Below are 72,089 nucleotides of genomic sequence, written 5' to 3'. Positions count from 1 at the left end.
AAACCATCTAAGGAACCTAAGATGAAGGATTGCTGTTCGTAGAAAGAGTCTGGCCAGGCCCTGGGCTCTCCTCTAAGGTAGGATATTACAGTTAAAACCCGAATCCTATCAGTAGGATAGGTCCTGGGTTTGAGTTCAAATAATAGCATGCATGAATTCCTGAAATCCCTAAATTGGGAGCGGTTACCAGGTTACCAATTTTTCTGGTGCAGATACCAGTGGTTCTGGTTGACTGTCAGTAGGTGGAGGTTTAGAAGCAAGCACCTCCCTTAGGCAGGCTTTTAGGGCCTGGTTCTCCACCTGTAGCTCATGAAATGAATTTGTTAAAATATCCATCCTGTCAGATAAACTTTGTATCTGGTTGGTAATAAGCGTAGGGTCCATTTTAGGAAAAAAATTATATCTTAGTTTAGGTACTGTAGCAAGTGTATGGCTAACTCCTAAACCTATATATATATATATATATATATTATTTTTTTCATTTTTTGGCTGGCTTATTATGTAATAGACTGCACTAAAACTGAATACACAGACCATATAACAATGGTACCTAGCAGAAAACGAATTAGGTGTGACAAAGGTTAAATTTCTTATAGCAGGTTCAACAAGACACAAGAGGTGGTAGCGTTTGACACAGAGTTAACCAAGTGTGAAGCTGTAGGGTTAACTCTGTGACTTAATATTGCCTGTGAATGCCAGCGTGTGATAACAAAGTGAACGTTAACCACAGAGGCAGGAGAGGCGGTTTAGCAGAGATTAGGTGGAATGCAAGTACTCACTCAGCGTATACCGGGTGCTTGAGGAGGGAGAGGTTGTTACGGTCCTTAAAGCACACCAAGTGCAATAGAGCGGATAGATGCTGAAGGCTCAGGGCGTTACTGACAGCCTGGAACAGATGAGCTGCTAACCGTCACGGAGGGCTACAGGGAGAGAGCGTGTGGCAGTCCGGTCTGTAGCTGATGAGGTCAGCACTGGGTTCCTGTCTGAATGCAGAGCTACCGCAGCAAGAGGAGCTGGAAACAACGAAGTCAGAAGGTTAGTTCCAGAACTCAGTCGGAATGACTGACAACAGGAGGAAGAAACTTCAATAAGCCAGCAAGGTAGTTTCTGAGGGTTGGCCTTAAATAGGGAGGAAGGTGCAGAATTTAAAGGAACAGTGTTACAGCACACATGAGTACCTAATACCTTACAAAAATAGTGGTTACCAACTTTGCAAGGGCAATGTGTGCAATTTAATAACACCCTGATTTATATAATTTGCAAAGAATAATAAATAACCTGAATCTTTTTAGTTCTGAATTGTCTATTAATTAATCTGAGACCAGATCAATAAACAAATATACGGCTAGATTACGAGTTTTGCGTTATGAGGGGTGCGGTGCTAACTTGCCACTATTGTCACCGCTCACTTACCTACAGTGCTGGTATTGCAGGTTTACATAAACCCAGCGTTATCAGGCAAGAAGTGAGCGTAGAGCAAAATTGAGCTCCATACCACACTCCAATACCAGTAGTGAGCTGGTTTTACGTGCTTGTGCACGATTCCCCCATAGACATCAATGGGGAGAGCCTGCTGAAAAAAAGCCTAACACCTGCAAAAAAGCAGCGTAAAGCTCCGTAACGCAGCCCCATTGATTCCTATGGGGAAACTAAATTTATGTTTACACCTAACACCCTAACATGAGCCCCGAGTCTAAACACCCCTAATCTTACACTTATTAACCCCTAATCTGCCGCCCGACATCGCCGACACCTACATTATACTTATTATTATTAACCCCTAATCTGCCGCCCCAACGTTGCCGCCACTATAATAAACATATTAACCCCTAAACTGCCGTACTCCCGCATCGAAAACACTAGTTAAATATTATTAACCCCTACCTACATTTATTAACCCCTAATCTGCCGCCACCACTATACTAAATTTATTAACCCCTAAATTTAAGTCTAACCCTAACACCCCCTAACTTAAATATAATTAAAATAAATCTAAATAAAACCTACTATTAATAACTAAATAATTCCTATTTAAAACTAAATACCTGTAAAATAAACAATAAGCTAGCTACAATATAACTAATAGTTGCATTGTAGCTAGCTTAGGTGTTATTTTTATTTCACAGGCAAGTTTGTATTTATTTTAACTAGGTAGACTAGTTAGTAAATAGTTATTAAATATTTACTAACTACCTAGCTAAAATAAATACAAATTTACCTGTAAAATAAAACCTAACCTGTCTTACACTAACACCTAAACTTACACTACAATTGAATACATTACATTAATTAAATACAATGATTAATTACAAAAAACAAACAAACACTGAATCACACAAAATAAAAAAATAAATGATCAGATATTTAAACTAATTACACCTAATCTAATAGCCCTATCAAAATAAAAAAGCCCCCCAAAATAAAAAAAAACCCTAGCCTAAACTAAACTACCAATATCCCTTAAAAGGGCCTTTTGCAGGGCACTGCCCCAAAGAAATCAGCTCTTTTACCTGTATAATAAAATACAAACAACCCCCCAACAGTAAAACCCACCACCCACACAACCAACCCCCCAAATAAAAACCTAACTGAAAAAACCTAAGCTCCCCATTGCCCTGAAAAGGGCATTTAGATGGGCATTGCCCTTAAAAGGGCATTTAGCTCTTTTTCAAGTGCCCAACGCCCTAATCTAAAAATAAAACCCACCCAATAAACCCTTAAAAAGCCTAACACTAACCCCTGAAGATCCACTTACAGTTTTGAAGACCGGACATCCATCCTCAACGAAGCCAGGAGAAGTCTTCATCCAAGTGGCAAGAAGTCCTCAACGAAGCCAGGAGAAGTCTTCATCCAAGCCAGCAGAAGTGGTCCTCCAGATGGGCAGAAGTCTTCATCCAGATGGCATCTTCTATCTTCATCCATCCGGTGCGGAGCGGCTCCATCTTCAAGACATCCGGCACGGAGCATCCTCTTCAATCAAAGTCTTCTTCCAGAATGAAGGTTCCTTTAAATGACGTCATCCAAGATGGCGTCCCTTGAATTCCGATTGGCTGATAGAATCAGCCAATAGGAATTAAAGGTGAAAAAATCCTATTGGCTGATGTAATCAGCCAATAGGATTGAGCTTCAATACTATTGGCTGATCCAATCAGCTTATAGGATTGAGCTCGCATTCTCATAAAGTTGATGAAATTTCAAATGACCGACAACATACTGAATTATCCTCCTCTGATGAGGATCTATCTGATTCAGAAGATCCTACCTCAGATTTTGAAACTGACAAATCTTATTTCTTTAAGATGGAGTATATTCGTTCTTTGTTAAAAGAGCTGTTGATTACTTTGGATATTGATGAAACTAGTCCTCTTGATACTAAAACTAGTAAACATGTAAATTCTGTTTATAAACCTCCTGTGGTTACTCCAGAGGTTTTTCCAGTTCCTGATGCTTTTTCTGATTGGAACAGCCAATAGAATGCAAGCTCAATCCTATTGGCTGATTGGATCATCCAATAGGATTGAAGCTCAATCCTATTGGCTGATTGCATCAGCCAATAGGATTTTTTCACCTTTAATTCTGATTGGCTGATAGAATTCTATCAGTCAATCGGAATTCAAGGGGCGCCACCTTGTATGACGTCATTTAAAGGGACCTTCATTCTGGAAGAAGACTTCAATTGAAGAGGATGCTCCGCGCCGGATGTCTTGAAGATGGAGCCACTCCACGCCAGATGGATGAAGATAGAAGATACCGTCTGGTTGAAGACTTCTCCCGGCTTTGTTGAGGAATTCTTGCTGTTGGATGACTTCAAAACTGTAAGTGGATCTTCAGGGGTTAGTGTTAGGCTTTTTTAAGGGTTTATTGGGTGGGTTTTATTTTTAGATTAGGGGTTTGGGCACTTGAAAAAGAGCTAAATGCCCTTTTAAGGACAATGACCATCCAAATGACCTTTTCAGGGCAATGGGGAGCTTAGTTTTTTTTAGTTAGGTTTTTATTTGGGGGGTTGGTTGTGTGGGTGGTGGGTTTTACTGTTGGGGGGTTGTTTTTATTTTTTTTTACAGGTAAAAGAGCTGATTTATTTGGGGCAATGCCCCGCAAAAGGCCCTTTTAAGGGCTATTGGTAGTTTAGTTTAGGCTAGGGATTTTTTTTTTTGGGGGGGGGGTGGCTTTTTTATTTTGATAGGGCTATTAGATTAGGTGTAATTAGTTTAAATATCTGATAATTTCTTTTTTTAATTTCTGTAATTTAGTGGTTTTTTTGTAATTTAGGTAATTGTATTTAATAAATGTAATTTATTTAATTGTAGTGTAAGGTTAGGTGTTAGTGTAAGACAGGTTAGGTTTTATTTTACAGGTAAATTTGTATTTATTTTAGCTAGGTAGTTAGTAAATAGTTAATAACTATTTACTAACTATTCTACCTAGTTAAAATAAATACAAACTTGCTTGTGAAATAAAAATAACACCTAAGCTAACTACAATGTAACTATTAGTTATATTGTAGCTAGCTTAGGTTTTATTTTTTAGGTAAGTATTTAATTTTAAATAGAAATTATTTAGGTAATGATAGTAGGTTTTATTTAGATTTTTTTTTTTTTCAAAAGAGCTTTATTGAAATAAAGTTTGAAATGTAACAACAGTAATAGGTCATAACCCTCCAAGCGGAGGCAGGATAAATACACCATAAGTCCATATATACGCTCTATTGTTTTCTCTTTTTTTTGTCATTATCTAAAATAGAAGATAAACATTTTTTTTTTTAAATATTATTAACAGAAACAGTAAGCAGAGGTATCCCGTGGCCCATGGGTTAGTAGTTGCTATATAATGGTCATCTGGGCCTTGTCAAAGAGGTAGCTACACAAAGAGGATACTACACATCTTCGAGTGTCATCCAGGGAAAGGAAAAAAAAAAGGGGGGAAGGGGGGGAGGGCAGAAAGATGAAGTGTGAAGGGAGGGCAGAAAGGGGAAGGGAGATACCATAACTTCAACAGAAGTTTAATTTTAGTCCAGTTGCACCAAAAGCCTCATTCCTCTGTTCCCCAGTCACCCACTTATGGCCGCATCCCATTTAGCCAACATTAGCTCATATGTCACAGCTTTACCCACCTCCCAGTAATGGCCTCTATCCAGATTTAAGGTAAGTGTGACCTGGGCCTTCCAATGGTCTAGTGTGGGGATCAAAGTCAACCTCCACCTCTGGGGGATAAGCGCTTTTGCACTATTTAAAAAGGTTATAAGGAGCAACTGAAGTGATACCTCTTCAACTTTGGGCAGGAGGTGGAAAAGCATGATTTCTGATCCACTGTTTTTGATCCAATTGGGAGCACAATTCCGGGATCCGTTGTAAGAGGGTAGCTGTTCTATAACATGTTAGATCTGGAATGCCCAGTCCCCCCCTCTCCCTGGGCAAATAGAGGGTTTTCTTTTGGACTCTGGGTCTAGTTTTATTCCATACGAATGCCTCTAATTTTGATTGCAACTTGATGAGATACTGATAGGGCAACGGTAAGGGTATCGTCTGAAGGAGATAGAGTATGCGGGACAGGGCATTCATTTTTAATATTTGTATCCTGCCAAACCAGGAAAAGGGTTTGCCGTTCCACCTGGAAAGGTCATTTACAATTTCATTCTGAATGAGGGTATAGTTTGCCTCGATCATATCTACAGGGTTGGCCAAAAGGTAGATACCTAAGTACTTAAGTTTTTGGGGCTGAATCTTTAGGGGGCAATAAGATGCAACTTTTTCCATTGCATTGTGGGGAATAGTCACGTTAAGGAATTCGGATTTGGTAAGGTTGAGATGAAAATTTGAGAACCTGCCATATGTTTGGAATTCATTAAGCAAAGCAGGGATGGATTTATCTATGTCAGTCAGAGTCAATAAGATATCGTCGACATAAAGAGCCACCTTATATTCCCTGTTCTGCCCTGTGACACCCCGTACCTGTTGGTTATGTCTAATTTTGTGTGCCAAGATTTCAATGTAGAGGGCAAATAATAAAGGGGATAAGGGACATCCCTGACGCGTGCCGTTCCAAATTTGAAAAGGATCTGATAGGAGGTTATTAACCTTAACTCTCGCCGTAGGGCATGAGTATAGAGCAAAGACTTTTCCTATAAATTTATCCCCTAAGTTCATGGATGATAGGGCAGCCCTGAGAAACTCCCAGTCCACCATATCAAAAGCCTTCTCGGGATCAGTAGATATTATTGCTAGTGGTATATGATTATTTTGGGAGTATGAGATCAGCTGAGTTACTTTAAGGGTATTATACCCTAGCCTCCCTCCCTGGGTAAAGCCCACTTGATCTGTATGAACTAATTGTTTTAATAGGGGGGTTAACCTATTAGCCAAAACTTTGGCATAGATCTTCACATCTGAATTCAGAAGTGAAATGGGTCGATAGCTTTCTGGCTTAGTGAGAGGTTTGCCCGGCTTGGGGAGCACCACGATATGAGCTTCCAGCATAGTTTGAGTAAAGCCTGTGTGGTCTTGTAGCGAGTTGAATAGATCAGTAAGTTGAGGGGCAAGTATATGTATGTATCTCTTGTAATACTTGTTACCATATCCGTCTGGTCCCGGACTTTTGCCTGGTAGGTCTTTAATAGCTTCTGTTATTTCCTTAACTGTAAAAGGGTCGCCCAGTCCACTAGAGTCAGCGTTGTCAAGTCTAGGAAGGTCAGGGAGAGAGAGATAGCGTGTCAGCACCATTTTGCCACAGCTAAGTTCCAAAGAAGAAGCATTGTGTTGTTCCTTTTGCAGATTATAAAGGGTGGAGTAATAGTTTTTAAATATTTCAGCAATTTGCAAACTATCCTCACATGCTCAGCCTGATTTGCTGTGCAGAGAGTGTACGTACACCTTTAATTGTTTACGACGAAGCGCCCTGGCCAAAAGACGCCCTGCCTTGTTTCTATGTTTATAGTAATATTGTTTTAGTGAAAAGGTGTTACGGTATTGTTCTCATTGTAAATATTACTGTAAAGCCAACCTTTTTTGTGTTAACCGTTCAGTAAGGGGAGCATTGGTCGGGTCCTGTTTGTGAAGGTGCTCTGCTGAACTGACCTCGCCTAGTAGTTGTTGGTATTGCATTCTAAGTCTCTTACGTAGGCCTGCTTTGTGTTTAATGAAGTCGCCCCTGATGACGCATTTGTGCGCTTCCCATACGGTTGTATGTGACAGTTTGTCAGTAGAAATTAGTTGAAAGTATTCTGTCTGAGATTTGTCAACGGCGTCTTTAAATAGTGGGTCATTTAAAAGTGTATCATCCAGTTGCCACTGGAATGGAGTCATTGGTGTCTCAGGCCACCCCATAGTGGTCCGACCAGGTTATAGGTAGAATTTCGACTGACCGCACATATGAGAGACTCAAGGATCAGTCAAAAAGTAGTCCAGTTGGGAGTAGGCTTGATGGGGATGTGAAAAAAAGTATAATCCCTGTCTCTGGGATGGAAGGTGCGCCAAGTATCATGTATAGCTAAGCTCCTAAGGCAATAGCCAATGTTTTTGATATGTTTTCTGGATATTGTCTAGGTTCCCCCAGAGGTGTCCACACTAGGGTCCAGGGGTACGTTAAAATCCCCTCCCATAATGAGGGAGCCCTTTTTACAGTCTAGCGTAGTGTTTGTTGTTGCACGAATAAATGTATGTTGCGCTGAGTTAGGCACATGTACATTAACTATTGTAATCGGTCTACCAAACAGCAGACCAATGAGTATCAGCTGCCTGCCGTCATGATCCCTTTCAATTTGTAACAACTGAAACGGTATGTTCTTATGAATGCGGAATCTGACTTCACATTTTTTGGGGGGGCCTGATGAGAAAAACATTGTGTTGTATGTCTGAGAAGACCATCTAGGCTCCTTCCCCTTTTTAAAGTGGGTTTCTTGTATTAAACAATATCCCCTCTGAGCCTGGTAAACTCCCTAAGTGCCATGGATCTTTTTTCTGGTAGGTTAAGGCCCTTGACATTTAACGTTATAAAATTAAATTTCCGTAATTGAGAAGTCATTTTATGTCACAAGATGTGACTGGGATATGAGGAAAGAGGTAGGGAGGAATGAGCTCTAGAGGAGAGGAAAAAATAAGGGGGGGGTGGAAGGGGGAGGAACACAAATATACAATGATAAAAGATGTATATTTTAAACTGTTCAAATACCCGTAAGATACACTAAGTACGGGCAGCGGGAAAAAATATAGAATAAAGAAAGGAAGAAAGCGGAAGACAGGAAAGGGGAAAGATATGTGTTATGGATAAGGGAAGTAAGTAATTGAAGAATAGGAAATATTAAAGAGTAAGGTAGGCATATAGGGGTTGTGCTAAAGACCTGCAGGGTCCATAAAGAATAAGCTGACTAAGTGGTAAGTAACTTTTAGAGCAATCAGCCTATCGGTAAAATAGAGTTAAGCTCAGGAGATGGGAATGTTAGTTGTGAGGAGGATGTACCAAATATCTATCACTTTGCGCTATCTTAGGGTGAGGTAAAGAGAGTAACCACCCGTCTAGGAGTGAAGGGAGATAAAAGTAGTACTCGACCTCTGTTTTTATGCAAAATACTGATGCATGTGAATGTAATTAAGATCTAACAGGTGTCGAACAACCAGTTCCCCATAGCAGGTAGCGATTGCCTTAATGCCACGGGTAATATGAGGGAATCCCCTCATATGGTGGTGAATCCCTCTTTAATTGTATACAAAATAGTTGCAGCATGTACCAAATCTCATCATAGACAAGTGTCCTTACTAAAATTATTAAGCTTTCAGCTGCACTAATTAGACATTACATAAAGATCTAGTCCCTCCATGTATTTAAAGTGAGCCTACTCTATATGCTGAGTGACTGGTAATGCCTGATAAGTTCCGTGAGAGGGCAACCCGTCTCCTCATCCCATCAAGCAAACCTAGGGTGCCTCCCCGAAAGACAGGGAGATTGAACAACACCCACTCTCTGCAAAGGAAGAATGGTTAAAGAAATGCAAACGTCAAACCTTATATAGTAGGTTTTAAAAAATTACACTTTATTGAACATATATGCAAAAAGACATTACCATGAGTGGAATGGTGTAAATAGTATCGGGGAATGGGTATATTCACTTCCAAACTTGTTATTCAAAACTATTTACCTTGCATCCACCCATTATTAAAAAAGAGAGAGAGATACATACTGCTGTGTAGAATAATGGGAAATGTCACTTCCAAGATTCTAATGATATAAAGCCAGTATTGTGTACTATCTCATGAATTAAAATTATAAGGGCTAGAGACCTGGTATACTATGGTCCAGTCTAAGTAGATTAGGGTACTTAAGGTCAGAAATGCTCAGAACAATATTCGTGTATTGGTAAACCAGTATTCACACTGATTATATCAGCAGGTAGTCAGATTCACATTCTTATTTTCACATGCCAGTATTCACACTGATTATGTACTCTGACTATGCGCTCAAAGGCGTCCTCCTACCTGCGTACTGCTTTGATTAAACAAAGTCAGCCGATTTCTGACTGAATCCCTAAAGAGTCAACTAAATAATCATTCCATACATATAGCAATTCACAATCACCAAACAGCACACGCTAAGAGTGTAGATACATATTACTCTCAGGTTAGATTCAATTGTGTGGTCTATGTGGGATATCGTGCATACCATCTAATCATAAAATTAATTCAAATGAGTTAGCAGGGATATACCCGTCAGAACGCCAAGGCGTTAATGTGCAGACCCCTATTAGGGGAATCCGTATGGTATGACAACAAACCCCCGGGCAGTGTCAATTACAAGTTTTTAAATGCCCGCTAGAAGTGAGCTAAGTATGGAGAGTTAGGACTCGTTGTGTACCAAGCTCCGCCCGCGGGCATTTAAAAACTTGTAATTGACACTGCCCGGGGGTTTGTTGTCATACCATACGGATTCCCCTAATAGGGGTCTGCACATTAACGCCTTGGCGTTCTGACGGGTATATCCCTGCTAACTCATTTGAATTAATTTTATGATTAGATGGTATGCACGATATCCCACATAGACCACACAATTGAATCTAACCTGAGAGTAATATGTATCTACACTCTTAGCGTGTGCTGTTTGGTGATTGTGAATTGCTATATGTATGGAATGATTATTTAGTTGACTCTTTAGGGATTCAGTCAGAAATCGGCTGACTTTGTTTAATCAAAGCAGTACGCAGGTAGGAGGACGCCTTTGAGCGCATAGTCAGAGTACATAATCAGTGTGAATACTAGCATGTGAAAATAAGAATGTGAATCTGACCACCTGCTGATATAATCAGTGTGAATACTGGTTTATCAATACACGAATATTGTCCTGAGCATTTCTGACCTCAAGTACCCTAATCTACTTAGACTGGACCATAGTATACCAGGTCTCTAGCCCTTATAATTTTAATTCATGAGATAGTACACAATACTGGCTTTATATCATTAGAATCTTGGAAGTGACATTTCCCATTATTCTACACAGCAGTATGTATCTCTCTCTCTTTTTTAATAATGGGTGGATGCAAGGTAAATAGTTTTGAATAACAAGTTTGGAAGTGAATATACCCATTCCCCGATACTATTTACACCATTCCACTCATGGTAATGTCTTTTTGCATATATGTTCAATAAAGTGTAATTTTTTAAAACCTACTATATATCATTATCTAGTGTATAATTCTGCACTTGGCTTAAACGCCACAAATCCCCTCACTTTCCCTAATCTTACTCTAAACGTCAAACCTTGTAACATTGAGAAAAGAGAAAAACACAATGGCATATAAAACCACAACATTTTGAGTACTCATACATATCGAACATTTGTACTTATCTGCTAAACCAGATTCTCATGACGTGTAAAACATCTAAGCACAAGTCTCTAGTCCTTAATACAAACAGCCAGTGATAGTATCAGGTGTCCTTAGTTAGCTGCATCTCTGGCTCCAAGGAGTTAACATGCTTGTTTACATTTCCATGATCAGGCTGAAGAGAGGGGTCGGGTATCTCCACCCCCAGTGTGTTGCAAAAGCCAGGTAGATCATCCATGTTACGAAAAGTTACCGTTTGGCCATCCTTAGTAACTATTAAACTCACAGGAAAGCTCCATCTGTAGGCAATGTGATTTGTTCTCAGGACATCAGTGATAAATTTAAGGTCCCTGCGCTTCTGTAGAGTGGTGGGACTGATGTCCGAAAAAATGGATCTGTTAATTCCTGCATGCATGAGTGGCGCCTTTGCTCTAGCATTATACATGATGTCTTCTTTCGCTGCAAAATTGAGAACTTATGTGATTATGTCCCTTGGGGGGGCCTTACCTGCGGGTTTCGGCTTTAGGGCCCTGTGTGCTCTTTCCAATATGACATCAGTGGAATTAGGTGTTCCTTTTACGGTGCAAAAAAGGTCCTGTAAGTATCCATTATGGTCTGTTGAGCCAATAGACTCGGGGACCCCCCTGATTCTTAAGTTATTCCACCTATTGCGGTTGTCCAAATCCTCAACTTTTTCCATTAGATTATATATCAAATTATCTTGATGTTGGACTTGTTTATTGATGTCCTGAACGTCATTGTATAATGTTCCATGTGCTTCCTCTAATGTAGTTACTCATCTAGCGACTTTGTTGATGTCCTTGCGGATCTCGCCAAAAAGACCTTTTACCTCTTTCAGGACCTCTTTAATGTCATCTTTAGAGGAGAGCATTTTTAGATCCTCTCTTGTGAGGCTAGTGTCCTGTTGGCACTGGGAATCTAATGTTTGTGTTGAGGTGTCTTTTTCCAGGTGATCTGTACTGTCCTCTACAGCAGTGTCCTGCAATTTGACATAGTGGGTCATGGTTGCTGTTTTATTTATTTTATCCATTTTGGGAATCCTTTTTAATGGCATGTCTGTTCTCATATAAATCTGGGCCCAAATAATCTGTAGCGGGTGCTCTATACTGTTGTGCCTGATATGTTTAGTGCGTGGTCTAGATCCAGGGTTTTGCAAATCAACTATAACCCTCTGCTCCCAGAACGATAGAGATGAGAGGTGCTCAGCAGAGAGTAGAGTACTGGATGCCCTCTATCAGAAGATGTATGCTAACCACAGCGGGCCGTGAAAAATGTGAGCTTTTATATTTTTAAGGGAGGCCTATGTAATACTGGCCGTTAGGCAGCCCTCTCAGTACATGTGGTTAAATGTGCGTACTAGGGGATATCCACAGATGTCAAGGCCCAAGAAGTGAAATAAAGGCCAGTGTCTTACCTCACAGCTGTGGTCGAGGAGAAAGCAGAGCAGCCTTTTCTGTGGGATATAATCGTTGCTATGTGATGCCGCTGCATAGCGGGCATTTCGGATTATCCCCAACCACTGATGCGATCCTCTCCTGCAGCCTCTCGACTAAGCACACGGGTCAGTATGCAAGCAGGCTGTATGTGTGGGCCATTCAAGTGGGTGCAATGGACTCCGCAGAGTGCTCTTTCAATGTGAGGTAATACCCTGAGGTCCCAACGGTTATCAGGAGAGATGGCTGGCAGATTAGTGGTGATGACGTCAGCTAAGGCCCCAAAAATGGCAGGTCTCTAAGTGCTCAGTTGCAGCTGCTGGTAGATAAATTCTAGGCACAACTGCGTCCTCCCCACTTTAGCGTGAGTGTTCTTACAGGTTTGCAAGATAAGGTTTGTAGGCTAAGTGCTCATTTTGTGAGCCTGCAGGTCTTATAGCAACAGAGCCAACTTATTCTGCGGCCATCTTCATGCGTGGCCAGACTCTGCCCCCCTAGATTTATTTTAATTATATTTAAGTTAGGGGGTGTTAGGGTTAGGGTTAGACTTAGGTTTAGGGGTCAATAAATTTAGTATAGTGGCGGCGACGTTGGGGGCGGCAGATTAAGGGTTAAAAAATGTAGGTAGGTGACGGCAATGTTAGAGACAGCAGATAAGGGGTTAATAATATTTAATTAGTGTTTGTGGTGCAGGAGTGCGGCGGTTTAGGGGTTAGTAGGTTTATTATAGTGGCAGCAATGTCCGGAGCGGCAGATTAGGGGTTAATAATTTTATTTTAGTGTTTGCGATGTGGGAGGCCCTTGGTTTAGGGGTTAATAGGTAGTTTATGGGTGTTAGTGTACTTTTTGGCACTTTAGTTATGACTTTTATGCTACAGCTTTGTAGTGTAAAACTCATAACTACTGACTTTAGATTGCGTTACGAATCTTGCGGTATAGGCTGTACCGCTCACTTTTTGGCCTCCCAGAAAAAGCTTGTAATATCGGCACTATGGAAGTTTCATTGAAAAAAGACTTTACGCAAATTGCGTAAGTTAATTTGCATTACGGCCAAAAAAAGTGTGCGGTACAGCTTTTTTGACAAGACTCGTATTAGCAGCGGTAGTGAAAAAGCAGCGTTATAACCCATAACGACTGCTTTTTCACTCATAACGCAAAACTCGTAATCTAGCCAATAGTTTATTAAACAAAATAAATAATAAGCAATATTTGAATAACGCAAATCAATAAACATACATCATTACAATGATTACATGATTATCAGGTTAGTAGTAAAGAAAACAAGCACTAAATGATTTTATAGCTGGCAAAAATCAGGTAAGCTAATAATCATGGCAAACCATAAGACATTTATATTATTACCAGATTCCTTATTGACCCAGTGTTATTGTTGACATATAAGACCAGGTTAACAGGAATTACCTAAAAAACATATTTGTGACTATAAAGGGCAAACCAGAATTGATTAACAATTTCAGTAAGAAAACTTTGAATATATATATATATGAAGAGCATAAATTTTAGTTTCAGTGTAAATAGACCCTCATAGGTTACCCCTTGACACTCTCTTGCCATTATCCTGACTTGTCTGTCTGGTCAGCTTAGCCTCCCATATCCTCTGGACACGGTGGGCCCCATTACATATGCGGCGTCACCCGCAAAAGCCGGCGACGCCGGTTTTTGCGCGGGTTTAGTATCCTATATATAACCTGTTCCAAATTATTATGCAAATTCTATTTCAGTGTCACAAAGATTAAATATTTTTTTTTCAGTTTAACTCATGGATGGCATTGTGTCTCAGGGCTCTTTTGATCACTGAAAACAATCTCGGACACCTGTGATAATTAGATTGCCAGGTGAGCCCAATTAAAGGAAAAACTACTAAAGGAGGGTGTTCCACATTATTAAGCAGAGCACCATTTTCAAGCAATATGAGGAAGAAAAAGGATCTCTCGGCTGCAGAAAAGAGTGAAATAGTTCAATGCCTTGGACGAGATATGAAAACATTAGATATTTCACAAAAAAGTAAGCGTGATCATTGCACTATTAAGAGATTTGTAGCTGATTCAGAGCACAGACGGGTTCATGCAGATAAAGGCATATTGAGGAAGATTTCTGCCAGATCCATGCATCGGATCAAGAGAGCAGCTGCTAAAATACCATTACATAGCAGCAAACAGATATTTGAAGCTGCTGGTGCCTCTGGAGTCCCACGGACATCAAGGTATAGAGTCCTCCAGAGTCTTGCAAATGTGCATAAACCTTCCATTCGGCCACCACTTACCAATGCTCACAAGCAGAAACGGCTGCACTGGGCAGAAAAATACATGAAGACTAATTTTTAAACAGTGCTGTTCACTGATGAATGCCATGCAACCCTAGATGGTCCAGATGGATGGAGTAGTGGATGGTTGGGGGATGGCCACCCTGTTCCAACAAGGCTGCGATGTCAGCAAGGCGGTGGTGGAGTCATGTTTTAGGCCGTAATCATGGAAAGAGAGTTGGTCATCCCCTTTAGGGTCCCCGAAGGTGTAAAGATGACCTCTGCAAAGTATGTGGAGTTCCTGACTGACCACTTCCTTCCCTGGTACAGAAGGAAGAACTATGCTTTCCGTAATAAAATCATCTTCATGCCTGACAATGCACCATCTCATGCTGCAAGGAATACCTCTGCATCAATGGCTGCTATGGGGATAAAAGGAGAGAAAGTCATGGTGTGGCCTCCATCCTCCCCTGACCTCAATCCTATTGAGAACCTTTGGAGCATCCTCAAGCAAAAGATCTATGAGGGTGGGAGGCAGTTTACATCCAAACAGCAGCTCTGGGAGACTATTCTGACATCTTGCAAACAAATTCAAGCAGAAACTGTCCAAAAACTCACAAGTTCAATGGATGCAAGACTTGTGAAGCTGCTATCAAATAAGGGGTCCTATGTTAAAATGTAACGTGACCTGTTAAAATGTTTAAAAAGTTAAAATGTTGTTCAAAGTTTGATTGAAATAGCTTTTGATTTCAGTAAATATGCTGCAAACACAACAAATGACAATTTTCAGTTCTTTACAACCTATAAAGTGTTTTGAAACTTACTGTGCGTAATAATTTGGAACAGTGCATTGTAAGTTTTTTATTTAAAAAAAAAATACTGTTATCATTAGGAGGTTTGTTCAATAAAATTTGAATTGTACCCTTAATAGTTGATAACATGAGAATTATGCTGACTATTGCTTACATCAATTATTTAGGTAAATGAGAAAGATATCATTGGCATAATAATTTGGAACAAGGTGTACAGCACCGCATATAAATGCGGCACGTATATTTCACCCGTCACCCGCAATTTTTACACCCATAGGCTAACATGAGACCGCATAGCAAATTAGTATCCAATATTCAGCGCAAGGACTTACATGACTAAAATGGAGAAATCTTACTCCATTTTTACCTCGCCATAAAAGGCAGCCATAGCAAGCCTTGCGCTGAGTATGGGAGCACCGTAACTCCCGAAAATGCCTGCAAAAATAAATTAACACCTAACGCATGTGCAATGTCTATCTACCTGTCAACCACAATCCCCCACCGCAATAGCTAATAAAGTGTATTAACCCCTATATCCGCCATCAAACCCACACCGCAAGTAATAACTAAATTATTAACTCCTAAATCCGCCAACCCCATGGAGTGTGGAGGATCCATGGAGCGTGAAGGATCCTCTTCATACGATCTTCGCCACACACTGGATAGAGAATTCAACGGACACAATTAAAAATCGCTATTCAAATCAGCCAATAGAATTTCAGTAGCTCTCATTCTATTGGCTGATTTGAACAGCCAATAGGATTTGAGTAGCTTTCATCCTATTGGCTGATTTGAATTTGAAGAATCAAATTCGCCATTAGGAATTCAAGGGACGCCATTTTTAATCGCTTACCTTGAATTCTCTATCCAGTGTGCGGCGAAGATCGTACGAAGAGGATCCTCCACGCTCCATGGCTCTGTGGTCGCCGGTCTTCAGTTCAGCTCCGCGGTCTTCAGTCTTCAGCTCCGTGAAGGATGTTCCAGGAAGAAGAAAGAAGAGGTCGCCACTTGGAAGAAGACTTCACCGCCTGGAACAGGACCTTCTCCGCCGGACTTCAGGAATGGTGAGTAGCATCCTGGGGATTAGACTTTTTGGGGGTTAAATTTTATTTAGATAGGGTGGGCAGTAAAAGAGCTAAATGCCCAACAAATGCTCTTTTCAGGGCAATGGGTAGTTTAGGGTTTTTAGTGTTAGGTTATTTTATTTGGAGGGGTTTGGTGGGTGGGCTTTGTGTATTTTGTAGTAAAAGAACTGATTATCTTGGGGCAATGCCCTGTAAAAAGCCCTTATAAGGGCTACTGTCAGTTTATTAGAGTAGGGTTTTTTTTTATTTGGGGGGGAGCTTTTTTATTTTCATAGGGATCAGGTATAATTTTTTAAAATTTAGTAATTTTCTTTTTTATTTTATGTAATCTTAGATTTTTTTTATTTTATGTAATTGTATCTTAAAGGGACAGTCTACTCCAGAATTTTTATTAGACTGACCCTTTAATTTATACTTAGTTTATTTTTATTTTTAAAGTAGTGTTAGTTTTTTTTAAATTTAATAGTAACTTAGTATTTTGTAAATTAGGTAATTTGGGTTAATTTAGGGGGTGTTAGGTTAGGGGGTGTTAGGTTAGGGGTTAGGTTTATTGCCTTGTGGGCTTTGGCAGTTTAGGGGTTAATACTTTAATAGGTTTATTGCGTTGTGGGTTAAAGGCGGATAAGGAGTTAATAGTTTTAATAGGTAGTTTGCATTGTGGGTTAATGGTGGATTAGGGGTTAATAGTTTTAATAGGTAGTTTGCGTTGAGGGTTAATGGCGGATTATGGGTTAATGGTTTTAATAGGTAGTTTGAGATGTTGGGGTTGGTGGATTTAGGGGTTAATAATTGAGTTATTAATTGCGGTGTGGGTTTGATGGCTGATATAGGGGTTAATAGTTTAATTAGGCTTAATGTGTTGTAGGGGGTTGTCGGTTTAGGGGTTAATACATTTAGTATTAGTAGTGAGAGGGGGGATTGCGAATATAGGGGTTTTTACGTGTCAGGCTTATTTTTGTGAGGCGTGTTAGACTTTTACGGGAGATTTTATATTTTCTTTACTTTTCTTAGGCGCCGGCAGTTTCTAAAGTGCCGTAAGTCACTGGCGACTCCAGAAATTCGTATTTACGTTCATTTCTGGACATCACTAGTTTATCAGACTTACGGCACTTTATAAACTGCCGGCGGGGTTTATGTAATACCCCAATGTGCGAGGTGAAATTACGGGTGGCACGGGTTGCAGCGCTTGCGCTGAAGCCTGCGCCGTATATCTAATCTCGCCCGGTGTGGTCATCATGCACACTCAGTGTGGCCCCTTGTGCCATCTGCTTGTGTCCCCTTGTGCCCCACTTTTGTGGGTGAGTGTGTATTTTATCTAAAACTTTTAACTCCACCCAACTGATGAAGGTTAGGTTCACATAAAGGATTGGCTAACACTAATTACAGATTAATTAACATTTTTGTTAATGAGCTAAGATTTAGCAGTTAAAAACATTTTCCCTCAGAAGATGGCACTCTTCACTAAGATTTAATAGACAAATATGTATTTTGTAAATATATTGTGAAAAAACGTCAGTATCTGTATTTGACCGTTAACCAAGGTTGAACCCCACTAATGTTTATAGACTAAGAGACTAACTGTAATCATGAATGAATAACATCTGGGATATTTGTGGATATTTATACCAATAATGTAATGATAAGAATCATGCAGCTATGTTGTTTGTTATGCAAAAAATGACTAACAAGATCTTAGAAAGAGGGAAAGGAATAATATTGATTGGAGGTGATTTCAAATTACCTTTAGATCATGGTGTCGACACCTCAGGAAGCATCTCGAGTGCCCCCCCAAAAAGAAATTAGAAATTTTAACAAAATGCTTTAGACATTGGCAGTCCATGAAGTCTGGTGCATATATTATCCACAAACAAAGGATTACACCTTCTATTTGCACCCCCACTGATCCTACTCCCGTATCAACTACTTTCTAATCGATCAAATGCGATTAGCCTTAGTTAAGTTCTCAAGAATTCTGTCTAGTGTGTGGACAGATCATGCACCTGTAAACTGTTTGTTAGAATGGCCAGACGCTCTGTTGTCAACATTTCAATGGAAATTAGATGACAGCTTTTTTAGAGGATGTGCTGGTTAAACATGATCTGGAGAAAACTCTTTCTGAGTATTTCCATTTTAAAATGTCAGATCAACTTAATGAAACAACAATTTCAGAAGTACATAAGTGTGTGCTCAGAGGGGAACTTATAAAAATCAGGGCCAAAAAAACTTAAAAATCAAAGGGAAAAGTATAATGTCTTAAAGGGATACTAACCCCACATTTTTTCTTTCATGATTCAGATAGAGCATGCAATTTTAAGCAACTTTCTAATTTACTCCTATTATCAATTTTTCTTTGTTCTCATGTTATCTTGATTTGAAAAAGCAGTAATAAAAGGTTAGGAGCCAGCCCATTTTTTAGTTCAGCACCTTGGTAGAGCTGCTGATTGGTTTGCTACATTTAGCCACAAATCAGCAAGTGCTACCCATGTGCTGAACAAAAAATGGTCTGGCTCTAAAGCTTACAGTACTGCTTTTTCAAATCAAGATAGCATGAGAACAAAGAAAAATTGATAATAGGAGTAAATTAGAAAGGTGCTTAAAATCTCATGCTCTATCTGAATCATGAAAGAAAGAAAAATGGGTTTAGTATCCCTTTAATTAAAGTAATAGATCGGCTAGAGTAACACAGAATGAAAATCCAATCTCTCACAAGCACAACAACAAAAGCAGGCTTTATTCTTAAAACAAAAAAATAATGAACAAGGTAATAAGGCAGGGTGCTTACTGGCCAGAGCATTGAAATGTAATCAACTAAAAACATTAATTCCTAGAACCAAATCTAGTACAGGGGAAATCAAAGCAGACAGCATAGCAATAGAAGAAACTTTGAAAGATTATTAAGGGCATTGAGATACTCCTCTCAAAGAATATTAATTAGCATTAATATGCTGATGATACTCGCATCACTCTTGCCAAGATTGATCAATCACTAGCAGCCTTATTGCAAGAAATAGAGGCATAAGGGAGATTGTCCAATTTTCATCTCAACCTCACTAAATTGAAGATGCTAAACATCTCTACACCAAACACAGAGGTGGAAATAATAGCTTCTATATGTCCTCTTACTAATTAAGCTCACAAACTCTTTGATTTGCATGGCTCCCATAGCACAAAGGCTTCAGAGAAAAATCTGCAAAAAGTTTCAGATGCTTTAACAATCTAGCTAAATTAAAAATTCCTAACCTAAGTACAGTTCTTAGACAATACCATTAAATCTGAAGAAGTTGCTAAAGCTATAAAAAGAAATACCCTCTGGGAAAAGCCCAGGACCTGACAGTTTTGGAGCAAAATATTATAAAACTTTCCAACATATGTTAATCCCCCATTTGGTTAAGTTACTCTTAAGGTCCTTCAATAGCTTTCATATACTTGCTCCCGGAATACCCTAATGGTTTTGGTCTCTACTGACAGGGTTGACTGGGGATTCCAAGGGTGGTCCTGTCAAGAATGAACTTTGAACAGAACATTTTAAAAAAAATATTTCCCTTTACTTAAACCCAACAGCTAAGGTAAGAGTTAATGGTATTATTTCTAATAATTTTACAATTAAGAACAGAATGAGACATGGCGGCCCCCTGTATCCGCTCTTTTTTGTTCTGTCAATAGAGATCTTGGCCCAGAAAATCTGAAAAAAACCCCACCTTATTAAAGGCATTGAGGTACAGGATATTGAATGTAAATTAGCATTATATGCTAATGATATTCTCAACACTTTTGCCAAGGTTGATCTATCACTACCAGCCATATTTCAAGAAATAGAGTCATAAGGGATATTGTCCAATTTTCATCTCAACCTCACTAAATTGGAGATGCTAAACATCTCTATACCAAACACAGAGATGGAAATAATAGCTTCTATATGTCCTCTTACTAATTAACAACACAAACTCAAATACTTAGGAACACATATGACAGCTGATCATGGTGACCTTTTCCCAACCAACTATGATATTTTACATTGTTTGTTAATAACAGACATCACATTTGCAAAATAAATCATTATCTTGGCTGGGTAGAGTTCACATTATCAGACATCACCTTTCAAAACTTCAAAAATTAATTAATATGGGGCAGTATTAAGCCTAGAGTTTGCAAAGAAACTTTATACCTACCTAGACATAAAGTGGGGTTGGGAGTCCCAAACCTGAATAAGTATAGGGAAGCTGTACTACTAAAACCATTGATAGAATGGTGTTCCCACTCTGAACATAAAGCTTGGATTAGATTAGAGGGTAATATTTTTCAAATGAGCAATATAGCCCATTGGCCTAGACCTCAGCAGATTAAAGAACAGAAACTATCAAAGACTTTCCCTTACTAACTGAGTTTTTTGTTGCATGGGGCAAATTATTGAACTAGTACATACATCTCAACTATAATTTCACCAATGCTAACATACATATATAACCCTGAATTACCCATTAGAGCTGCTCCCACACCCTATAATTCAAGGTATATTAGCAAATGCATCTTTCATAGTCTTTTCACAGATAATAAATTAAAAATGCAGAAAGGCCTAGAAGAGATGGATGAGGAAATAGTTTTTCTGATTTTCTTATGCACAAATCTCTTACTATTTTAGCTCTTGTAAGCACAAATTAAACCTGACTATACAACTGATTCCTTTTGATAACCGCTGCCTGATTACCCCCCACCTAGATATCTTGTTTCCCTTAAATACCAAATATTCTAGGAGACGGAACCACTATGTCAGCTTATGCTTATAAGTGGAATAGGGAGCTGTGACTAAATTTGTCACGAAACGATTTTGGATAAGTTCTTCAATAGCCATAAATCAGTTTCAATCTCAGCAAAGATACATAATCTAATTATAAATTCCTCTCTCAATGGTACTTAACACCAATTAAAATTAAGTCAATATGCAACAAAACAAATGAGGAAGGGGTGCGAAGAAGAAGCCAACTTTCTCCATATATGGTAGAGATGTGAGAAACGGGGCTCTTTCTGGCAGGATATTTTATTACATATTAATAAAATACTATCTATCCACTCTACTATTCATTCTACTTCTTTTTCTATTCAGTTTTTCCTTATCACATGGTTTCCTACTATAAAGCAGACAACCCCTATATTGCATACCAAATGGAATCATAATATGTAATGGCACTGTTAAAGCATTATAACATTCTACCCTATTTTTTTAATTATTTACTTTACATATGCTACTAGATGAATATAAATGATTAAACAAGTTACTCTATGCTATATTTAAAACGAGTTAAATAAAAACTGAGCTTTATATACAATGTCAAAACAAGAATGGTTAAACTATACTTCTGACAGCATTATTAATTTAAAAAATAATGTTGTTGATTTAAGTTGAAATTGGTCAAAGTTACAAATAAATGCATTTTCAAAATAGTTAAGGCCATAAATATTTAATACACCTCTTAATTGTTTTCACTGGCACTTGCTAAAATTATGCAATCACACAATCTTTAGAAGTGCAACATAAACAACCCAAGTGGGACTTGAGCCCACAAACCCCAGTTTTGGCGGCTGATGCCCTATCCATTAGGCCACTGGGCCCCTACATCTTTTTACGTATCTTCAAAGCCATAAAAAAAGAATAATAATCAAAATTAAAACAGTTTTTTTCTTTGATTGGAAAAGGTTAAGTTTATAGTAATTGCTTTTAACTCAGTTCTGAAGTTCTACTCCATCCTAACCGCGCCAGGCTTTAGCCCCGTTAGAACGCAGTAGAACGTCCTAGTGGTTTGGCTGTCCTAAAGCCAACGGTGCTTCCAGGATGTGATCGCGAACTGGAGAGTGTGCATAGCATCATAGGGCCATGCCCTGACCCAATCCCATCATTGAAATCTCGCAACCGCGTGCACGATTGCGGGATTTCAATTTGTTTACATCGAAACGTTGTTGCGATGTAGACAAAGTAACCCTGTCATCAAAAGCTTAATATAAATGGGGGGAGGAGCCTGCTGCATGCGTGAGGATGGCAGCAGAGACCTGAAGCTCCGTAAAAAAGTCTCCCTGCCGGAATGAAGATATAGCTAAAATGCCTTGATAAATTGCAAGGAGCTATTATATTATTCCCCCTTCTATTTTGCAAACAAACCGCTTTTGCTACAGCAAGAAAAAATTTGACTCCTAATACAAGTACTTTACCTGGGGAAAAGCCAGGTTGGCGTGTGACGTCAGCGGCCTCAGGTAGCGGAGAGGACAAGCGGCACTGTAAGAGCGCGGGCTGCGTTCACAGACTACCCTCAAGGAATTGGTGCAATAGAAGAGCGGCACAGATACCGGACACCCGGGAGGAGGTGAGAGATAAGCGGCCCGCTGAATCGGCCCAGAAGAAAACCCTGGGGGCAAAAAAAAAAAAAATAGAAGTGCGGTAAAAACCCATAGTGACACGGAGAAAGGGCAACGCACAGAAGTCCAGGAGAGAATCGTCAATCGGGACGTTAAGGAGCAGCTGAGTAGCGCTTATCCTGATATAAATTTGTATTGTACAAACAAACTGGTCTGCTACGGCAAAAAAGAAATTGGACCTTTAATATAAGCTTCTTACCTGGGAAGAGGCCGGGAGGACGGGTGACGCCGGCGACTCCCGGGGGAGGACAAGCGGCATTGGAAGAGCACGAGTTGCGCTCACAAAAATATCCCCAGGAATTGGAAAATCAGCAGGGCGGCATAGACTCCGGACAATAGGGAGCAGGAACCCCTTGGAGGATTAGGGGCAACAAACAGCCCCTGATATTCTGAGCCTAGAAGTTGAATTTTGCCCTCAACCTCTTTTCGGAGAGACGTAAGGAGCCTGAACAGGTAAATACCAATACATGTCCCAGAGAGATTTGCTTATTGTGAAATTTTGGGCTGTATAAGGAAGAAGAGTAGTGGGGACACCAGCAATAAAGGCTAAATCTCGACATAAAGATATAAACAAACCGATACCCTGAAAAGAAGGAGGAAAAGAGAAAAAAAAAGAAGGAAAGAGAAGAAAAATAACCTTTAAAGGGGGATAAAAAGGGCAAATTGCAAACAGTAACCTACTCAGATCACTATATTTAAAAGTAACACTGCTCAGGTGCTGACTAGCACGGTGTACCTGATTTTTATAAGTCTTTCTGAGAAATTTCTGAAGAAGTGAGCCCTGCTGTCCTCCTAATCCTTAGGGCTTTAATAAAAAGAGCTAGATTTTCTACCAAAAAGGAGAAAAAAAAGACTTTTTGAAATAATATTAGCCCAATCGCATATTATCTATGATATTCAAAATAAACTTGCAGACCTAGAAGACAGGTCTAGAAGGGAGAACCTGAGAATAAAAGGTATCCCTGAAGAGATCAAAGCAGAAGAACTTAAAACCTTTACACAAAACGTCTTCTGTTCTCTTGGCTTGAATTTACAGAGCAGAGAAATAAACATAGTCAGAATTCATAGATTAGCAAGCCAGGGCCCAACAGGGAGGCCAAGAGATGTGATATTAAAATTACAAGAATTCGAAATAAAAGAGCAAATATTAAGAATTGCTAAAAAAGAACATGTCCTTAAATTCCAACAATGTAAGCTCCAGATTTTTGCAGATCTGAGCTTGGCAACAACGAGTAAAAGAAGAGAACTTAGATTCCTCACTAGATCCCTGCAATAAAAGGGCATTAGATATAGGGGGACATACACTTTTGGTTTAATTATCACATATAATGGAAATAACCTATAAAAGAAAAGAAGATATCTATCAAATTAATACTAAACTACACCTACAACTTGAGGTCCCTGAGGATTTCGCAAGGTCTACACATGAGGAGAGTAGACAAAGCCACTCTACGGCCAAGGAACATAATAAGAATCATTGGGAGGAGATCAGAAGGAAAAAGAAGGACTTCTCAAGACAAAATATTTTAGCAGCACCTTCAACATAATTATAGAAGATTCATTCCGGAAGAAGGACTGATTAGTATAACTGTTTTGCATTTTAAATATGAGGATAAGCTCCTTATGAGATTATAGATAGGGAACACTTTTTTTTTTTTTTTTGCACAAACATTTTTTCTTGTACAAATTTTTTCTTTTTTTTTTTTTTTTGCCGGGCACTGTGGCTAGTGCCTATAACCCAAGTTACTTGGGAGGCTGAGGCTTTTTTTTTTTTTTCTCTTCCTAACACAAGACACACTTCAACATAGAAGGCAAGACCGTCCCTAAAACTTTTTATCACTATATTTATTTACTTTTTTTAAGCAGAACACAGGATCACCTTATCACGAGGGCTGCTGGTTTTTGTTGTTTGTTTTTCAGCACTAGACACACTTTAACTCGGAAGGGAAGTCTTGGAAGGCTAGACCTTCCCTAAAAAAAAAAAAAAAATTTTTCACGGTACTTAACTATTTTAAAACTTTTTTTTTTTTTTTTTTTTTAACACTAGACTCACTTTACCTTGGAAGGCAAGACCTTCCCCCCAAAATTTTTTTTTTTCTTTTCTCTCACGGTATCAAATATTATATTTTTTATATTGGAAGGCAAGACCTTCCCCAAAAACTTCTTCATGGTATTTAAGTTCTTTTTTTTTTTCTCTTTCTATAAAAGAAAAGGTAATAATTCCGCCAGGGAGGAATGTCTATCCCTTGTTCTTAAACTTCGTTTTTATGTTTTTTTTCTTTTTTTTGTTATTATTTTTATTAATGTCTATGCTAAGAGCTAGATTGATTTTCTTAGAGTTTAATAGAATCACCTATGGTTTAAAATATATAACGTTCCAGTTGAGGGGGGGAAACGGAAGGCTTTCATGGATACTCTTCTGGAGAGTCTTTAAATGACTGATATACAATTTATTTCTATAAATGCCAAAGGGCTAAATACTCCCCAGAAGAGATCCATCGCACTAAGGGAGATGGAGAAATTGAAAGGGGATATTTTATTATTTCAAGAAACTCACTTTAGAAGAAATAAAGAACCCAAGTTTATTAATGAAAAATATAACTCATGTTATTCGGCTTCGGACAGAGCCAGGAGGAATGGAGTCTGCATATTAGTACATAAAAAATTGAATTTTCAACTAAAAGACCAAATAAAAGATAAAGAAGGAAGATATATAGGAATAAAAGGGAATTTACAGGGGGAACCCGTGACTATCTTTAATCTATATGGCCCGAACACGAAACAGAATATATTTTTTAAGAAGATTCTTAACCCCATCTTGGATTTTCAAGAAGGGACTACAGTAATGGGGGGCAATTTTAATGTGACATTGGACCCAAATTTAGATAATTCAAAAAAAAATCTTCTACGCCTAAATATATTATAAAACAAGTTAATAAAAGCTTAGACCAACTAGCCCTACACGATGTATGGAGATTATTTCACCCGGACCAAAGAGATTATACTTTTTTTTCTCACCCACACGCATCTTATTCTAGATTAGATTATTTTTGTTTGGATCTTAATGGATTAACTAAGATAGTGGAACTAGAAATCTTTCCAATAACTTGGTCAGATCACGCTCCGGTAAGTTTGAAGTTAAACTGGGGATCCTGGGAAGACAAACAGTATAATTGGAGACTAGATGATGCTATATTAAAGAAACAAGAAGATAAGGATAATATTGCTGGATTATTGACAGAATACTTTAATATCAATAATACAGACGATATCTCATCCTCAATTCTCTGGGACGCACACAAATGCGTTATGCGTGGAGAACTAATTAAACTTAGAAGTACTCAAAAAAAGATAAGAGAAAGACAGTTCTGGGAAACAATGAATAGAATATACGTTCTGGAGAAAAGCCACAAACAATCCCCAGGAAATAAAAATATTTTAGAGGAACTAGTGAAAGAAAGAAAGTCCATACAGGAATATTGGTCGAGTATTAATAAAAGAAAAGCAATATGGCTAAAACGTAAATTTTATACAGAAGGGGATAAAAATGGCAGATTATTAGCTAGAGCTATCAAGAAAAAAGAAATAAGTAATGGGATCTAAAAAATAAAGAACGAGAGTAATAAATTATGCAAGAATCAAAAAGAGATTAATACACAATTTGTAAATTTCTACCATTCTCTATACAACTTAGATACTCAAAGAAGTAAGGATTTAGATTGGAGAGCCTATACAAATAAACTTAGTTTAATTAAGGTAACAGAAGAAGAAAATCAAAAATTAGATCAACCAATAAGTCTTCAGGAAATACAGGAAACCATAGAGGGATTAACAGAAGGGAAAGCTCCCGGTCCAGATGGGTTTTCGGCCCTATATTATAAAAATTTTAAAGATATCCTATCCCCATTCTTATGGAAATTATATATTTCAATAGATGAAGGAAAGAAGTTCTCCATAGAAATGCAAGAGGCGAGTATAAGTATGATTCCCAAGACAGGCAAGAACAAGGAGGATGTGAAAAACTTTAGACCTATTTCATTGCTCAATTTGGATTTAAAAATTTATGCTAAGATTATGGCCAACTGGTTAAAATAAATCTTAGAACGAATTATACATCTGGACCAAGTAGGTTTTGTACAGAATAGGGAAGCGAGAGACAATATCATTAAGAATATACATTTATTAGAATTTGTCCAAATAAATAAGATCCCATCGGCGTTCATCTCGGTGGACGCCGAAAAAGCGTTCGACCGGGATAACTGGTCCTTTTTGGAAAATACGTTAAGGCTGTTTGATTTCAATCAGATAACGATTAAGAGAATAATGGCACTATATTCAGATCCATCAGCAAGGATAAAAATAAATGGGAGATCCTCTGATAGTTTTAAAATTCGAAACGGGACAAGACAAGGGTGTCCACTATCATCAAATTCTAGCAGCTCGAATTAGACAAAATTCATATATCAAAGGGATTACCATAGGAAATACGGAGTATAAAACTTCCTTATTTGCGGACTATATCCTCTTGTCCCTGTCCGAGCCGGAAACATCATTGGCAGCCCTCCTAGAAGAACTGAAGGTATTTGGATCAATGTCTAATTTTTTGGCAAATGTGAGTAAGTCAGAAATAATGTATGTGGGAATGGATGTAAAGATGCAAGATATTATAACTAAGGTTTCACCTTTTAAAAGGATGCAGGTACTTAAATATTTAGGTATATATTTGTCTGAATCAATAAGTAAAATATATGACCTTAACTATGGAAATTTTAAAAAAATTATGACAAATGAACTACTGTCATGGTACCCCAAAAAGATTTCATGCATAGGGAGGATAAATATTATCCAGCTGAATGTTCTACCTAGATTTTTATATTTTTTACAGGCTCTCCCTATACATCTTCCAAATAGTTATATGGAAGAACTTCAAAAAATGATTAATAATTACGTTTGGGGCAAAATCCATCCGAGAATTGGGATAACCACTATGTACAGGAAAAGACAAGCAGGGGGTATGGGCTTACCCAATTTAGGAATGTATAGACAAGCATCTATGCTGCAAAGGGTAATAGAGTGGCATACCAAAAAGGATATGAAACTATGGGTGAAATTAGAAGCAGCCCTTCTAGACAGTAGGGAAATATGTAATCAATGTTGGATAAAGGGGAAATTAATGACTCAGAATAATCTACAGGCAAAGGGAATGGTGGGTATACGTACTTCCAAGCTCACCATTATCTTCTAACTATCAAAGAAAAGGAAAAGATAATTAGGCCCTTAACAAAATTAGAGAATCTATGTAATTCAAAAGTGAATATAAAACATATTCTTTCTAAAGCATATGGTATTTTACAAAATAACTTAGATCTCCCCCCTCCATATACTAAAAACTGGCAAAGGGAACTAAATGTGGAAATTAATATTAAAACTTGGATAAAGATTTTTCACAGCACAGCTAAATCTTCTATATCAGCCAGAATGCTAGAACAAAACTTAAAGATTTTAACTAGATGGTACATCACCCCTACTAGAATCAAGAAAATGTATCCACACACCCAAGATAGCTGCTGGAGACTATGTGGGGACAGAGGTTCACTATCCCATATCATGTGGTTTTGCCCAAAGATCAAGCCTTTCTGGGCTAAATTACTTAAAATAGTAGATAATAAGGAAGATAAGAAGAAATTAAATAATTTCCTGACAGCAATACTAAATAATTTGGATTTTAAAAGTAATACACCTAGAAGATATCTCTATCAAATTATGCTTAATAGCGCAAAGAGTTTAATTATAAGTAAATGGAAAACAGCATAAATTCCCACAAAAGAAGAATGGGTTAGAAAAGTTAATGAAAATTTGTTAAATGAGGAATACTTTTATTTATGCATTAACAAATATGAAATCCCCACAGAAGCAAAGGCTATCTGGGATAAGTTAATAAGGGATTCTCCATCTCCCTCAGAAGAAGGGGTAATGGAGGGAGAATAAAGAGAAAGAGATTCTGTTTTTCCATATTTTTCCCGCTACCGTACAAAAACTGGTAATAAGTAAGGTGATCTATGTTTAATGCATATGCATATTTAATCTTGTGCGATGACTTTGTTTTGTCTTTTTTTTTTTTTCTTTTTGTTTTTCAAAAAAAAAAAAAAAAAAAAAAAAGCTTAATATAAATGTTTCCCAAAATACCATTAGGATAATCAAGAATGATTATCCAAATTAGAAAACGAAATACTTTTACGATAATTAAGAATGTGCAAATTAGCAGTCCTTTACATTATACATCTTAATTGTTTTAAATGACACTTGCTAAAGTTATGAAATCTCACAATCTTAAGAAATGCCACAGAAACAACCCAGATGGGAATTGAACCAACAATAACCAAAATACCATTAGGATAATCAAAAATGATTATGCAAATTAGAAAACTTTTACAATTTTTAAAAGGCAATCATTTATTTTAAAAATGTTTTGGGACATAAGTTGTTTAAACAACCTGTCATTCAATAAAGGAATTAGTGCATCAAAACAGCATGTAATATGAAAGAAATTATATTAAATTTGTAAGTCAAAAATGTATACCTATTCTTTCTCTTTGCATTGTTTATTAGATTGCTGAGTATTCCAATAAATTTGATATATATGTGAATTTATTAACCATTATTGACGTCAAATTGTAAGTAAATACTAATGCATAGTTAAACTTAAGTAATAATGCACAAGGATAAAATTAAGCAATAAACATTAAATATTAAAATATGGTTCCCATGTGGTGTAAACGTAAATGTTAAGATAAAGCCGTGTATAATGCTGCCTTGCCATAATTTACAATATTTATAAATACGATTACTTAATACAGTTTACATTTTGTAACTAGATTCTTTATAAGAAAGATTATGCAGAATTCTTTTACAATTTGTTAAAGACAATCATTTATTTTAAAAAGTACTGGGGCAAATGTTGTTTAAACACCTGTCGATCAATAATATTAGTGCATCAAAACAGAATGTAGTTTTAAGATTTTTTACTTATTATTTGACATGTTTATTGTATTTTCTTTTAATATAAATATTATGTTCCCAAAATACCTTTATGGTAAGGTAAGAGAAATGACCCAGGTGGGCTTAACACAACAATCCTAAAGCTCCAGAGGATGATGCTTTATCCATTAGGCCACTGGGCCCCTCCATCTGTTTAAATTTCTTCAAAGACATTAAAAAATTACAAAATGAATAATAGAAATTAAAACTGTTTATGCTTTGATTGGCCACTAATTGGTTACATTTAGCCACCAAAAACTGTTTATGCTTTTAATGGAAGATGCTCATAGTATTTACTTTTAATATAAATATCTTATCTTGTCTAAAAAAATACAATCAAGAAAGATAATGCAAATTAGAATTATTTTACAATACTTTATTTTAAAAATGCCAAAGGACATAAATCATAAACCTGTCAGTCAATAAAGGAATTAGTGCATCAAAAAAGCATGTCATTGTCATATGTTTTACTTATTATTTTACATAATTAATGAAATAAATTATATTAATTTGTAAGACAAAAATGTATACCTATTTTTTCTCTTTATATTGTTTATAAGAATGCTGAGTATTCTAATAAGTTTGATATATATGTGGATTTTTCCACCCTTATTCATGTCAAATTGTAAGTATATACTGTACTTACTGCCTTGCCGTAATTTACTATGTTTAGTAATACATTTTGTATGAGAACTAGATTATTTTTAAACCATATTTTTTCATCCCTTTGTGCAGAATTAAAAAATATAGATGAATATTTAATTACCAAGTTTTGTTTAGTCTTTTACAAATGACGGAGGACAATCATTTTTCATCTATTAGTTGTTATCTAGAAAAAAAGTCAAAACAAGGATTTTTGGCTTATTTTTGTAAGCCAAAAATGTATACCTATTTTTTCTTTTTGTGCTGTTTATTAGATTGCTGAGTATGCTTATATACTTATGCATATGTTCACTTACATGTTAAGATAAAGCCATGTCTTCTAAGAGAAGTATAAAGCTGCCTTGCCGTAATTTACAATGTTTAAAAATACAAGGATTATTTAATACATTTTACATTTTGTATGAAAACTAGAATCTTTTTAAACCATATTTTTTTCTGTTGTTCCTGCAGAATTAAATATTTAAAAAAAATTAATTAGATACATATTTAATTACAAAGTTCTTTAAAGTCTTTTACACATGATAGAGGATAATGATTTACATCTGTTGTTATCTAGAATAAAAAGTCAAAACTTGAATGGTTGACCTTTGCTTCTTTTTATAGCTTTAGTTTTTTATTTAAAAAGACGATGTTGTTATTTGATTTAATATGAGATTAATCAAAGATACAAATAAATAGATTTTCGTAATAGTTAAGTAAAGACCATAAATAATTCAAGAAACTTCAAAATTATTTTAAATGGCTCTCGCTATATTTATGCAATCATTCAATCTTAAGGGCCGCAACAGAAACAATCCAGGTGGGACTTGAACCCACAATCCCCAACTCTGGAGGCTGAAGCCTTATCCATTAGGCTACTGGGCCACTACATTTAATACTTTTTGAAAAAAAAGCAATGGAAATATTATTAAAAGAATAATGGAAATTAAAACTGTTTATGCTTTTAATGGAAGATGTCATGTTCATAGTAATTGCTTTTAATATAAATATCTTGTCTCACAAAATACAATTTGGATATTCAAGAAAGATTATGCAAATTAGAATTTTTTTACATTTTGTTAAAGACAATAATTTATTTTAAAAATGCCCTAGGACATGTATCATTTCAATAACCTGTCAGTCAATAAAGGAATTAGTGCATCAAAAAAAGCATGTCATTTTCATGTTTTTTACTTTACTATTGAAGAAATAAATTATATTAAATTTGTAAGACAAAAATGTATACCTATTTTTTCTCTTTATATTGTTTATAAGAATGCTGAGTATTCTAATAAGTTTGATATATACGTGGATTTTTCCACCCTTATTCATGTCAAATTGTAAGTATATACTGCCTTGCCGTAATTTACTATGTTTATTAATACAAATATTATTTAATACAGTTTACATTTTGTATGCGAACTAGATTATTTTTAAACCATATTTTTTAATTCCTAATGCCCTAACTAATGCCCTCTAGTGGTGAAAAACTTTCAAAATGCATTTAGATTAGAGGCGGCCTTCAAGGTCTAAGAAATTAGCATATAAATCTCCTAGGTTTAGCTTTCAACTAAGAATACCAAGAGAGCAAAGCAAAATTGGTGATAAAAGTAAATTGGAAAGTTGTTTAAAATTACATGCCCTATTTGAAACATGAAAGTTTTTTATGGACTTGACTGTCCCTTTAAGGGCTGCAACAGAAACGACACAGGTGGGACTTGAACCCACAATCCCCAGCTCTGGAGGCTGATTCCTTATCCATTAGGGCCAATACATATGATTCATTGTGAAAAAAGCAATGGAAACATTAAAAAAAGATTAATGGAAATTAAAACTGTTTATGCTTTTAATGGAAGATGTCATGTTCATATAAACGTGGATTTTTTCACCCTTATTCATGTCAAATTGTATGTATATACACTGTATTTACTGCCTTGCCGTAATCTACTATGTTTATTAATTCAAGGATTATTTAATACAACTTACATTTTGTATGAGAACTATATTATTTTTAAACCATATTTTTTCATTCCTTTGTGCAGAATTAAAAAATATAAATGAATATTGAATTACTAAGTTCTTTTTAGTCAATTGCATATGACTGAGGACAGTCATTTTCCATCTATTAGTTGTTATCTAGAAAAAAGTCAAAAGAAGTATTTTTGGCTTATTTTTGTAAAACCAAAATGTATACCTATTTTTTCTCTTTGTATTGTTTATCTGATTGCTGAGTATTCAAATTAATTTGATACATATGTGGATTTTTTCACCATTATTGACGTCAAATTGTATGTACATACTTATGCATATGTTCACTTAAATGTTAAGATATTGCCGTGTCTTCTAAGAGAAGTATAAAGCTGCCTTGTCGTAATTTACATTGTTTATAAATACAAGGATTATTTAATACATTTTACGGTTTGTATGAAAACTAGATTCTTTTTAAACCATATTGTTTCTGTTGTTTGTGTAGAATTAAATATTTTTTAAAAATGTAATTAGATAAATATTTAATTACAAAGTTCTTTTAAGTCTTTTACACACAACAGAGGATAATGATTTACATCTGTTGTTATGTAGAATAAAAAGTCAAAACAAAGATGGACCTTTACTACGTCTTATAGCATTATATTTAATTTAAAAAAAACGATGTTGTTAAACAATTTAAGCTGAGATTGATCAAAGATACAAATAAATTCATTTTCATAATAGTTAAGTAAAGGCCATAAATAATTCAAGAAACTTCTTAATTATTTTAAACGGCTCTCACTATAGTTATGCAACCATACAATCTTAAGGGCCGCAACAGAAACGACCCAGGTGGGATTTGAACCCACAATCCCCAGCTCCGGAGGCTGATGCTTTATCCATTAGGCCACTGGGCCAATACATATCATTCATTGTGAAAAAAAAAAGCAATGGAAACATTACAAAAACATTAATGGAAATTAAAACTGTTTATGCTTTTAATGGAAGATGTCATGTTCATAGCATTTGCTTTTAATATAAATATCTTGTCACAAAATACAATTTGGATAATCAAGAAATATTATGCAAATTAGAATTCTTTTACATTTTGTTAAATTTTATCATTTATTTTAAAAATGCCCTAGGACATATATCATTTCAATAACGTGTCAGTCAATAAAGGAATTAGTGCATCAAAAAAAACATGTCATTTTCACATGGTTTACTTATTATTTGACATTAATGATGAAATAAATTATATTAAATTATGTAAGACAAAAATGTATACCTATTTTTTTTTTCTCACAAGAGACCTATCTTCCTGGACTAGGAAACACCTGTCATGGCTAGGCAGGATTAAAACTATTAAAATGAATGTGTTTCCACGCCTGTTATATATCATGCAAACCCTCCCTATCCAATTACCCAACGCTTATACATCACAAATGCAGCGGCTATTCGGTTCGTTTATTTGGAATAGACGCCCCCCTAGGATAAACAAACTTACTATGACACGCTCTACAGCTCAGGGAGGCTTAGGCGTTCCTGATATAGATTCCTATCATAGATCCATATTTCTCCAAAGAATTCTTGATTGGAGAATACACAAAAATCACAAGAGATGGATTCTGCTGGAGGAAAACCATAATAGTTAAGTAAAGGCCATAAATAATTCAAGAAACGTCTTAATTATTTTAAACGGCTCTCACTATAGTTATGCAACCATACAATCTTAAGGGCCGCAACAGAAACGACCCAGGTGGGATTTGAACCCACAATCCCCAGCTCCGGAGGCTGATGCCTTATCCAATAGGCCACTGGGCCACTACATATGATTCGTTTTAAAAAAAGCAATGGAAACATTATAAAAAGAATAATGGAAATTAAAACTGTTTATGCTTTTAATGGAAGATGTCATGTTCATAGTATTTGCTTTTAATATAAATATCTTGTCTTACAAAATACAATTTGGATATTCAAGAAAGATTATGCAAATTAGAATTTTTTTACATTTTTTTAAAGACAATAATTTATTTTAAAAATGCCCTAGGACATGTATCATTTCGATAACCTGTCAGTCAATAAAGGAATTAGTGCATCAAAAAAAGCATGTATTTTTCATGTTTTACTTATTATTTGACATAATTGATTAAATAAATTATATTAAATTTGTAAGACAAAAATGTATACCTATTTTTTCTCTTTATATTGTTTATAAGAATGTTGAGTATTCTAATAAGTTTGATATATACGTGGATTTTTCTACCCTTATTCATGTCAAATTGTAAGTATATACTGCCTTGCCGTAATTTACTATGTTTATTAATACAAATATTATTTAATACAGTTTACATTTTGTATGCGAACTAGATTATTTTTAAACCATATTTTTTCATTCCTAATGCCCTAACTAATGCCCTCTAGTGGTGAAAAACTTTCAAAATGCATTTAGATTAGAGGCGGCCTTCAAGGTCTAAGAAATTAGCATATGAATCTCCTAGGTTTAGCTTTCAACTAAGAATACCAAGAGAGCAAAGCAAAATTGGTGATAAAAGTAAATTGGAAAGTTGTTTAAAATTACATGCCCTATTTGAAACATAAAAGTTTTTTTTGGACTTGATTGTCCCTTTAAGGGCTGCAACAGAAACGACACAGGTGGAACTTACACCCACAATCCCCAGCTCTGGAGGTTGATGCCTTATCCATTAGGGCCAATACATATGATTCATTGTGAAAAAAGCAATGGAAACATTAAAAAAAGATTAATGGAAATTAAAACTGTTTATGCTTTTAATGGAAGATGTCATGTTCATATAAACGTGGATTTTTTCACCCTTATTCATGTCAAATTGTGTGTATATACACTGTATTTACTGCCTTGCCGTAATCTACTATGTTTATTAATTCAAGGATTATTTAATACAGTTTACATTTTGTATGAGAACTAGATTATTTTTAAACCATATTTTTTCATTCCTAATGCCCTAACTAATGCCCTCTAGTGGTGAAAAACTATCAAAATGCATTTAGATTAGAGGCGGCCTTCAAGGTCTAAGAAATTAGCATATGAATCTCCTAGGTTTAGCTTTCAACTAAGAATACCAAGAGAGCAAAGCAAAATTGGTGATAAAAGTAAATTGGAAAGTTGTTTAAAATTGCATGCCCTATTTGAAACATGAAAGTTTTTTATGGACTTGACTGTCCCTTTAAGGGCTGCAACAGAAACGACCCAGGTGGGACTTGAACCCACAATCCCCAGCTCCGGAGGCTGATGCCTTATCCATTAGGCCACTGGGCCAATACATATGATTCATTGTTAAAAAAAGGAATGGAAACATTACAAAAACATTAATGGAAATTAAAACTGTTTATGCTTTTAATGGAAGATGTCGTGTTCATAGCATTTGCTTTTAATATAAATATCTTGTCACAAAATACAATTTGGATAATCAAGAAATATTATGCAAATTAGAATTCTTTTACATTTTGTTAAATTTTATAATTTATTTTAAAAATGCCCTAGGACATATATCATTTCAATAACCTGTCAGTCAATAAAGGAATTAGTGCATCAAAAAAGCAGGTAATTTTCACATGGTTTACTTATTATTTGACATTAATGATGAAATAAATTATATTAAATTTGTAAGACAAAAATGTATACCTATTTTTTCTCTTTATTTTGTTTATAAGAATGCTGAGTATTCTAATATATTAGTATTCTAATATACGTGGATTTTTTCACCCTTATTCATGTCAAATTGTAAGTATATACACTGTATTTACTGCCTTGCCGTAATCTTCTATGTTTATTAATTCAAGGATTCATGTTCATGTTCAAGGATGTCATGTTCATAGTATTTGCTTTTAATATAAATATCTTGTCTTACAAAATACAATTTGGATATTCAAGAAAGATTATGCAAATTAGAATTTTTTTACATTTTGTTAAAGACAATAATTTATTTTAAAAATGCCCTAGGACATGTATCATTTCGATAACCTGTCAGTCAATAAAGGAATTAGTGCATCAAAAAAGCATGTCATTTTCATGTTTTACTTATTATTTGACATAATTGATTAAATAAATTACATTAAATTTGTAAGACAAAAATGTATACCTATTTTTTCTCTTTATATTGTTTATAAGAATGCTGAGTATTCTAATAAGTTTGATATATACGTGGATTTTTCCACCCTTATTCATGTCAAATTGTAAGTATATGCTGCCTTGCCGTAATTTACTATGATTATTAATACAAATATTATTTAATACAGTTTACATTTTGTATGAGAACTAGATTATTTTTAAACCATATTTTTTAATTCCTAATGCCCTAACTAATGCCCTCTAGTGGTGAAAAACTATCAAAATGCATTTAGATTAGAGGTGGCCTTCAAGGTCTAAGAAATTAGCATATGAATCTCCTAGGTTTAGCTTTCAACTAAGAATACCAAGAGAGCAAAGCAAAATTGGTGATAAAAGTAAATTGGAAAGTTGTTTAAAATTACATGCCCTATTTGAAACATGAAAGTTTTTTTGGACTTGACTGTCCCTTTAAGGGCTGCAACAGAAACGACCCAGGTGGGACTTGAACCCACAATCCCCAGCTTCGGAGGCTGATGCCTTATCTATTAGGGCCAATACATATGAATCATTGTGAAAAAAGCAATGGAAACATTAAAAAAAGATTAATGGAAATTAAAACTGTTTATGCTTTTAATGGAAGATGTCATGTTCATATAAACGTGGATTTTTTCACCCTTATTCATGTCAAATTGTGTGTATATACACTGTATTTACTGCCTTGCCGTAATCTACTATGTTTATTAATTCAAGGATTATTTAATACAGCTTACATTTTGAATGAGAACTATATTATTTTTAAACCATATTTTTTCATTCCTTTGTGCAGAATTAAAAAATATAAATGAATATTGAATTACTAAGTTCTTTTTAGTCAATTGCATATGACTGAGGACAGTCATTTTCCATCTATTAGTTGTTATCTAGAAAAAAGTCAAAAGAAGTATTTTTGGCTTATTTTTGTAAAACCAAAATGTATACCTATTTTTTCTCTTTGTATTGTTTATCTGATTGCTGAGTATTCGAATTAATTTGATACATATGTGGATTTTTTCACCATTATTGACGTCAAATTGTATGTACATACTTATGCATATGTTCACTTAAATGTTAAGATATTGCCGTGTCTTCTAAGAGAAGTATAAAGCTGCCTTGTCGTAATTTACATTGTTTATAACTACAAGGATTATTTAATACATTTTACGGTTTGTATGAAAACTAGATTCTTTTTAAACCATATTGTTTCTGTTGTTTGTGTAGAATTAAATATTTTTTAAAAATGTAATTAGATAAATATTTAATTACAAAGTTCTTTTAAGTTTTTTACACACAACAGAGGATAATGATTTACATCTGTTGTTATGTAGAATAAAAAGTCAAAACAAAGATGGACCTTTACAACGTCTTATAGCATTATATTTAATTAAAAAAACCATGTTGTTAAACAATTTAAGCTGAGATTGATCAAAGATACAAATAAATTCATTTTCATAATAGTTAAGTAAAGGCCATAAATAATTCAAGAAACTTCTTAATTATTTTAAACGGCTCTCACTATAGTTATGCAACCATACAATCTTAAGGGCCGCAACAGAAACGACCCAGGTGGGATTTGAACCCACAATCCCCAGCTCCGGAGGCTGATGCCTTATCCATTAGGCCACTGGGCCAATACATATCATTCATTGTGAAAAAAAAAAAAGCAATGGAAACATTACAAAAACATTAATGGAAATTAAAACTGTTTATGCTTTTAATGGAAGATGTCATGTTCATAGCATTTGCTTCTAATATAAATATCTTGTCACAAAATACAATTTGGATAATCAAGAAATATTATGCAAATTAGAATTCTTTTACATTTTGTTAAATTTTATAATTTATTTTAAAAATGCCCTAGGACATATATCATTTCAATAACCTGTCAGTCAATAAAGGAATTAGTGCATCAAAAAAAGCATGTCATTTTCACATGGTTTACTTATTATTTGACATTAATGATGAAATAAATTATATTAAATTATGTAAGACAAAAATGTATACCTATTTTTTTTTTCTCACAAGAGACCTATCTTCCTGGACTAGGAAACACCTGTCATGGCTAGGCAGGATTAAAACTATTAAAATGAATGTGTTTCCACGCCTGTTATATATCATGCAAACCCTCCCTATCCAATTACCCAACGCTTATACATCACAAATGCAGCGGCTATTCGGTTCGTTTATTTGGAATAGACGCCCCCCTAGGATAAACAAACTTACTATGACACGCTCTACAGCTCAGGGAGGCTTAGGCGTTCCTGATATAGATTCCTATCATAGATCCATATTTCTCCAAAGAATTCTTGATTGGAGAATACACAAAAATCACAAGAGATGGATTCTGCTGGAGGAAAACCTGAGCCCCGGTACTGACTTGCCTTCTGTGTGTTGGCACCCAAACTCCCAAGTGTTGAGCAGACAGATAGAAAACCCAATCACCCGAGAGACTCTTAAAATATGGGTCACCTCTAATATAGTGAATCCGTACATTTCTTCATGCCCAGGCCCTCTAACATCACTTTTACACAATAGCGAGTTTTCCCTACTATCATTGACTAAATCCATTGAAACACAGGTTGGTAGTTACGAGGTCCCAGTAATGCAAATCATAAATAACGAACAATTATACACTCGAGGGCAACTGGTCGATAGGGGACATGACTGGGCTACTAACTGGTTCTCTTATAGGAGAGTACATCACTACATCACAACACATCACCAACACGCAAATTTGGTACGCTCCCTAACAAACTTGGAACAGCTATATGCATCCTCACCTCCAATCAAACATAGTCTCTCACGCATTTATAATATTATTACTCAAGTGCCCCCAGGCAATTTGCCGTGCTCTATTGAAATGTGGGAGAAAGAGTTAGGGATAATTATTACCCCCCAGACCGCAACTAGCATTTTTCCACAACACTAAATCTGCCCTAGGACATGTATCATTTCGATAACCTGTCAGTCAATAAAGGAATTAGTGCATCAAAAAAAGCATGTCATTTTCATGTTTTACTTATTATTTGACATAATTGATTAAATAAATTATATTACATTTGTAAGACAAAAATGTATACCTATTTTTTCTCTTTATATTGTTTATAAGAATGCTGAGTATTCTAATAAGTTTGATATATACGTGGATTTTTCCACCCTTATTCATGTCAAATTGTAAGTATTTACTGCCTTGCCGTAATTTACTATGTTTATTAATACAATTATTATTTAATACTGTTTACATTTTGTATGAGAACTAGATTATTTTTAAACCATATTTTTTAATTCCTAATGCCCTAACTAATGCCCTCTAGTGGTGAAAAACTATCAAAATGCATTTAGATTAGAGGCGGCCTTCAAGGTCTAAGAAATTAGCATATCAATCTCCTAGGTTTAGCTTTCAACTAAGAATACCAAGAGAGCAAAGCAAAATTGGTGATAAAAGTAAATTGGAAAGTTGTTTAAAATTACATGCCCTATTTGAAACATGAAAGTTTTTTATGGACTTGACTGTCTCTTTAAGGGCTGCAACAGAAACGACCCAGGTGGGACTTGAACCCACAATCCTCAGCTCCGGAGGCTGATGCCTTATCCATTAGGCCACTGGGCCAATACATATCATTCAATGTGAAAAAAGCAATGGAAACATTACAAAAACATTAATGGAAATTAAAACTGTTTATGCTTTTAATGGAAGATGTCATGTTCATAGCATTTGCTTTTAATATAAATATCTTGTCACAAAATACAATTTGGATAATCAAGAAATATTATGCAAATTAGAATTCTTTTACATTTTGTTAAATTTTATAATTTATTTTAAAAATGCCCTAGGACATATATCATTTCAATAACCTGTCAGTCAATAAAGGAATTAGTGCATCAAAAAAAGCATGTCATTTTCACATGGTTTACTTATTATTTGACATTAATGATGAAATAAATTATATTAAATTTGTAAGACAAAAATGTATACCTATTTTTTCTCTTTATTTTGTTTATGAGAATGCTGAGTATTCTAATAAGTTATATATAAACGTGGATTTTTTCACCCTTATTCATGTCAAATTGTAAGTATATACACTGTATTTACTGCCTTGCCGTAATCTACTATGTTTATTAATTCATGGATTATTTAATACATCTTACATTTTGTATGAGAACTATATTATTTTTAAACCATATTTTTTCATTCCTTTGTGCAGAATTAAAAAATATAAATGAATATTGAATTACTAAGTTCTTTTTAGTCAATTGCATATGACTGAGGACAGTCATTTTCCATCTATTAGTTGTTATCTAGAAAAAAGTCAAAAGAAGTATTTTTGGCTTATTTTTGTAAAACCAAAATGTATACCTATTTTTTCTCTTTTTATTGTTTATCGGATTGCTGAGTATTCTAATTAATTTGATACATATGTGGATTTTTTCACCATTATTGACGTCAAATTGTATGTACATACTTATGCATATGTTCACTTAAATGTTAAGATATTGCCGTATTATTTAATACATTTTACGTTTTGTATGAAAACTAGATTCTTTTTAAATATATTGTTTCTGTTGTTTGTGCAGAATTAAATATTTTTTAAAAATGTAATTAGATAAATATTTAATTACAAAGTTCTTTTAAGTTTTTTACACACAACAGAGGATAATGATTTACATCTGTTGTTATGTAGAATAAAAAGTCAAAACAAAGATGGACCTTTACTAAGTCTTATAGCATTATATTTAATTAAAAAAAAACATGTTGTTAAACAATTTAAGCTGAGATTGATCAAAGATACAAATAAATTCATTTTCATAATAGTTAAGTAAAGGACAAATATAATTCAAGAAACTTATTAATTATTTTAAACGGCTCTCACTATAGTTATGCAACCATACAATCTTAAGGGCCGCAACAGAAACGACCCAGGTGGGATTTGAACCCACAACCCCCAGCTCCGGAGGCTGATGCCTTATCCATTAGGCCACTGGGCCAATACATAGGATTCATTGTGAAAAAAAAAAAAAGCAATGGAAACATTACAAAAACATTAATGGAAATTAAAACTGTTTATGCTTTTAATGGAAGATGTCATGTTCATAGCATTTGCTTCTAATATAAATATCTTGTCACAAAATACAATTTGGATAATCAAGAAATATTATGCAAATTAGAATTCTTTTACATTTTGTTAAATTTTATAATTTATTTTAAAAATGCCCTAGGACATATATCATTTCAATAACCTGTCAGTCAATAAAGGAATTAGTGCATCAAAAAAAGCATGTCATTTTCACATGGTTTACTTATTATTTGACATTAATGATGAAATAAATTATATTAAATTATGTAAGACAAAAATGTATACCTATTTTTTTTTTCTCACAAGAGACCTATCTTCCTGGACTAGGAAACACCTGTCATGGCTAGGCAGGATTAAAACTATTAAAATGAATGTGTTTCCACGCCTGTTATATATCATGCAAACCCTCCCTATCCAATTACCCAACGCTTATACATCACAAATGCAGCGGCTATTCGGTTCGTTTATTTGGAATAGACGCCCCCCTAGGATAAACAAACTTACTATGACACGCTCTACAGCTCAGGGAGGCTTAGGCGTTCCTGATATAGATTCCTATCATAGATCCATATTTCTCCAAAGAATTCTTGATTGGAGAATACACAAAAATCACAAGAGATGGATTCTGCTGGAGGAAAACCTGAGCCCCGGTACTGACTTGCCTTCTGTGTGTTGGCACCCAAACTCCCAAGTGTTGAGCAGACAGATAGAAAACCCAATCACCCGAGAGACTCTTAAAATATGGGTCACCTCTAATATAGTGAATCCGTACATTTCTTCATGCCCAGGCCCTCTAACATCACTTTTACACAATAGTGAGTTTTCCCTACTATCATTGACTAAATCCATTGAAACACAGGTTGGTAGTTACGAGGTCCCAGTAATGCAAATCATAAATAATGAACAATTATACACTCGAGGGCAACTGGTCGATAGGGGACATGACTGGGCTACTAACTGGTTCTCTTATAGGAGAGTACATCACTACATCACAACACATCACCAACACGCAAATTTGGTACGCTCCCTAACAAACTTGGAACAGCTATATGCATCCTCACCTCCAATCAAACATAGTCTCTCACGCATTTATAATATTATTACTCAAGTGCCCCCAGGCAATTTGCCGCGCTCTATTGAAATGTGGGAGAAAGAGTTAGGGATAATTATTACCCCCCAGACCGCAACTAGCATTTTTCCAGAACACTAAATCTGCCCTAGGACATGTATCATTTCGATAACCTGTCAGTCAATAAAGGAATTAGTGCATCAAAAAAAGCATGTCATTTTCATGTTTTACTTATTATTTGACATAATTGATTAAATAAATTATATTACATTTGTAAGACAAAAATGTATACCTATTTTTTCTCTTTATATTGTTTATAAGAATGCTGAGTATTCTAATAAGTTTGATATATACGTGGATTTTTCCACCCTTACTCATGTCAAATTGTAAGTATTTACTGCCTTGCCGTAATTTACTATGTTTATTAATACAAATATTATTTAATACAGTTTACATTTTGTATGAGAACTAGATTATTTTTAAACCATATTTTTTAATTCCTAATGCCCTAACTAATGCCCTCTAGTGGTGAAAAACTATCAAAATGCATTTAGATTAGAGGCGGCCTTCAAGGTCTAAGAAATTAGCATATCAATCTCCTAGGTTTAGCTTTCAACTAAGAATACCAAGAGAGCAAAGCAAAATTGGTGATAAAAGTAAATTGGAAAGTTGTTTAAAATTACATGCCCTATTTGAAACATGAAAGTTTTTTTGGACTTGACTGTCCCTTTAAGGGCTGCAACAGAAACGACCCAGGTGGGACTTGAACCCACAATCCCCAGCTTCGGAGGCTGATGCCTTATCTATTAGGGCCAATACATATGAATCATTGTGAAAAAAGCAATGGAAACATTAAAAAAAGATTAATGGAAATTAAAACTGTTTATGCTTTTAATGGAAGATGTCATGTTCATATAAACGTGGATTTTTTCACCCTTATTCATGTCAAATTGTGTGTATATACACTGTATTTACTGCCTTGCCGTAATCTACTATGTTTATTAATTCAAGGATTATTTAATACAGCTTACATTTTGAATGAGAACTATATTATTTTTAAACCATATTTTTTCATTCCTTTGTGCAGAATTAAAAAATATAAATGAATATTGAATTACTAAGTTCTTTTTAGTCAATTGCATATGACTGAGGACAGTCATTTTCCATCTATTAGTTGTTATCTAGAAAAAAGTCAAAAGAAGTATTTTTGGCTTATTTTTGTAAAACCAAAATGTATACCTATTTTTTCTCTTTGTATTGTTTATCTGATTGCTGAGTATTCGAATTAATTTGATACATATGTGGATTTTTTCACCATTATTGACGTCAAATTGTATGTACATACTTATGCATATGTTCACTTAAATGTTAAGATATTGCCGTGTCTTCTAAGAGAAGTATAAAGCTGCCTTGTCGTAATTTACATTGTTTATAACTACAAGGATTATTTAATACATTTTACGGTTTGTATGAAAACTAGATTCTTTTTAAACCATATTGTTTCTGTTGTTTGTGTAGAATTAAATATTTTTTAAAAATGTAATTAGATAAATATTTAATTACAAAGTTCTTTTAAGTTTTTTACACACAACAGAGGATAATGATTTACATCTGTTGTTATGTAGAATAAAAAGTCAAAACAAAGATGGACCTTTACAACGTCTTATAGCATTATATTTAATTAAAAAAACCATGTTGTTAAACAATTTAAGCTGAGATTGATCAAAGATACAAATAAATTCATTTTCATAATAGTTAAGTAAAGGCCATAAATAATTCAAGAAACTTCTTAATTATTTTAAACGGCTCTCACTATAGTTATGCAACCATACAATCTTAAGGGCCGCAACAGAAACGACCCAGGTGGGATTTGAACCCACAATCCCCAGCTCCGGAGGCTGATGCCTTATCCATTAGGCCACTGGGCCAATACATATCATTCATTGTGAAAAAAAAAAAGCAATGGAAACATTACAAAAACATTAATCGGGACATGACTGGGCTACTAACTGGTTCTCTTATAGGAGAGTACATCACTACATCACAACACATCACCAACACGCAAATTTGGTACGCTCCCTAACAAACTTGGAACAGCTATATGCATCCTCACCTCCAATCAAACATAGTCTCTCACGCATTTATAATATTATTACTCAAGTGCCCCCAGGCAATTTGCCGTGCTCTATTGAAATGTGGGAGAAAGAGTTAGGGATAATTATTACCCCCCAGACCGCAACTAGCATTTTTCCACAACACTAAATCTGCCCTAGGACATGTATCATTTCGATAACCTGTCAGTCAATAAAGGAATTAGTGCATCAAAAAAAGCATGTCATTTTCATGTTTTACTTATTATTTGACATAATTGATTAAATAAATTATATTACATTTGTAAGACAAAAATGTATACCTATTTTTTCTCTTTATATTGTTTATAAGAATGCTGAGTATTCTAATAAGTTTGATATATACGTGGATTTTTCCACCCTTATTCATGTCAAATTGTAAGTATTTACTGCCTTGCCGTAATTTACTATGTTTATTAATACAATTATTATTTAATACTGTTTACATTTTGTATGAGAACTAGATTATTTTTAAACCATATTTTTTAATTCCTAATGCCCTAACTAATGCCCTCTAGTGGTGAAAAACTATCAAAATGCATTTAGATTAGAGGCGGCCTTCAAGGTCTAAGAAATTAGCATATCAATCTCCTAGGTTTAGCTTTCAACTAAGAATACCAAGAGAGCAAAGCAAAATTGGTGATAAAAGTAAATTGGAAAGTTGTTTAAAATTACATGCCCTATTTGAAACATGAAAGTTTTTTATGGACTTGACTGTCCCTTTAAGGGCTGCAACAGAAACGACCCAGGTGGGACTTGAACCCACAATCCCCAGCTCCGGAGGCTGATGCCTTATCCATTAGGCCACTGGGCCAATACATATCATTCAATGTGAAAAAAGCAATGGAAACATTACAAAAACATTAATGGAAATTAAAACTGTTTATGCTTTTAATGGAAGATGTCATGTTCATAGCATTTGCTTTTAATATAAATATCTTGTCACAAAATACAATTTGGATAATCAAGAAATATTATGCAAATTAGAATTCTTTTACATTTTGTTAAATTTTATAATTTATTTTAAAAATGCCCTAGGACATATATCATTTCAATAACCTGTCAGTCAATAAAGGAATTAGTGCATCAAAAAAAGCATGTCATTTTCACATGGTTTACTTATTATTTGACATTAATGATGAAATAAATTATATTAAATTTGTAAGACAAAAATGTATACCTATTTTTTCTCTTTATTTTGTTTATGAGAATGCTGAGTATTCTAATAAGTTATATATAAACGTGGATTTTTTCACCCTTATTCATGTCAAATTGTAAGTATATACACTGTATTTACTGCCTTGCCGTAATCTACTATGTTTATTAATTCATGGATTATTTAATACATCTTACATTTTGTATGAGAACTATATTATTTTTAAACCATATTTTTTCATTCCTTTGTGCAGAATTAAAAAATATAAATGAATATTGAATTACTAAGTTCTTTTTAGTCAATTGCATATGACTGAGGACAGTCATTTTCCATCTATTAGTTGTTATCTAGAAAAAAGTCAAAAGAAGTATTTTTGGCTTATTTTTGTAAAACCAAAATGTATACCTATTTTTTCTCTTTTTATTGTTTATCGGATTGCTGAGTATTCTAATTAATTTGATACATATGTGGATTTTTTCACCATTATTGACGTCAAATTGTATGTACATACTTATGCATATGTTCACTTAAATGTTAAGATATTGCCGTATTATTTAATACATTTTACGTTTTGTATGAAAACTAGATTCTTTTTAAACCATATTGTTTCTGTTGTTTGTGCAGAATTAAATATTTTTTAAAAATGTAATTAGATAAATATTTAATTACAAAGTTCTTTTAAGTTTTTTACACACAACAGAGGATAATGATTTACATCTGTTGTTATGTAGAATAAAAAGTCAAAACAAAGATGGACCTTTACTAAGTCTTATAGCATTATATTTAATTAAAAAAAAACATGTTGTTAAACAATTTAAGCTGAGATTGATCAAAGATACAAATAAATTCATTTTCATAATAGTTAAGTAAAGGACAAATATAATTCAAGAAACTTCTTAATTATTTTAAACGGCTCTCACTATAGTTATGCAACCATACAATCTTAAGGGCCGCAACAGAAACGACCCAGGTGGGATTTGAACCCACAACCCCCAGCTCCGGAGGCTGATGCCTTATCCATTAGGCCACTGGGCCAATACATAGGATTCATTGTGAAAAAAAAAGCAATGGAAACATTACAAAAACATTAATGGAAATTAAAACTGTTTATGCTTTTAATGGAAGATGTCATGTTCATAGCATTTGCTTCTAATATAAATATCTTGTCACAAAATACAATTTGGATAATCAAGAAATATTATGCAAATTAGAATTCTTTTACATTTTGTTAAATTTTATAATTTATTTTAAAAATGCCCTAGGACATATATCATTTCAATAACCTGTCAGTCAATAAAGGAATTAGTGCATCAAAAAAAGCATGTCATTTTCACATGGTTTACTTATTATTTGACATTAATGATGAAATAAATTATATTAAATTATGTAAGACAAAAATTTATACCTATTTTTTTTTTCTCACAAGAGACCTATCTTCCTGGACTAGGAAACACCTGTCATGGCTAGGCAGGATTAAAACTATTAAAATGAATGCGTTTCCACGCCTGTTATATATCATGCAAACCCTCCCTATCCAATTACCCAACGCTTATACATCACAAATGCAGCGGCTATTCGGTTCGTTTATTTGGAATAGACGCCCCCCTAGGATAAACAAACTTACTATGACACGCTCTACAGCTCAGGGAGGCTTAGGCGTTCCTGATATAGATTCCTATCATAGATCCATATTTCTCCAAAGAATTCTTGATTGGAGAATACACAAAAATCACAAGAGATGGATTCTGCTGGAGGAAAACCTGAGCCCCGGTACTGACTTGCCTTCTGTGTGTTGGCACCCAAACTCCCAAGTGTTGAGCAGACAGATAGAAAACCCAATCACCCGAGAGACTCTTAAAATATGGGTCACCTCTAATATAGTGAATCCGTACATTTCTTCATGCCCAGGCCCTCTAACATCACTTTTACACAATAGCGAGTTTTCCCTACTATCATTGACTAAATCCATTGAAACACAGGTTGGTAGTTACGAGGTCCCAGTAATGCAAATCATAAATAATGAACAATTATACACTCGAGGGCAACTGGTCGATAGGGGACATGACTGGGCTACTAACTGGTTCTCTTATAGGAGAGTACATCACTACATCACAACACATCACCAACACGCAAATTTGGTACGCTCCCTAACAAACTTGGAACAGCTATATGCATCCTCACCTCCAATCAAACATAGTCTCTCACGCATTTATAATATTATTACTCAAGTGCCCCCAGGCAATTTGCCGCGCTCTATTGAAATGTGGGAGAAAGAGTTAGGGATAATTATTACCCCCCAGACCGCAACTAGCATTTTTCCAGAACACTAAATCTGCCCTAGGACATGTATCATTTCGATAACCTGTCAGTCAATAAAGGAATTAGTGCATCAAAAAAAGCATGTCATTTTCATGTTTTACTTATTATTTGACATAATTGATTAAATAAATTATATTACATTTGTAAGACAAAAATGTATACCTATTTTTTCTCTTTATATTGTTTATAAGAATGCTGAGTATTCTAATAAGTTTGATATATACGTGGATTTTTCCACCCTTACTCATGTCAAATTGTAAGTATTTACTGCCTTGCCGTAATTTACTATGTTTATTAATACAAATATTATTTAATACAGTTTACATTTTGTATGAGAACTAGATTATTTTTAAACCATATTTTTTAATTCCTAATGCCCTAACTAATGCCCTCTAGTGGTGAAAAACTATCAAAATGCATTTAGATTAGAGGCGGCCTTCAAGGTCTAAGAAATTAGCATATCAATCTCCTAGGTTTAGCTTTCAACTAAGAATACCAAGAGAGCAAAGCAAAATTGGTGATAAAAGTAAATTGGAAAGTTGTTTAAAATTACATGCCCTATTTGAAACATGAAAGTTTTTTATGGACTTGACTGTCCCTTTAAGGGCTGCAACAGAAACGACCCAGGTGGGACTTGAACCCACAATCCCCAGCTCCGGAGGCTGATGCCTTATCCATTAGGCCACTGGGCCAATACATATCATTCAATGTGAAAAAAGCAATGGAAACATTACAAAAACATTAATGGAAATTAAAACTGTTTATGCTTTTAATGGAAGATGTCATGTTCATAGCATTTGCTTTTAATATAAATATCTTGTCACAAAATACAATTTGGATAATCAAGAAATATTATGCAAATTAGAATTCTTTTACATTTTGTTAAATTTTATAATTTATTTTAAAAATGCCCTAGGACATATATCATTTTAATAACCTGTCAGTCAATAAAGGAATTAGTGCATCAAAAAAAGCATGTCATTTTCACATGGTTTACTTATTATTTGACATTAATGATGAAATAAATTATATTAAATTTGTAAGACAAAAATGTATACCTATTTTTTCTCTTTATTTTGTTTATGAGAATGCTGAGTATTCTAATAAGTTATATATAAACGTGGATTTTTTCACCCTTATTCATGTCAAATTGTAAGTATATACACTGTATTTACTGCCTTGCCGTAATCTACTATGTTTATTAATTCATGGATTATTTAATACATCTTACATTTTGTATGAGAACTATATTATTTTTAAACCATATTTTTTCATTCCTTTGTGCAGAATTAAAAAATATAAATGAATATTGAATTACTAAGTTCTTTTTAGTCAATTGCATATGACTGAGGACAGTCATTTTCCATCTATTAGTTGTTATCTAGAAAAAAGTCAAAAGAAGTATTTTTGGCTTATTTTTGTAAAACCAAAATGTATACCTATTTTTTCTCTTTTTATTGTTTATCGGATTGCTGAGTATTCTAATTAATTTGATACATATGTGGATTTTTTCACCATTATTGACGTCAAATTGTATGTACATACTTATGCATATGTTCACTTAAATGTTAAGATATTGCCGTATTATTTAATACATTTTACGTTTTGTATGAAAACTAGATTCTTTTTAAACCATATTGTTTCTGTTGTTTGTGCAGAATTAAATATTTTTTAAAAATGTAATTAGATAAATATTTAATTACAAAGTTCTTTTAAGTTTTTTACACACAACAGAGGATAATGATTTACATCTGTTGTTATGTAGAATAAAAAGTCAAAACAAAGATGGACCTTTACTAAGTCTTATAGCATTATATTTAATTAAAAAAAAACATGTTGTTAAACAATTTAAGCTGAGATTGATCAAAGATACAAATAAATTCATTTTCATAATAGTTAAGTAAAGGACAAATATAATTCAAGAAACTTCTTAATTATTTTAAACGGCTCTCACTATAGTTATGCAACCATACAATCTTAAGGGCCGCAACAGAAACGACCCAGGTGGGATTTGAACCCACAACCCCCAGCTCCGGAGGCTGATGCCTTATCCATTAGGCCACTGGGCCAATACATAGGATTCATTGTGAAAAAAAAAGCAATGGAAACATTACAAAAACATTAATGGAAATTAAAACTGTTTATGCTTTTAATGGAAGATGTCATGTTCATAGCATTTGCTTCTAATATAAATATCTTGTCACAAAATACAATTTGGATAATCAAGAAATATTATGCAAATTAGAATTCTTTTACATTTTGTTAAATTTTATAATTTATTTTAAAAATGCCCTAGGACATATATCATTTCAATAACCTGTCAGTCAATAAAGGAATTAGTGCATCAAAAAAAGCATGTCATTTTCACATGGTTTACTTATTATTTGACATTAATGATGAAATAAATTATATTAAATTATGTAAGACAAAAATGTATACCTATTTTTTTTTTCTCACAAGAGACCTATCTTCCTGGACTAGGAAACACCTGTCATGGCTAGGCAGGATTAAAACTATTAAAATGAATGTGTTTCCACGCCTGTTATATATCATGCAAACCCTCCCTATCCAATTACCCAACGCTTATACATCACAAATGCAGCGGCTATTCGGTTCGTTTATTTGGAATAGACGCCCCCCTAGGATAAACAAACTTACTATGACACGCTCTACAGCTCAGGGAGGCTTAGGCGTTCCTGATATAGATTCCTATCATAGATCCATATTTCTCCAAAGAATTCTTGATTGGAGAATACACAAAAATCACAAGAGATGGATTCTGCTGGAGGAAAACCTGAGCCCCGGTACTGACTTGCCTTCTGTGTGTTGGCACCCAAACTCCCAAGTGTTGAGCAGACAGATAGAAAACCCAATCACCCGAGAGACTCTTAAAATATGGGTCACCTCTAATATAGTGAATCCGTACATTTCTTCATGCCCAGGCCCTCTAACATCACTTTTACACAATAGCGAGTTTTCCCTACTATCATTGACTAAATCCATTGAAACACAGGTTGGTAGTTACGAGGTCCCAGTAATGCAAATCATAAATAATGAACAATTATACACTCGAGGGCAACTGGTCGATAGGGGACATGACTGGGCTACTAACTGGTTCTCTTATAGGAGAGTACATCACTACATCACAACACATCACCAACACGCAAATTTGGTACGCTCCCTAACAAACTTGGAACAGCTATATGCATCCTCACCTCCAATCAAACATAGTCTCTCACGCATTTATAATATTATTACTCAAGTGCCCCCAGGCAATTTGCCGCGCTCTATTGAAATGTGGGAGAAAGAGTTAGGGATAATTATTACCCCCCAGACCGCAACTAGCATTTTTCCAGAACACTAAATCTGCCCTAGGACATGTATCATTTCGATAACCTGTCAGTCAATAAAGGAATTAGTGCATCAAAAAAAGCATGTCATTTTCATGTTTTACTTATTATTTGACATAATTGATTAAATAAATTATATTACATTTGTAAGACAAAAATGTATACCTATTTTTTCTCTTTATATTGTTTATAAGAATGCTGAGTATTCTAATAAGTTTGATATATACGTGGATTTTTCCACCCTTACTCATGTCAAATTGTAAGTATTTACTGCCTTGCCGTAATTTACTATGTTTATTAATACAAATATTATTTAATACAGTTTACATTTTGTATGAGAACTAGATTATTTTTAAACCATATTTTTTAATTCCTAATGCCCTAACTAATGCCCTCTAGTGGTGAAAAACTATCAAAATGCATTTAGATTAGAGGCGGCCTTCAAGGTCTAAGAAATTAGCATATCAATCTCCTAGGTTTAGCTTTCAACTAAGAATACCAAGAGAGCAAAGCAAAATTGGTGATAAAAGTAAATTGGAAAGTTGTTTAAAATTACATGCCCTATTTGAAACATGAAAGTTTTTTATGGACTTGACTGTCCCTTTAAGGGCTGCAACAGAAACGACCCAGGTGGGACTTGAACCCACAATCCCCAGCTCCGGAGGCTGATGCCTTATCCATTAGGCCACTGGGCCAATACATATCATTCAATGTGAAAAAAGCAATGGAAACATTACAAAAACATTAATGGAAATTAAAACTGTTTATGCTTTTAATGGAAGATGTCATGTTCATAGCATTTGCTTTTAATATAAATATCTTGTCACAAAATACAATTTGGATAATCAAGAAATATTATGCAAATTAGAATTCTTTTACATTTTGTTAAATTTTATAATTTATTTTAAAAATGCCCTAGGACATATATCATTTTAATAACCTGTCAGTCAATAAAGGAATTAGTGCATCAAAAAAAGCATGTCATTTTCACATGGTTTACTTATTATTTGACATTAATGATGAAATAAATTATATTAAATTTGTAAGACAAAAATGTATACCTATTTTTTCTCTTTATTTTGTTTATGAGAATGCTGAGTATTCTAATAAGTTATATATAAACGTGGATTTTTTCACCCTTATTCATGTCAAATTGTAAGTATATACACTGTATTTACTGCCTTGCCGTAATCTACTATGTTTATTAATTCATGGATTATTTAATACATCTTACATTTTGTATGAGAACTATATTATTTTTAAACCATATTTTTTCATTCCTTTGTGCAGAATTAAAAAATATAAATGAATATTGAATTACTAAGTTCTTTTTAGTCAATTGCATATGACTGAGGACAGTCATTTTCCATCTATTAGTTGTTATCTAGAAAAAAGTCAAAAGAAGTATTTTTGGCTTATTTTTGTAAAACCAAAATGTATACCTATTTTTTCTCTTTGTATTGTTTATCGGATTGCTGAGTATTCGAATTAATTTGATACATATGTGGATTTTTTCACCATTATTGACGTCAAATTGTATGTACACACTTATGCATATGTTCACTTAACCCTTTAAGGACACAGCTTTCAGTTTGCTCAATTGTTTTATGACGGAAAAATTCTGTCATATGTCCTTAAGAGGTTAAATGTTAAGATATTGCCGTATTATTTAATACATTTTACGTTTTGTATGAAAACTAGATTCTTTTTAAACCATATTGTTTCTGTTGTTTGTGCAGAATTAAATATTTTTTAAAAATGTAATTAGATAAATATTTAATTACAAAGTTCTTTTAAGTCTTTTACACACAACAGAGGATAATGATTTACATCTGTTGTTATGTAGAATAAAAAGTCAAAACAAAGATGGACCTTTACTACGTCTTATAGCATTATATTTAATTTAAAAAAACGATGTTGTTAAACAATTTAAGCTGAGATTGATCAAAGCTACAAATAAATTCATTTTCATAATAGTTAAGTAAAGGCCATAGATAATTCAAGAAACTTCTTAATTATTTTAAATGGCTCTCACTATAGTTATGCAACCATACAATCTTAAGGGCTGCAACATAAAACAACTCAGGTGGGACTTGAACCCACAACCACCAGCTCCGGAGGCCGATGCCTTATCCATTAGGCCACTACATATAATTAAATTTAAAACAAGCAATGGAAACATTATAAAAATAATAATGGAAATTAAAACTGTTTATGCTTTTTTAATGGAAGATGTCATGTTCATAGCATTTGCTTGTAATACAAATATCTTGTCTCACAAAAAACAATTTTGGATATTAAAGAAAGATTATGCAAATTAGAATTTTTTTACATTTTGTTAAAGACAATAATTTATTTTTAAAATGCCCTAGGACATGTCATTTTCATGTTTTACTTATTATTTGACATAATTGATGAAATAAATTATATTAAATTTGTAAGACAAAAATGTATACCTATTTTTTCTCTTTATATTGTTTATAAGAATGCTGAGTATTCTAATAAGTTTGATATATACGTGGATTTTTCCACCCTTATTCATGTCAAATTGTAAGTATATACTGTACTTACTGCCTTGCCGTAATTTACTATGTTTAGTAATACATTTTGTATGAGAACTAGATTATTTTTAAACCATATTTTTTAATTACTTTGTGCAGAATTAAAAAATATAGATGAATATTTAATTACCAAGTTTTTTTTAGTCCTTTACAAATGACGAAGGACAATCATTTTTCGTCTATTAGTAGTGATGTCGCGAACCTAAAAAATTCGGTTCGCGAATGGCAGACTCCAACTTCCGCTACTGTTCATGAACAGGCGAACCGGGCGAACCGCAATTGACTTCAATGGGCAGGCGAATTTTAAAACCCACAGGGACTCTTTCTGGCCACAATAGTGATGGAAAAGTTGTTTCAAGGGGACTAACACCTGGACTGTGGCATGCCGGAGGGGGATCCATGGCAAAACTCCCACGGAAAATTACATAGTTGATGCAGAGTCTGTTTTTAAGCCATAAAGGGCATAAATCACCTAACATTCCAAAATTGTTTGGAATAACATTCTTTAAAACATCAGGTATGATGTTGTATCGATCAGGTAGTGTAAGGGTTACGCCCGCTTCACAGTGACAGACCAAACTCCCCGTTTAACGCACCACAAACAACCGCGAGATCGATAGATTTGATAGATAGATACATAGATTACATAGATCAATAGATGCAATATACATTTGATAGATACCAATTACATAGATCAAAAGATGCAATATACATTAGATAGATACGAATTACATAGATCAAAAGATGCAATTTACATTTGATAGATACGAATTACATAGATCAAAAGATGCAATATACATTTGATAGATACGAATTACATGGATCAAAAGATACAATATACATTTGATAGATACGAATTACATCAATAGATGCAATATACATTTGATAGATACTAATTACTTAGATCAATAGATGCAATATACATTTGATAGATACGAATTGCATAGATCAATAGATGCAATATACATTTGATAGATACGAATTACATAGATCAAAAGATGCAATATACATTTGATAGATACGAATTACATAGATCAAAAGATGCAATTTACATTTGATAGATACAAATTACATAGATCAAAAGATGCAATATACATTTGATAGATACGAATTCCATAGATCAATAGATGCAATATACATTTGATAGATACGAATTGCATAGATCAATAGATGCAATATACATTTGATAGATACGATTGATAGTTAGATAGATTTGATAGATAAATAGCTAATTTGAAAGATATATAATTTCCCAGACAGAGAATTACAAAGATGTGTGGTCTGTGACCCATGGTAAGGTTACTTCCTTTTGCACAATCGAGTATACCAGTTGCAGAGGTTCTGACCCTGTATTCTGGCTGCACCTCTCCCTGCAAGAGAGATCTGTTACAGAGTCTGTGGGCCTGTATGCAAAGAGCTGGCCTGCCTGAAAGGAGCAGCAAGGCAGATCAAAAGATGCAATATACATTTGATAGATACGAATTACATAGATCAAAAGATGCAATATACATTTGATAGATATGAATTACATAGATCAAAAGATGCAATATACTTTTGATAGATACGAATTACATGGATCAAAAGATGCAATATACATTTGATAGATACGAATAACATAGATCAAAAGATGCAATATACATTTGATAGATACGAATTACAGAGATCAATAGATGCAATATATATTTGATAGATACGATTGATAGTTAGATAGATTAGATAGATACATAGATAGATTTGATAGATATATAATTTCAATGACAGAGTATAACAATAAGACATGCGGTCTGTGACCCATGGTAAGGTTATTTCCTTTTGCACAATCAAGTATACCAGTTGCAGAGGTTCTGACCCTACATTCTGGCTGCACCTCTCCCTGCAAGAGAGATCTGTTACAGAGTCTGTGGGCCTGTTTGCAAAGAGCTGGCCTGCCTGAAAGGAGCAGCAAGGCAGATCAAAAGATGCAATATACATTTGATAGATACGAATTACATAGATGAAAAGATGCAATATACATTTGATAGATACGAATTACATAGATCAAAAGATGCAATATACATTTGATAGATACGAATTACAGAAATCAATAGATGCAATATATATTTGATAGATACGATTGATAGTTAGATAGATTAGATAGATAAATAGATAGATTTGATAGATATATAATTTCAATGACAGAGTATAACAATAAGACATGCCGTCTGTGACCCATGGTAAGGTTACTTCCTTTTGCACAATCAAGTATACCAGTTGCAGAGGTTCTGACCCTGCATTCTGGCTGCACCTCTCCCTGCAAGAGAGATCTGTTACAGAGTCTGTGGGCCTGTATGCAAAGAGCTGGCCTGCCTGAAAGGAGCAGCAAGGCAGATCAAAAGATGCAATATACATTTGATAGATAAGAATTGCATAGATCAAAAGATGCAATATACATTTGATAGATACGAATTACATGGATCAAAAGATGCAATATACATTTATAGATACGAATAACATACATCAAAAGATGCAATATACAATACATTTGATAGATACGAATTACATGGATCAAAAGATGCAATATACATTTGATAGATACAAATTACAGAGATCAAAAGATGCAATATACATTTGATAGATACGAGTTCCATAGATCAATAGATGCAATATACATTTGATAGATACGAATTGCATAGATTAATAGATGCAATATACATTTGATAGATACGATTGATAGTTAGATAGATTTGATAGATAAATAGCTAATTTGAAAGATATATAATTTCCCAGACAGAGAATTACAAAGACGTGCGGTCTGCGACTCATGGTAAGGTTACTTCCTTTTGCACAATCGAGTACAGGTTGGGGTCCGGGATTGCCTTTTTGTGCTGTTTGATTCTTTCAGTTATACCAGTTGCAGAGGTTCTGACCCTGCATTCTGGCTGCACCTCTCCCTGCAAGAGAGATCTGTTACAGAGTCTGTGGGCCTGTATGCAAAGAGCTGGCCTGCCTGAAAGGAGCAGCAAGGCAGAGGGATCGATTCCTGCCTATAAGAAACCAGAGGGCACGCTACCTGCTGGAAGTGTGCAGTGAGGCAGAGGGATCTATTCCTGCCTAGAACCAGACAGGCAGAGGGGAAGCTACCTGCCTGGGAGCCCACTGAGACCAGCCCAGCTGGGGGAGATACAAACGCTGGCTTGACCCCGGTTTCAGCCACGATAGCCCTGGTCCCACTATTTGGAGGCAGAGGGATATATTCCTGACAAGAAGCAGCCTGGCAGTGGGATTTATTCCTGCCTAGAAGCAGACAGGCAGAGGGGACGATACCTGACAAGAAAGAGCTGCAGGGCAGAGAGGACGCTACCTGACTGGGAGTCCACTGGGGGAGATACACCCGCTGGCTTGACCCCGGTCTCAGCAACTATATCTCTGGTCCCACTATCCGGTGGCCACCCCTGGGTTTGGACAGAGGAAGGGAGACCCCCTAGTGGAGTACCGCTACATCCGGGAGATGGAAAACGATGTTTGGACACCCAGTACAGGTCATTCTCCTTCAGCCTTTTTATATGAGTGTCCCCGACCCTCAACAGGCACAACAGCATGAAAGACCACATATGCCATCCTTTTGCACAATAGAGTACAGGTATGGGATCGATTTTAGGAACCCGGAGATAATTTTTAGGAACCGGGAGATGGAAAAAGATGCTTGGACACCCAGTACAGGTCGTTCTCCTTCAGCCTTTTTATACGAGGGTCCCCGACCCTCAACAGGCACAACAGTATGAAATACCACATATGCCATCCTTTTGCACAATAGCGTACAGGTATGGCATCGATTTTAGGAACCCGGAGATAATTTTTAGGAACCGGGAGATGGAAAAGATGCTTGGACACCCAGTACAGGTCGTTCTCCTTCAGCCTTTTTATACGAGGGTCCCCGACCCTCAACAGGCACAACAGCATAAAACACCACATATGCCATCCTTTTGCACAATAGAGTACAGGTATGGCATCGATTTTAGGAACCGGGAGTTGGAAAAAGATGCTTGGACAACCAGTACAGGTCGTTCTCCTTCAGCCTTTTTAGACGAGGGTCCCCGACCCTCAACAGACACAACAGCATGAAATACCACATATGCCATCCTTTTGCACAATAGAGTACAGGTATGGCATCGATTTTAGGAACCCGGAGATAATATTTAGGAACCGGGAGATGGAAAAAGATGCTTGGACACCCAGTACAGGTCGTTCTCCTTCAGCCTTTTTTTTTTTATTAATTTTTATTGAGGAAATTCAATATAAACATCACAGTGTATAGTACATTGTAAATAAATTACAATAGGAACATCTCTAGTAAGGCAGTACATACCTGTTAAGACATATGAGTGCATAAAGTATATTTTCACAAACAATCTATCCAGATAAAATAGAAATTCAAATAAGGATAAGGTTATATTATAGAATGTATATTGGTCTCACAAGCTAAGCCTAGGTCAATAGTATATCCTGCTAGCACTCATAGCGCCCATATCTTTCCTCAGTTTTTTCTTTTATAGGAAGGGGAATATTATGTGCCGCTTTTTCATATTAAACATCTAATAGTGGATAGGAAAATGCAATGGAATCTGTGTTCCTTAGTTTACATTGGTAAACAGGGCCTAGGGGAAAACCCCTAGGGGGGGAATACGGAGCCAATCCAAATATAGAGTAAAATAAGTCAAATATTACCCTCTCGTAGCATATAAATAACGTGCCTTTTCAACTATATACAAGTAACAGTTAGGCAATTAGAAATAAACCTTCTCCCAGTTATAGCGCAGAACAGCTGAGGTACACTACATGTTATATAAGTGTAGTTGAGCTCACATGTGAGTCCGGATTAAAGATAAGCTCCCAGATATCTCAGGATAGTCTAAAACTGGGAAATACCCCATTCAGTTTAAGAGTGAGGAATACTATGAATTTAAAAAACAGGGGGCTATATGTAACCACTGTAGGTATTAAGAGAAATACCAATACTATAGGGTTGAAAATTGCAAATAAACATGGGTAGACCATCCCGGCCGCAGACAGCCCACCCCTTTCAATACATAATACAAGTAGAACCCAAATGTATAATGTAGTAACAATAGATTACTTCATACGGGACTAGGTATATACATGCTGCACATCCATATAAGCAATTAAGAAACTCTGAATGTATATAGTAATCCTCAGTGAGAGGCAATACGAGCTGTGCAGGAATATTCATCAGTATAGCTCCGGCCCGGGGGCATGGGCCCTATACCCCAGAGCCTAGAGTAAGAAAGTAGCTCCCTTGCGTATCATATACTGGGTAATATATTATATAAGTATGAAATATAATCAACAGTAGTGCTTACATCCGTAGCACCTAACAATAAGTGTATACTATAATTGGACTATGCTATAGTTAGAATTAAAAATGGTTGCAAAATACTACTATAAGGAGAGACCTTTGGTGTGTGGTATAAATCTTCACTATTTCCTTATGTATTACAGTAAATATTGTCCCTCTATATCTCCCTGTCTCAGTCGCCCACAGTGCGACACAATAATAACCAATAGAATATTTGAGGCAGGCCCTAGCTCTGAAGTTATTCAAACAATGCGTGTTTCTCCAGCATTAAAAGTATAGCATACACTTGTAATACACAAACATAGGAGGGGATAGGTACAAGGTACAAACCCCCCCCCCCCCCATACCTGTATAGATATCTTAAACAACTTAACTCTAAATAGCTTAGTAAAGCACACAGAATTACATAGCTTTATAAAAGGAAAAGTAAGTCTCTGAACAGCAAACCACAATATAAAATGATAGTGTCCAGCATATTACGCAGTGTCTCTGGACTCAGATCCTACTAAAAATATCTTTATCCTGCTTCAAAGTAATTCAAGCTCACACCAGAGCCAGTTATGAGGCTTCGGGACTCAAGGAGATTCACATCCCTAGGCGGTCTCTGCACCCCAAGTGAGCTCCAATAGAGTAGCCTATAGGCAAGGGCTGTATGTGATCTTTGTTCCCATATACACATTCCACTCCTCTGAGGTATATCTGCCATTGACGTTACCCTTAAGATTTTAAATAATACTTCCAATTGCAAATCATATGGCTTATTGATAGTGTTCAGTTCCTTGCTATCATCTGGCATGTTGATCCTCCAACCCTCTTTTGTATTGCTTCGCGGTAGAGCAAGTGCCGGCATTGTTAGTAAATCTTCTTTACCGTTACACTGTGCTATCTGAACAGTTTGGGTACCTGAAGAGGTGGTGTGGGTAGCGGATAAGCTGAAGGCCTCACCTATTACATCTAGAAGTGCCGCCCTGCAAGAATCCAACACCTCGACGATCCGACTCAAAACAAACTCCGCCATACCTGCATACAATCAAAATTGGTCTTGGAGATATTGCAGCTAAAATCTAGAAACGGAAGACTCTGCAGTCATGTCAAAGTGAATTAGACGTTGTTTAGAGGCTGTTCAGATCCTCGTGCATTAAGTAAAGATGGGAGGTCGGCTTTCGCGGGCTATTATGCGGTCCTGAATCAGGTCTGCAGCTGTAGCTATAAGAAGCTATATGGGACTCCACACGCTGTTCTTTTATCCCTAATGTGCCCGTAGAGTTAGATGGTGTTGGCAGCTTGCATAAGGAGTGTCCCAGTAGATCCGTCTATCAGCCTTGTAAAATCGTCAGTCTGATCAGAGCTCCTTCTGTCACTATCAAGAGCGGTGCGATTCTGCAGAAATGACTGATTATGTGCTGTAATTAGGCTTTTGTGTGGAACTAGGGTAATTAAAGAGATATTTTTAGCCAACTAGAGCTCTATATAAAGTTATTTAGCTAATATATAGTGGGAGCTCCGCTCCTCTGCGTCCAGTCAGCTCCATAGTTGGCTCCGCCCCCCCTCCTTCAGCCTTTTTATACGAGGGTCACCGACCCTCAACAGGCACAACAGCATGAAATACCAAATATGCCATCCTTTTGCACAATCGAGTATAGGTATGGCATCGATTTTAGGAACCCGGAGATAATTTTTAGGAACCGGGAGATGGAAAAAGATGCTTGGACACCCAGTACAGGTCGTTCTCCTTCAGCCTTTTTATACGAGGGTCCCCGACCCTCAACAGGCACAACAGCATGAAACACCACATATGCCATCCTTTTGCACAATCTAGTACAGGTATGGCATCGATTTTAGGAACCGGGAGATGGAAAAAGATGCTTGGACAACCAGTACAGGTCGTTCTCCTTCAGCCTTTTTAGACGAGGGTCCCCGACCCTCAACAGACACAACAGCATGAAATACCACATATGCCATCCTTTTGCACAATCGAGTACAGGTATGGCATCGATTTTAGGAACCCGGAGATAATTTTTAGGAACTGGGAGATGGAAAAAGATGCTTGGACACCCAGTACAGGTCGTTCTCCTTAAGCCTTTTTATACGAGGGTCCCCGACCCTCAACAGGCACAACAGCATGAAACACCACATATGCCATCCTTTTGCACAATCGAGTACAGGTATGGCATCGATTTTAGGAACCCGGAGATAATTTTTATTAACCGGGAGATGGAAAAAGATGCTTGGACACCCAGTACAGGTCGTTCTCCTTCAGCCTTTTTATACGAGTGTCCCCGACCCTCAACAGGCACAACAGCATGAAACACCACATATGCCATCCTTTTGCACAATAGAGTACAGGTATGGCATCGATTTTAGGAACCCGGAGCTAATTTTTTGGAACCGGGAGATGGAAAAAGATGCTTGGACACCCAGTACAGGTCGTTCTCCTTCAGCCTTTTTATACGAGTGTCCCCGACCCTTAACAGGCACAACAGCATGAAACACCACATATGCCATCCTTTTGCACAATAGAGTACAGGTATGGCATTGATTTTAGGAACCCGGAGATAATTTTTAGGAACCCGGGAGATGGAAAAAGATGCTTGGACAACCAGTACAGGTCGTTCTCCTTCAGCCTTTTTATACGAGTGTCCCCGACCCTTAACAGGCACAACAGCATGAAACACCACATATGCCATCCTTTTGCACAATAGAGTACAGGTATGGCATCGATTTTAAGAACCCGGAGATAATTTTTAGGAACCCGGGAGATGGAAAAAGATGCTTGGACAACCAGTACAGGTCGTTCTCCTTCAGCCTTTTTATACGAGGGTCCCCGACCCTCAAGAGGCACAACAGCATGAAATACCACATATGCCATCCATTTGCACAATCGAGTACAGGTATGGCATCGATTTTAGGAACCCGGATATAATTTTTAGGAACCGGGAGATGGAAAAAGATGCTTGGACACCCAGTACAGGTCGTTCTCCTTCAGCCTTTTTATACGAGGGTCCCCGACCCTCAACAGGCACAAGCCTCCAGAGTTGGGGATTGTGGGTTCAAGTCCCACCTGGATTGTTTCTGTTGCGGCCTTTAAGATTGAATGATTGCATAACTATAGCGAGAGCCATTTAAAATAATTTTGAAGTTTCTTGAATTATGTATGGCCTTTTGTTTAAAATTACATGCCCTATTTGAAACATGAAAGTTTTTTTTTTTGGACTTGACTGTCCCTTTAAGGGCTGCAACAGAAATGACCCAGGTGGGACTTGAACCCACAATCCCCAGCTCCGGAGGCTGATGCCTTATCCATTAGGCCACTGGGCCAATACATATGACTCATTTTAAAAAAAGCAAAACATTATAAAAAGAATAATGGAAATTAAAACTGTTTATGCTTTTAATGGAAGATGTCATGTTCATAGTATTTGCTTTTAATATAAATATCTTGTCTCACAAAATACAATTTGGATAATCAAGAAAGATTATGCAAATTAGAATTATTTTACATTTTGTTAAATTTTATAATTTATTTTAAAAATGCCCTAGGACATATATCATTTCAATAACCTGTCAGTCGATAAAGGAATTAGTGCATCAAAAAAAGCATGTCATTTTCACATGGTTTACTTATTATTTGACATTAATGATGAAATAAATTATATTAAATTTGTAAGACGGCGTCCTTGACGTCATTCCAGTTCCGGTGGGAGGTGCTAGTGCCGCACGAGGAAGTTGTGTACTGGCGCGGAGAGCTCGAGACAACCTGAAACCCTGCTTCCTAGCCCGTTGTTGTAGGCTGCCTGCCTGCCTAGGGCTCTTGCACTCAGAGCACAGGTGCGGAATAAGCCGAGTGGCTCAGTCGCTGGAGCCAGACACACAGCATAGCTGCTTTTATTTTTGGCTGCTTGCTGGGAGGTCCGCTGCTGGCACCGGTCCAAGCCATTGCTTGCAAAATTTCCTTCGATACAGAGTTGCATGGCGGGGACCTGTCAAGCTAAGCGGCCCTGTTTATGGATCAAGCAGAAGAATTAGCCTCCATGATTCCTTTGGTAACAGGAGCCTGAGCATTGGGAAGAAGCCCCAAGCAACCACCTGGTAAAGATCCCTGGGATATAACAGAGGAGTCACCTGGAAAAGTTCTGCTGTGGTGATATAACTGAGCTCCCTATCTCTCCCGGTGCTACCTGACCTGCAGACTGTAAGTAGAAACCCAGGTCCCTATAACAGAGATTGTTGCTGGGAGGGAGAAATCAGGGGAAAGCAAGAAAAGAACTCCCTGTTATAAATCAAAATAAGGGAAAGGGAAAGGAGACGCTAAGTAAAGAAGAAACCAAGAGAGGAATATCTTTAAAATTAACTACCTGCTGCGCCATATTCACTCTCTGTTTGGCCCACGCCTGAACTATTACTTGGGCCACGGGAAATTAAGCTAGAGGCTATATACTTTTATCTCCCTTGACTACATCTGGATATAGTTTGGTAACGGGAGATATATTGCCCTTGGAGTCCCTAAAGGGTTATCCGTGTCTAAATTATTCCATCAAGCTTTTCCTCTTCTTTGGTACACGTCCTAGAGGTCAAAGCAAAAGGAGAAAAAAAAAGGAGAGAAGGAGAAAAGGGGGAAAAAAGGGGCGCTTATCTGGCCCTTTTATTTATTTATAAAAGAGTACTTTTTTGAGTATTTTTTGAGAAAATAAGTGCTGGACTTTCAAGATTATGCTTGCTGAATATAATTCTCTGAAATGTAAACACTAATCACCTTAAATGAATGATTAACAATTTAGGGATATAGTTTTGAAGTGTTGATATAGAAAAGAGTGGTATGGTCAAACAGAGGATATGTAATGTGGTCATAGAATGTTGTCAAACAGTCTTTCTATGTAAGTTTCTTATACTGATCTACTCATTGTAATGTTGCCATCAGCTTTATAACAGTACCTAACTGTAATTAATTAAGTAAGTAACTTAGATATTACCCCCCCTAGCCCCAAATTTAAGAGGGAGTTGTTTGATGAGCCTCCAGCAGCACACCATGCTATACATCTGAAAGAATGTTGGTAGACAACAATAGTTAAAAGCAAAGTAGAGCTGACGGTATTTTTTAGTCTTACGCTGGGTACATATGTAAAGTGGGATAGGCTTACCCTCTGTAGGTCTTTAAAAGGTATATTGAGCAAATTTAGTAAACTTTGTAAAGTTAAGTAAATTGTTAACGGATTTTTCTAGCAGAATGTCTGATCTACAGGGAAAAAAAAAAAAAAATCTTTTTGTGTAATGTCAGTATCCTATCTCTAAACTCTGCATATTAGTGCATTTGAGCTATACTGTTTTGGTGACACGATTGGTCAGAAAAATTCATGTTTCACTTTTTCTTTTTTATTATTAAGGTCACTTTCACAATTGTAAAATATAAGAAAGGGCGGAGATAAATTGTTTTCACTGCACTAACTGCACTTGACACTGTATTATTGGAACCTAAGGGGTTTTGCCCGCCCCCCTTTTTTTCTGTAATTAGGTTCCCTTCTGTCACCTTTTTTTTTTTTTTTCTTTTTCACACGCATTTTTATTTAAGGCACATGGACAAATACATTTCTAATATTAAAACTAACTCGCCAATCATGCCCCCCAAACAGAAAGACAAAAAGGTACGCACCTCCGACGTGCATACAGATATCGCTAGTGAGTCAATATTGCACAAATTAGATACCCAACCACTAGTCACTCAGATGTCGGATCTGTTTCTGCCGCAATTTGAGTTGTTAAAGACTCAAATGTCAAATATAATGTCAGAACTTAAGCAATTCTCCAATCGACTCGTAGAAGTAGAAAATAGGGTATCAGCAAGTGAGGACATAATATACAAGCAAGAACAAGATATAGAGGAGAATACTAAAACACTGAAAATGTTGCAAACAAAAATATGCAAACTAGAAGATCGCTCGCGGCGAAATAATCTTAAAATAATTGGTCTCCCCGAAAATGGGGATTATTTAGATTTAATTCACTTCTCTAGCACTATGCTTCCCTTGGCTGTTGGAATTTTACAAAAAGATCTACCAATGCCAGTAGAAAGGGCACACAGATTGGGGCCAATTAGGGACAACAAAAGAGATAAGAACTACAATAGACCGGTGATGGTCAGATATCTTAATTACCAGGATAAGATGAACATTTTAAGACTCTATAGAAAGATGGATAATTTATATATTGGTCAAAGTAAAGTATTAATATTTCAAGACTACTCTAGTGAGACTGCTTCTAAAAGAAAAGATTTAGCCCCATACTGTACCAAATTGATTGATGCTGGCTTCAAGGCCAGACTGGTTTATCCGGCCAAAATTGCAGTTGAGGAACAAGATGGTAAATGTATCCTGAGTAACATGTCAGAAGCTAGGGAATTTTGTAAAAACAAGAAAGAAGCCTGATAGAATCCCAGGTATTGATTTCTTAAATTAGAAACACATACGAGTAGTATGAGTTTTTTTGTGTTTTTTCTTCTTTTTCAAATCATTTATTAGCCTGTTGAGGCTAAAATTACTGATTTTTTTGTGTAAAGTCCACATTATTAGTCAGGCCACAGTTCAAAGGGCCTGTGGGCTGCTGCGTGTTTTTTGTGTTCTTAGTATTACTTTTATTTTATTTTTTAATACCCCTTTTTTTTATTATTATTATTTCTTCTCTCCCCCCCTCACCTCCCATCTCCCCCAGTGTCCCCATATGGATAAGATATACGCTTTGCCTTGGTATTTACACTTTTGATATCTTAGTAGAATGTTAGACAAATTTAAATATCTTTCTTGGAACATAGGCGGAGTAACATCTCCTAGCAAAAGGAAAATAATTATCAGGCAACTCGCTAGATATAAACCAGATGTTGTTTGGTTGCAGGAGACACATCTAAAGAAAGCAGAGATGGAGAAATTTAGGTGTAAATGGATAGGAGAGGTTATTGCCTCAGATTGTCACAGGAGGAGGAAGGGGGTTGCGTTCCTCATCAATAAAAATTTACAATACAACATCCAGAACACTCAAATCGATCCGCAAGACAGGTGGATAATTTTACATATAGAGATTGCTGGGGTCCCCTTTGTATTTGTTAATATCTATGGGCCTAATAACGTAGATCAGGCTTTTTGGGATAAAGTCACTATCAAATTATCTCCTGATTTAGATCAGAGGATCATAGTGGCAGGCGATTTTAACCTAACCGCTATGCCTGCTTTGGATAGATTTTCACCTAAGCAGTCTACCCCTCCACCCCAAAAAACTTGTATATTTCGTCAGATTTGTAAAAACCTGAAACTCCATGACATTTGGCGCATCCAACACCCCGATACTAAAACATATACGTGTGAGTCTAAATCTCATAGATCTTTTTCTCGGATAGACTTTTTTTTAATTTCTAGTCCTCTCCTCAAAGTCAGAACTAAGGCTCAGATAAATGAGATCGTGGTTACAGATCACGCTATAATTTCCCTTGAAATTGAACCCCGCCCTCTCTCGGTAGAAGTAACAAATCATTTTTATTTCCCAAAGCAATTAATAAATAATATGCCATTTCAATATTGGCTACGACATAAATGGCAAGAATATAGCTCCGATAACTGTCTTTATTTAGACAAACCAGAAATTTTCTGGGAAGCCGCAAAGGCATTCTTTAGAGGGCAGATTAAAGCCTATATGATTATAGCCAAAAAAAGTATAAAGCACGCGAACTACAGTTAGCAAATACAGTTACAAACACTTATAGAAAATATATAAATACTCCGCTAAAAAAATTATGGGATAAATATAATCTGGCCAGGCAAGACAGGGATCTTTTCTTAAAATCCAAATTGACAAATAAAGAAATGAGAATGAATGCCCTTTACACTGGACACTATGGTAAATCTGCCAAATATCTAGCCAGACTTGATAAGGTCAGAAAAAAGAATAATGTGATTGAGCAGATTGTAGTTGGCGATAAGAATTATACTTCGCTGGCAGACATCAAGAGTGCATTTTTTAATTTCTATCAAAAGATTTATGCAGTGAAAACTATTGATGCAGAGGATAACGCAAGGTTCTGGAATAATATTGTATGCCCTGTAGTCTCCCCCGATCAGATTGAAGTGCTGAACCTCCCTATAACAATAACTGAAGTTATAAAAGCCATAGAAGAATCCAAACCTGGCAAGGCACCAGGTCCAGACCAATTACCTGCCGAGTTTTACAGACTGCTTAAACTTGAGATTGCTCCCATCTTGACCACGTTGTTTAATGAGTATTTTATTGAGAAAAAAGCCATGTCTAGATTTTTCTCAGCGTCAGTCATCACTTTGCTACTTAAAAAGAATAAAGAGCCAACAGACCCGGGCTCTTATAGACCAATTTCTCTACTAAACGTAGACTATAAACTACTCTCTAATATCATTGCTAATAGACTTAAAAACGTATTACAGGGAATTATCCATGCAGATCAATCGGGTTTTATGATAGGCAGATCCCCTACAAAAAATATCCGCAGAACATATATGATTCTTGAACACCTATGGAACAAACTACATAGGGAAAAAGTAACTTGTAAACAGGTGCTGATTGACGCTGAGAAGGCTTTTGACTCTATCATATGGCAACATCTAGATAATTCCTTATCCAACTTTGGCTTCTTCGGGAATATAACTCATTTTGTCAAATCTATATATAACTTCCCTATCTCATCTATCTTGATTAACGGTAGTCAAACTCCATATTTTAAATTAGAAAAAGGGACAAGACAGGGATGCCCACTCTCTCCCCTTCTTTTTAACATTGCTATAGAACCCCTGGCAATCTATCTTAGACAGGAATTGTCGGGAATAAAGTTAGGATTGCAAACCTGTGTTCTTTCACTATATGCCGACGACCTATTATTGTATTTCAAAAATACTAAAAGAAACATACCTAAAGCATTTAAAATACTAGAACAGTTTAGTTTAATCTCCGGTTATAAAGTGAATGCTCTTAAATCAGAGATACTATGGATCCATAAACACAAGGAGAGTTTTATGCACCATAACTTTAGAGAAGTAGAAAGTTTTAGATACTTAGGGATACAGTTGCATAAAGATCCTAAGTTATGGTACAAACTTAACTATACTGCATTTTTCTCTAATATCACTTCTAAACTTCATCGCTGGAGTCTCTTTCCACTTTCAGCAACTGCTAAGATTATGCTTATTAAATCTATACTTTTTCCCCAGTTACTATACATTATGAATAACCTGCCGTTATTTATTCTGGATAAGGATATTAAGTTATTTAATCGAGCTTGTGCAAATCTAATTTGGAATAAAGGTAGACACATGCTCTCTATTAGAAAACTCTGCCAAGCTAAGGAGTTTGGAGGTCTGGCATTACCAGATATTAAGTCATATAATATAGCTATTCTCGCACGGTTTGGAGTAGATTGGTTACTTTCTTCTGATTACCTGACAAATAGCAAGTCTGAGGAAAATCTTATAGAGCCCTTCTCAATTACAGTGGCTTTACACTGCCCTCACATGCGACTTCCCGAAAAAATTAGAACATTGACCAGTATATATAATATTGTTAAAGCCTGGCAGCAACTCTGCTTTCGTTTAAAGATTAACTTTCATCTATCCACTTTTCTCCCAATCAGAGGTAATCCGGAGTTCCAACCGGGGCTCCAAAATGCAATATTCAATGGTTGGGCTAGTAAGGGCCTAACCTCGATATCACAACTATTGGATGATGGCCTTGGGGTGCGTACTTTCGAGAGTATAGCTACTCAGTATAACCTCTTGAACAAATCTTTCTATGCATATCTCCAGATACAACATTTTATACAGGAAAAGATACAGCTGGGGCCCTGGTCGTGGAAATATGATAGAGTTGGCGACTATATTAACCTATACAGTCAGGGGAACCATTCAATCTCGCTACTCTATAAAATTTTGCTTGCAAAACAAGGCCAGTTAATTATGGAACAATGTCTAGCATATTGGATTAAACATTTTGATGAAATTGATGTTGAAACAATTAGTAAAAGCATTAAGTGGGTAAGCGATGCTCTCCTTCCCTCCTCCTGGAATAATAATAAACCTCCTCCTTTTAGCTCATTCTTAAACGCGGTTAAAGCACAGATTATGTTTGAGCAATACAATGTATGCAATACATGTGATAAGCAAATTCAAAGTTTTTTTAATAAATGGTTAAAAATCATAAAGTCTTATCCGCTCTCCACACAATATATACTTACTAAATCATTTCAGAAATCTGCATACTTCGAAGGTTTAATCTTACGTGATATATTTCCAGTAGCATGGTATTAATAATATATATCTGAGGGTCGAGTGGAGGAGGTAGGAGGAAACGGAGATGTTTATAGAACACTGGGACGATGGTGCCCCCCCTTTTTTTTTTTCTTTTTTCGTTGGATTTTAGGATTTATATAGAGAAAACGTGTCAGCAATGTCTTAAAAATCAAAAAATATGCAGAGGCTTATTACTACAGTTATTGTCAAGGTATATTTAATCTTGTCTTTTTTATTTTCGTATATTGCCTGTAAGCATGTATTTTGTTTTTCATTTTTTTTAACTCTAAAATAAAAGATTAAAAAAAAAAAAAATTTTAAGACAAAAATGTATACCTATTTTTTCTCTTTATTTTGTTTATAAGAATGCTGAGTATTTTAATAAGTTATATATAAACGTGGATTTTTTCACCATTATTCATGTCAATTTGTAAATATATACACTGTATTTACTGCCTTGCCGTAATCTACTATGTTTATTAATTCAAGGATTATTTAATACAGTTTACATTTTGTATGAGAACTAGATTATTTTTAAACCATATTTTTTCATTCCTTTGTGCAGAATTAAAAAATATAAATTAATATTGAATTACTAAGTTCTTTTTAGTCAATTGCATGTGACTGAGGACAGTCATTTTCCATCTATTAGTTGTTATCTAGAAAAAAGTCAAAACAAGTATTTTTGGCTTATTTTTGTAAAACCAAAACATATACCTATTTTTTTCTTTGTATTGTTTATCTGATTGCTGAGTATTCTAATTAATTTGATACATATGTGGATTTTTTCACCATTATTGACGTCAAATTGTATGTACATACTTATGCATATGTTAACTTAAATGTTAAGCCGTGTCTTCTAAGAAAAGTATAAAGCTGCCTTGCCGTAATTTACAATGTTTATAAATACAAGGATTATTTAATACATTTTACGTTTTGTATGAAAACTAGATTCTTTTTAAACCATATTGTTTCTGTTGTTTGGGCAAAATTAAATATTTTTAAAAAATGTAATTAGATAAATATTTAATTACAAAGTTCTTTTAAGTCTTTTATACACAACAGAGGATAATGATTTACATCTGTTGTTATCTAGAATAAAAAGTCAAAACAAAGATGGACCTTTACTACTTCTTATAGCATTATATTTAATTAAAAAAAATATGTTGTTAAACAATTTAAGCTGAGATTGATCAATGATACAAATAAATTCATTTTCATAATAGTTAAGTAAAGGCCATAAATAATTCAAGAAACTTCTTAATTATTTTAAATGGCTCTCACTATAGTTATGCAACCATACAATCTTAAGGGCCGCAACAGAGATGACCCAGGTGGGACTTGAACCCACAATCCCCAGCTCCGGAGGCTGATGCCTTATCCATTAGGCCACTGGGCCACTACATGTGACTCATTTTAAAAAAAGCAATGGAAACATTATAAAATAATGGAATAATGGAAATTAAAACTGTTTATGCTTTTAATGGAAGATGTCATGTTCATAGTATTTGCTTTTAATACAAATATCTTGTCTCATAAAATACAATTTGGATATTCAAGAAAGATTATGCAAATTAGAATTTTTTTTACATTTTGTTAAATACAATAATTTATTTTAAAAATGCCCTAGAACATATATCATTTCGATAACCTGTCAGTCAATAAAGGAATTAGTGTATCAAAAAAAGCATGTCATTTTCATGTTTTACTTATTATTTGACATAATTGATTAAATAAATTATATTAAATTTTTAAGACAAAAATGTATACCTATTTTTTCTCTATATATTGTTTATAAGAATGCTGAGTATTCTAATAAGTTTGATATATACATGGATTTTTAAAAAATATAGATGAATATTTAATTACCAAGTTTCTTTTAGTCTTTTACAAATGACGGAGGACAATCATTTTTCATCTATTAGTTATTATCTAGAAAAAAGGCAAAACAAGGATTTCTGGCTTATTTTTGTAAGCCAAAAATGTCTACCTATTTTTTCTCTTTGTACTGTTTATTAGATTGCTAAGTATTCTAATAAATTTGATACATATGTGGATTTTTTCACCATTATTGACGTCAAATTGTATGTACATACTTATGCATAGGTTCACTTAAATGTTAAGATAAAGCCGTGTCTTCTAGAAGAAGTATAATGCTGCCTTGCCGTAATTTACAATGTTTATAAATACA

At 35.3% G+C, this 72,089-nt stretch overlaps 14 non-coding genes across 14 annotated transcripts; all 14 read right to left on the bottom strand.

Annotated features, from left to right (window-relative positions):
* Positions 1–33,315: 33,315 nt before the first annotated feature.
* Positions 33,316–33,388, bottom strand: TRNAR-CCG (transfer RNA arginine (anticodon CCG)). Its single transcript has one exon. It is a non-coding gene; the product is annotated as a tRNA-Arg (tRNA).
* Positions 33,389–34,222: 834 nt separating this feature from the next.
* On the bottom strand, positions 34,223–34,295 carry TRNAR-CCG (transfer RNA arginine (anticodon CCG)). The gene has a single exon. It is a non-coding gene; the product is annotated as a tRNA-Arg (tRNA).
* Positions 34,296–35,696: 1,401 nt separating this feature from the next.
* On the bottom strand, positions 35,697–35,769 carry TRNAR-CCG (transfer RNA arginine (anticodon CCG)). Its single transcript has one exon. It is a non-coding gene; the product is annotated as a tRNA-Arg (tRNA).
* A 2,386-nt stretch (positions 35,770–38,155) lies between these two features.
* On the bottom strand, positions 38,156–38,228 carry TRNAR-CCG (transfer RNA arginine (anticodon CCG)). The gene has a single exon. It is a non-coding gene; the product is annotated as a tRNA-Arg (tRNA).
* A 1,906-nt stretch (positions 38,229–40,134) lies between these two features.
* Positions 40,135–40,207, bottom strand: TRNAR-CCG (transfer RNA arginine (anticodon CCG)). Its single transcript has one exon. It is a non-coding gene; the product is annotated as a tRNA-Arg (tRNA).
* A 1,303-nt stretch (positions 40,208–41,510) lies between these two features.
* TRNAR-CCG (transfer RNA arginine (anticodon CCG)) lies at positions 41,511–41,583 on the bottom strand. Its single transcript has one exon. It is a non-coding gene; the product is annotated as a tRNA-Arg (tRNA).
* Positions 41,584–44,596: 3,013 nt separating this feature from the next.
* TRNAR-CCG (transfer RNA arginine (anticodon CCG)) lies at positions 44,597–44,669 on the bottom strand. The gene has a single exon. It is a non-coding gene; the product is annotated as a tRNA-Arg (tRNA).
* A 942-nt stretch (positions 44,670–45,611) lies between these two features.
* On the bottom strand, positions 45,612–45,684 carry TRNAR-CCG (transfer RNA arginine (anticodon CCG)). Its single transcript has one exon. It is a non-coding gene; the product is annotated as a tRNA-Arg (tRNA).
* Positions 45,685–46,988: 1,304 nt separating this feature from the next.
* On the bottom strand, positions 46,989–47,061 carry TRNAR-CCG (transfer RNA arginine (anticodon CCG)). Its single transcript has one exon. It is a non-coding gene; the product is annotated as a tRNA-Arg (tRNA).
* Positions 47,062–48,964: 1,903 nt separating this feature from the next.
* On the bottom strand, positions 48,965–49,037 carry TRNAR-CCG (transfer RNA arginine (anticodon CCG)). Its single transcript has one exon. It is a non-coding gene; the product is annotated as a tRNA-Arg (tRNA).
* A 1,304-nt stretch (positions 49,038–50,341) lies between these two features.
* Positions 50,342–50,414, bottom strand: TRNAR-CCG (transfer RNA arginine (anticodon CCG)). Its single transcript has one exon. It is a non-coding gene; the product is annotated as a tRNA-Arg (tRNA).
* Positions 50,415–52,317: 1,903 nt separating this feature from the next.
* On the bottom strand, positions 52,318–52,390 carry TRNAR-CCG (transfer RNA arginine (anticodon CCG)). The gene has a single exon. It is a non-coding gene; the product is annotated as a tRNA-Arg (tRNA).
* A 10,464-nt stretch (positions 52,391–62,854) lies between these two features.
* On the bottom strand, positions 62,855–62,927 carry TRNAR-CCG (transfer RNA arginine (anticodon CCG)). The gene has a single exon. It is a non-coding gene; the product is annotated as a tRNA-Arg (tRNA).
* An 8,297-nt stretch (positions 62,928–71,224) lies between these two features.
* TRNAR-CCG (transfer RNA arginine (anticodon CCG)) lies at positions 71,225–71,297 on the bottom strand. The gene has a single exon. It is a non-coding gene; the product is annotated as a tRNA-Arg (tRNA).
* Positions 71,298–72,089: the final 792 nt, after the last annotated feature.

This window comes from Bombina bombina, chromosome 7 (assembly GCF_027579735.1).
Source record: "Bombina bombina isolate aBomBom1 chromosome 7, aBomBom1.pri, whole genome shotgun sequence".
Classification (NCBI taxonomy): Eukaryota; Metazoa; Chordata; class Amphibia; order Anura; family Bombinatoridae; genus Bombina; species Bombina bombina.
Note: the sequence above shows the minus strand (reverse complement) of the source record. Positions and strands in the feature narration are given on the sequence as shown.